Source organism: Stylophora pistillata, chromosome 6, assembly GCF_964205215.1.
Source record: "Stylophora pistillata chromosome 6, jaStyPist1.2, whole genome shotgun sequence".
NCBI lineage: Eukaryota > Metazoa > Cnidaria > Anthozoa > Scleractinia > Pocilloporidae > Stylophora > Stylophora pistillata.
The window spans coordinates 20,342,117-20,414,205 of NC_142524.1; the positions used below are offsets into that span (position 1 = coordinate 20,342,117).

The window sequence follows — 72,089 nt, forward strand, 5'->3', positions numbered from 1 at the left end:
CTTTGTTTTCCTGTTGAAAGGCCAGGGTAATATGGCGTCATATTGACCTTTCATTACATAAATGTCCCCAGAGAGGACATGCTCTGCATTTCGAAATAAGCATATATTAACACTTTCAGCTTATATCCATGGTTCTCTGTGTAGAATGAAGCACTATCTACTACCATCTCCTCATTGGCCTTGGCCTCCCTCATAAGTTTACTGAACTCGTCAATCTTCCAAATGTATAGAGAAGAAAAACCAGGAGATTCAATTTTCCCCATCACTATTTGCTCTTTCATTGCATTTTCTTGAAATTATCTGTCTTTTTCTTTGTTTCAAGCAATTGGCTATTTGTGTTACTCAATTTAGTTTCAGTTTCATCCAACTTCGACTGCGTTCTACCTAAATTTTCATTTGCCTCATTTAACTTAACAACAGTGAAGTCAAGATGGATTCTTACAGCAGACTGGAGGTGAGATTCCACTGCTTGGCGCTCAGCCTGTAAAAGCCAGGTGGAATATTTTAATGAATTCAATCAAAAGAAATTTATCCTGACGTCAAAACTTCAACTAATGCTATTTACTTCAGATTTCCATTGACCAACCAGAATTTACACGTATCCTCTACATCTATGAACAGTTCCTTTCCCCATGATTTATTATTACGACAAAACTGACCTCCCTCCACAAATACATCCGGGGTATCAAGAAACAATATTCATGACCGTTCAGTCACATAGCATTATTTGCAAAGTAATTAAATAGTTTTTTCCTATTTGGAATAAATAGCTGAAGTCAGGGAAAAGCATTGCAATCCTGCAGTTGATAAGAAACGACATTTCGTAAATTACTCCAAAACAAGTGGTTGCGGTCACCCTTCACCGAGTCCCAACGTCGGGCCTTTTTGTATTGTCTTTCACCTGTATTGAATGGTCATTTAAAGTAGGACCATTGAAATAAACTAAGCCTATCTAAAAAGTACAATTAGGTATCATATTCCGCACCTTGCTCGCTTTGCAAATTTAGCGGCTCTTTTGACCATAGTAAGTCGCTGTTTCAAACAATAAAATGCTTTCTCTTTAAAAAAAGATAATTTCCTCTAAGTTTCCATGATGTGCAGATCACACCTATGGAAATACTTCTGTAAGGGTTTTTTTTTTAGTTAAGCGTCGGCGAAACGTCATTTTAACTGTAACTTACGCATCGGTAACATTTCTCAATAGTTGCCCGAACCATACAATTTATTCTTCATAACAAAATCAAATTACACTAACTCTAACTTCCGACAATAAATGACAACAAACGAAATAAATCCGGCGAAATGAAAGCTTTAAACATACCCGAAGGTTTGGATCTTTAAAGGAACACGAGACGCAGCTTACAAACATACAACACCAAACTACGTAACATTAATGAAACTATTCGTGCGAAAAACTAAAATATATACTGACGCGAGGGGACTGAACCCTACTATGGATGGACCATGGCCCTCTGACATTTGTTGTAACAGTCTATATTCTATAGACAAAGTACATAAGTGCATATGTAACCTATATTTTTCTATTCTTTGTATTTTGTAAGGGGACAAATGTCATTTGGGGCTCGCCCTGTATTTTTCTCCTGCCATTATTATTTTGTTTATTTATTGCGTGTCTCTGTTCATGTATTTACTTGTAAATTGTAGTTTTCAGTGGAAAATCTCAATAAACTAAACTAAACTAAACTGAGTAACATCATTTTGAGATGTTTACGTCACGGCAGAAATTTAAAGTGGCAATGAACCTCTGAACTTGGATAATGACTGATTGAAAGATTGGGAATGGGCCTCTTGTATATTGCATATATTTTCTGTTTACTTCTTTTTTAGGATTCCAAGGAGAAAAACGTTGACGACTCTCCCTTACAATCGAATTGAGGGAGAAGAACCTTGAAGTCTTTTCCTTATAATCGTAGCTTAAAGGCGACTTGTATTCTCACTCACGTAAAGGCTGCAGCATATCTAATTAGTTAATCGGATAATCGTGTACTCCCGTGACATGCATTCTATAGTCTGTAGGGAAATTCTCAAGACCTTTTATATGCAATTGCATACAAAACCTTTCTCTTCTCGCAAGTCGACTGACTCAGCAACGTCTGAAAATTTTCCCTAAACTCCTTCCCTATAGCGGAGCCGGCCAATTTCGCTTTCAACTCACCCTACGTTTTATGCAAAACCTTCTTTCGCACATAACTTATTCATCATAAGGCATAGGGAGCTTCAGTATGGGAATGGGAATTAATTCATTTGTGTCCTTGGTGTTACCTTCGGGTCGATCACTTACACGGCGCTACTTCCATTGAACCGCACTGAACAGTGAGAACAGCAATGAGAACTTCATACAAAAATCGTACGCTGTCGACAGTGTAGAAAACATCCACGACTAAGAAACATTGCCATTGAAATAATCACTCCACTTCGTGGATAAACCTTTACGGACTTGAGCGTATGCGACTGCCAACACTTTATATAATGGTCGACGGATTCAGAAAAAGTTTAAAGGAAGCGAAGGAAGGACGGAAGGAAGGAGCAAATTTTTCAGCCATACCTGTATCTCGGAGTAAAAAATGGGAAGATTCACGGTTGAAAGTTGTTATCGAAGTTATCAAAAGTGGCTAAGATGGGATTCAGAATTGGTCACAGAATATGCTAAAATGAGGTAGGGGTTCTGAAAGGCCAGCGGCATATAATGTTTATGACTCCACTTCCTCCTGATGAGCTTTCTAAAGGGGGGGGGGGGGGGGGGACAGACTATGAAAGATTGGCTGGAGAACTACCGTCCTGCGCGTGCCTCAGAGAACCGTGAGGAGCGAGACTACTAAAGATAACTGAGGCAGGAACTCTTCCTTCGGCAGTGTATTCAAATGCAAATCCTAATGGCATTGCAAGGGTCTTTTTTCCAGCAGACCAAGTTGGACCAACTTGAACAAACGCCCGCTGCCTTCTCTGAGATGCGCTCTGTTGTTTCCGATGTGTCCGCGGTGTTGAGTTTCGTAAGCGATGCCACAGTTCCACAGCTAACCCTCGCGTCAACTGCGGATTTCAACCAGGTGGAGGAATACGAGAGCGATTCGGATGACAGTGACAATAATGTCGATATTGAGTGAGAAGAACTGGTTACTATTGGTAAGCCAATAATGACAAGGTCTGGATGACAAGTCAAGCTCTCGACAAGGTTTAATGTTTAGACGTGCGCAAAATGGTAAGCCAGGCCATACAAACCTGTTAATTAAAGCTTTATGATTCATATAGAATTGTTACCATTTACAAACAAACAAACAAACACCTACAATTAAATATACTTGTGACACAGGTTACATGTACATGGGTCTGTCGTTCCTGGTTTATTTTCCTTTAAGTAATTTAAAACTATATCTTATTTTGGTATTCGTTATGTTTTTCTACTGCAGTAAAAGCATAAAAGTTATATAGTTCACTGAGAATGTACACACACAAAAATATTTTTTCATCTCAAATTTGCCTAAAGACTTTCAGTATGTCTTACAACAATGGAATTTAATATTTAACTTCTTAGAACAATAGCAATTAATTTTTAACAACTCCTGTTAACCATAATGGAAAAAAAATAACTGTTTGCCGTAAAAAAGCCAAAATATTAAACGTTAACCGTAAAAGCCACTACCCCACTGAGACCCTCTTAGTGCGCTCTGTGATTGGTCCAGAAAACGTGCGCCACCTCCTCCACAAATTAGATCACAGAAAACGGAAAAAAAAACCAACTGCCTCCTGCGCCTTGGTCACTCGCTGTTACGTCGCGCCTCTGATAACTTGCCTTTTATTGATTTAGTACTAGTGGTGCTGTCCAAAGTTCGATATTGATCAGGCGTTCAGAAGTAACTATGACACAGATTGTTGAATGTAAACAGAAATTCTTACTTTTTGCTTTGGAATATATATTTTTTAAGTTTACAGGATCAAAAAGGGTGGAGGAAGATGCGGCCTCGTAACAATTCTCTCGGCACCACTTCTTTTCGAAATCAAAATGACAACAAGATGCTTTTATTTCCTTGGGGTGTCTCTGTCAGTTAATCCGGTGAAAACTGTTTTCAATAAGGGCCCTAAATCCATATATATATATATATATATATATATATACCACTGATCTTAGCACAGCATAATTCAAAAGTACCCGCTGGTGAGAAGCGCAAAACTGCGAACCTAAAAAATGATCTAAGATTTCCTGAAATGTAAACAGTTCCTGCCAGGGAAAGCAAAAGGTTTGACGTCCAAGAACTAACCCGTGACAAGGTTGAACGAATTGGAATAAAGATGACTGAAGTCATTAAAAATGGCTGAAGTAATTCCCATCCGAAAGTCTGGTGACTATGAGGATCCTGCCAACACACGTCCTATATCATTGTGTCTAAAGTATGCGAAAGATCTGCACTCTCTCAATTTGCAGATTTCTTAGATTCAAATAGCATTATACATCATTCACAAAGTGGGAATAGAAAACACCATTCCACGGAAACGGCTTTACTCCACTACACTGATGAATTGCTGAAGAACATGGATGATAAGAAAATATCTGTAATCGTCTTGCTAGACATGTCGAAAGCATTTGATAACATCCGTCATGATCTGTTAATTAACAAACTCCATAAATTAGGTGTTTCATTTGCTGCGTGTTCTTGGTTCCTAAGCAACTTGTCGCAGCGTAGGCAAATTGTCAAGATAGAGGATTCCCTATCTGAGTCACTTCCGTTGAAGGCAGGGGTCCCTCAGGGATCCATCTTAGGCCCCGTGCTATTTACTCTTTCCGTGAACGATCTTCTCCAGGTCCCTAAACACTGTAGAGCTCTCGGTTACGTGGATGACACCAAAGTTTTTATGGCACTTCCTTCTAGTCAGCTTTCGGAAGCGGTGGCTGCTGTAAACCAAGACCTCAAGGATATATCCAGTTGGTGCTGTGCCCACTCTCTGCTAATCAACCCCGACAAGGCAAAACTAATTTTTTTTGGCGTTCCGCAACTTACAAGAAGTATATCAACTTTACCACCTGTAATGTTGCTAAGGAAGGAAGTAAAGCCTTCCTCTGTTACCAAAGACTTGGGTGTACACATCGATTGTCACCTTAACTATAACGAACATACTGCGAAAACTTCTTCAACCTGTACATACATGTTAAACTGCGTTAATGGGATAAAACACCTCCTGGACAGTAAAACTCTTGTTTTCTTGATGAACACTTTTATATTTAGTAGGTTACATTATTGCTCCACGGTTTGGAGCAACACGACAAAAGGAAACATAAAAAAACTTCAATTAATCCAAAATTTCGCATGTAGAATCGTTTTAGGCCTTAAGAAATACTATCATGTCACGGAAGGCCTGAAATCTCTAAATTGGCTCAATGTGAACGATAGACTGCTTACAAACGACTTATTAATGGTCCATACTTGTATTCATGACCAGATACCCAGCTACCTTACTGGAAAATTTATTCAGCGTTCGAAGATTCACGACAGAAACACTAGATTCAGTGGTGAATTAGACCTCCCAATTTTTAGATTAAAAACAGGGCAACGATCATTTGCTTTTCGGGGTGCAAAGCTGTATAATAACCTTCCAAACGAGATTAAGAAAACCTCTGACGTAAAAAATTTCAAGGCATATTATGATATATTCATGTAATTACTTGTTAGCATTGACGGCGGAAGAGCCCTAGACAGGGAGCTGTTCAAATAAAGTATGTATGTATGTATGTATGTATGACATGCGCTAACTAGACTGATGGTGTGACACACTAAGTAAAGTTGTGATGACAACGATAATAGGGAGTTTAAGCAAATCACTACGGCTGGCGCTGCAACGGCTACCGGAAGTAAAATTGTCCAGAAACGAGTCATTGCGCATGTCAGTGGTTCCCATCCAGCCGTAGCGGGAAATCCTTCTACGTGAGTGGGAAGGTTTCGGCGTAGTCTGTGGTACGTGAACTTATCTCGCTTCTTTCTTCGCTTTATACATTCTCCTGAGCAATTTTAACTATTGAAATACACTTAACATCTTTAAAAATAGCTTATCGGGAATATTTATCAAGCTTGCTGTCCCTTACCGAGTGAATCTGCCTTTATTTTTGCCGCCGGGTTTGTCGAAGGATCGAAGCAGTGTGCACATGGAGAACGTAGCGAACGCAAAGTGAAATGCGTAGGTAGAAAGTCTAACGTTTCCTTTTCAAACCTCAAAGACTACTTGAAATTCAAATAGCTGAGGCCAAGGAATGACGAGGGTTATGAGGGACCGTGTAGAAACTTTGCTTTGGTGTTTATAAGCTCCAAACTGGCAATTTTACAACACGTAAGCTCAAATATTTTAATTCATTCATTCACTGTGCACAGGATCGCTTACAATTTTTTTTTCCAAACGTTGGAATCCCTCGTCCCTTTCAACGAAGTCATTTTGAGTTTTTAGACGTGCAATAAACTACCGCGAAGACGCTTAATTTATTGGTTTTACACTTCTCAGCCGTACTAGGTTTGTAGTTCGCGTTGCTTAAAGTTGAATTTTGGCGGGCTAAGGCGACGTACTCTCCCCAAGCCTCGTCAACCACGATAGCCGTAGCAGCGACAGCCGTAGTGATTTGCTCAAACTCCCTAATAACGTAACTACCTCGATTAGGATTAGGATGTTGTTAACTTTTTTTCTTCTTTCTTTCAAGTGATTTTTCCATTTAAACACACGCAGGGGGCCGATTGCTCTGAGAAAGGTCTGCGCCAATCCGGGATTAAAAATTATGACCTTGGTGCAGATTGCTGTTGTGTAAAATGTATCAGTTTGAAGGTTTTCAGTGCTAAACTAAGGTTCCTATGGTGAGCCGACCTCAACTTGAATGAAAAAAGTGTCATCCACAACGTAGCGCCTAGATTCGAGTTGTGTGTGTGATATAAATAATGGTAATCCATGTCCTATGTTCTGTTTGTTTTTAGGCCTTGCATAGCACTTTGGATCATTGTTTGGTGTGACCACTTTGACAACGTTCTCCCTTTGATCCAGATCTTCCTGTTGATCTATAAGAGTAAACTTTATTTTCCTGTTGAAAGGCCAGGGTAATATGGCGTCATATTGACCTCTCATTACACAAATGTACACGGATAGGAAATCCTTTCTACCAGGGTTGACGCCATTAGGATATATCATCACTTTCAGCTTATATCCATGGTTCTCTGTGTAGAATGAAGCACTATCCACGTCTCTCTTCTCACCGGCCTTGGCCTCCCTCATAAGTTTACTGAACTCGTCAATCTTCCAAATGTATAGAGAAGAAAAACCAGGAGATTCACTTTTCCCCATCACTATTTGCCCTTTCATTGCATTTTCTTGATCTTTGATTGCTTTCTCTTTAAACTGTTTTTGCAGTGTCTCGACTTCCTTCTTTAAATTATCTGTCTTTTTCTTTGTTTCAAGCAATTGGCTATTTGTGTTACTCAATTTAGTTTCAGTTTCATCCAACTTCGACTGCGTTCTACCTAAATTTTCATTTGCCTCATTTAACTTAACAACAGTTAAGTCAAGATGGATTCTTACAGCAGACTGGAGGTGAGATTCCATTGCTTGGCGCACAACCTGTAAAAGCAAGGTGGAATATTTCAATCAATTCAATCAAAGGAAATTTATCCTGACGTCAAAACTTCAACTAATGCTATTTACTTCAGATTTCCATTGGCCAACCAGAATTTACACGTATCCTCTACATCTATGAACAGTGCCTTTCCCCTATGATTTACTATTACGACAAAACTGACCTCCCTCCACAAATACATCCGGGGTATCAAGAAACAATATTCATGACCGTTCAGTCACATAGCATTATTTGCAAAGTAATTAAATAGTTTTTTCCTATTTGGAATAAATAGCTGAAGTCAGGGAAAAGCATTGCAATCCTGCAGTTGATAAGAAACGACACTTCATAAATTACTCCAAAACAAGTGGTTGCGGTCACCCTTCACCGAGTCCCAACGTCGGGCCTTTTTGTATTGTCTTCCACCTGTATTGAATGGTCACTTAAAGCAGGACCATTGAAATAAACTAAGCCTATCTAAAAAGTACAATTAGGTATCGTATTCCGCACCTTGCTCGCTTTGCAAATTTAGCGGCTCTTTTGAGCATAATAAGTCGCTGTTTCAAACAATAAAATGCTTTTTCTTTAAAAAAAGATAATTTCCTCTAAGTTTCCATGATGTGCAGATCATACCTATGGAAATACTTCTGCAAGGGTTTTTTCTTTTTAGTTAAGCGTCGGCGAGACGCCATTGTAACTGTAACTTACACATCGGTAACATTTCTCAATAGTTGCCCGAACCATACAATTTATCCTTCATAACAAAATCCAATTACACTAAATCTAACTTCCGACAATAAATGACAACAAACGAAATAAATCCGGCGAAATGAAAGCTTGAAACATACCCGACGGTTTGGATCTTTAAAGGGACACGAGACGCATCTTACAAACATACAACACCAAACTAAGTAGGAAAAATGAAACTTTTCGCGCGAAAAACTAAAATATATACTGATGCGAGGGGACTGAACCCTACTATGGGGATGGACCATGGCCGGCCCTCTGACATTTGATGTAACAGCAACATCATTTCAGATGTTTATGTCACGGGAGAAATTTAAAGTGGCAATGAACCTCTGAACTTGGATAATGACTGATTGAAAGAATGGGAATGGGCTTCTTGTATATTGCATATGTTTTCTGTTTACTTCTTTTTCAGGATTCCAAGGGGAGGAAAGTTGACGACTTTCCCTTACAATCGAATCGAGGAAGAACCTTGAAGTCTTTTCCTTTTAATCGTAGCTTAAATGCGACTTGCATTCTCACTCCCTAAAGGCTAGTCTCCCTCGAAGCCGTTTTCAGTCGCGTAACGCAACGCTCCTCCCACCAACGTTGCGTGACTAGACTAAAAACGGCTGCGAGGGAGACTAGCTAAAGGCTGCCGCATATCTAATTAGTTAATCGGATAATCCTGTACTCCCGTGGCATGTATTCTATTGTCTCTAGGGAAATTTCCAAGACCTTTTATACGCCGTTGCATACAAAATCTTTCTCTTCTCGTGAGTCGACTGACTCAGCAACGTCTGAAAACTTTCTCTAAACTCCTTCCCTCCAGCGGAGCCGGCCAATTTCGCTTTCAGCTCATCCTAGTTCTATGCAAAAGTTCTTTCGCCCATAACTTATCCATCATAAGGCAGAGGGGGTGTCAGTATGGAACGTGAATTAATTCACTTGTGTCCTGGTGTTACCTTCGTGTAAATCACTGACAGGGCGCTACTTCCATCGAACAGCATTGAGCAGTGAGAACAGCAATGAGTACTTCGTGCAAAAAATCATACGCTGTCGACAGTTTAGAAAAGATCCACGACTGAGAAACATTGCCAATGAAATAAAACACTTCGTGGATAAACGTTTTCGGACTTGAGCGTATTCGACTGCCAACACTTTGTATAAAGGTCAGCGGATTCCGAAAAAGTTTAAAGGAAGCGAAGGGAGGACGGAAGGAAGGAGCAAATGTTCCATCCATACCTATTTCTCGGATATATATATATATATATACACTCTGGGTAAAAAATGGCAAGATTCGCAGTTGAAAGGTTGTTACCGGAGTTATTAAAAGTGGCTAAGATGGGATTTAGAATTGGTCACAGAATATAGTAAAATGAGGTGGGGCTTCTGAAAGGCCAGCGGCGTATACCCAGTAAGAATTGACCCAATAACGCTCCCCTCAACCCCGGGAGAATGAAGTCATAAATAGGATATCTTTTAAACGCCAAAATTTCCACGATATTAACCATCAACAGGAGCACATCAACCTTTAAAATTCACTGTGAAATGTTCAGCAGGCAACCGTTGACGATACTCCGACTCTTGTACGTTGGATCAGTGATGATCTGATCGGCCCAAAATAACGAATATGAAATATAAATATAGAGGCAAGACCGATACAACGTAAATAAGTAAATTTTAAGACGGAGCACTATATTTCGGCTGGCCAAACCAGCCTTCTTCAGGTGCAGTGGGAATTAACAGAGAACTGGGGTGATGCTTCATAGATAGCTGTATGATGTAACAGCGGAAAAAACTAATTTGATTGTAAAACTAACTTGATTGACAATGAGATAATAAAAATAGAAATAGTGAGCAAAAATAGAAATGAAGTAAGGTAAATTGGATAAATAACTAGAAACTAATACATTTCTTCGCGAGCGTTGAGGCCATCTGGGTAAATAGTGTTGCCTCTTGAAATTAAAAAACCTTCCCTGGCCTTGCGTATCGTGTCTCTCTTGGAAAACACTTTTTCGATGGCGATTAGCTCCATGTCGTGAGCAGAGTGGTTAGAAGAGGAAATGAAGTGTTCTGCCACTGTAGTAGGTTTAGATTTAGAGTTAGGTTTATCAATGGTACGGCGGTGTTCATTAAAACAGTCTTTTAAACGTCGTTTAGTTTCTCCTATGTATTGTAAGTTACAGCGGTTACACTGAATTAAGTAGATAAGGTTTTTAGTGTCACAGGTCAAGTGAGATTTAATGGGACGTGTTTCGCCGGTAGAAAAAAAGGTATAGTTAGTAAGACCGTCAGAGATGTAGGGGCAAGTAACGCAGTTTCTACCACAACGGAAAGAGCCGGGGGGGAGTTGAGGATGGGAAGTGGTAGAATTAGAGGGGAGTTTGGCTGTTACTAATGTGTCGCGAAGATAAAGCTTTTGAGACTCACGCCGCTCAACTTACCTCATACCTTCTCAAACGAGGTTACAGCCATAAATTCGTCACCAAACAAATACAACGCGCCGCTGACATCTCCCGCACACTCACCTTACAAACTAAAGACGTAAAAAAACCTAACCGTATTCCATTTATAACTACTTTTAATCCGTCGCTTCCTCACATCTCCAACATCATCAAAAAACAGTGGCATCTACTGCAGTCTTCTAACCGCTGCAAAAAAGCTTTTCCTCAGCTGCCAGTTGTCGCCTTCAGACGCTCCCCCAACCTTCGCGACACATTAGTAACAGCCAAACTCCCCTCTAATTCTACCACTTCCCATCCTCAACTCCCCCCCGGCTCTTTCCGTTGTGGTAGAAACTGCGTTACTTGCCCCTACATCTCTGACGGTCTTACTAACTATACCTTTCTTTCTACCGGCGAAACACGTCCCATTAAATCTCACTTGACCTGTGACACTAAAAACCTTATCTACTTAATTCAGTGTAACCGCTGTAACTTACAATACCTAGGAGAAACTAAACGACGTTTAAAAGACCGTTTTAATGAACACCGCCGTGCCATTGATAAACCTAACTCTAAATCTAAACCTACTACAGTGGCAGAACACTTCATTTCCTCTCCTAACCACTCTGCTCACGACATGGAGCTAATCGCCATCGGAAAAGTGTTTTCCAAGAGAGACTCGATACGCAAGGCCAGGGAAGGTTTTTTAATTTCAAGAGGCAACACTATTTACCCAGATGGCCTCAACGCTCGCGAAGAAATGTATTAGTTTCTAGTTATTTATCCAATTTACCTTACTTCATTTCTATTTTTGCTCACTATTTCTATTTTTATTGTTATCTCATTGTCAATCAAATTAGTTTTACATATTTCCGCTGTTACATCATACAGCTATCTATGAAGCATCACCCCAATTCTCTGTTAATTCCCACTGCACCTAAGAAAGGCTGGTTTGGCCAGCCGAAATATAGTGCTCCGTCTTAAAATTTACTTATTTACGTTGTATCGGTCTTGCCTCTATATTTAAAATTCACCATCTTTCACAGTTAACTGTCGAAGAAACTGGCCAATACAAGCCGTCAACTTTCTCTGACATTTCTTACTGTAGACTAGAGAGTCGTTGGCGTCTGATCGATTTTCATAGCATTTCACATCAACTGGTCAACCTTTCAATGAGCCCATTCTGTTAAGAACTGGCGTACGATAAACTAACCTTTGTTTCGCAACCCATCTGAACATAAGGACAGCAGACTATGGTGAGTAAACATTCCTCTTTGATGTGACTCGGGATCTACATGTAAGAATAAAATTAATAACTAAATTTGAAAGAAAGATAAGAAGCAATCAATCCATAGTTAAGAAAGCTACACATTCTGCATGGATTCTTTAGGTTGCGCCACAGATGTCTTTATTTACATCATTCCCTCAAGAGAGAAAAGATAAATAAACTTTGGAAGCGAATAACATTTTGAAGCAAGAAAGCGCCCAGTTTACTCGAAGCAGATACTTTTCATTCTCGCTTGACAGTTTTTCATTCTCTTAATTAACTCTGGAAATAAAACAGAATTCGTACCATTTCCCTGGAAATTGTAAGACCACAACCGTTTGGACAAGTTACTGGGAGCCTGAGACACCTTTGAATGTGATCCTGAAAGAGTAAATCTAGTAAGAACAGTTTATTTAAAGTTAATTGATTCTATTTTCACTGCATTAACTAAATTCCATAAGAAAACAATTAACTACCTACTAAGAACTAAAAGACCAAAAAACAAAAAAAACAAAGAAACAAAAAAAACAAAAAACAAAAACAAAAACAAAAACAAAAACAAAAAAACAAAAACAAAAACAAAAACAAAAACAAAAACAAAACAAAACAAACAAAAATTTGCAATGGGGAAGGATTAGAAGGGAACATACGAACCATTCGAGCTAGTCCACCCAAGTTTCTAACATTTTTAGCAGTGGCAAGTCCTTTTGTAATTAAAGTACTGGAAATTTTACTCATCATGATGCTATTGATACTGTGAATGTATGTCTGTATGTATTTGCGATATTAAGACACGCTTGCCCAGTTCAGCTTAAAAGTGTTCTAAATGGGGGCCTGTATAAACAGTAACAAGGCCGCACCACAATACCGGAAGCTAAGTTCCCTACTCTTTGCGAGAAGTACGTGGATTCTTCAACGTTCCCTGCAAACCAATACAGAGAGGTGCAGGCGACAGGGCCTACGGTATATTGTCCTTATCCGAGAAGACTAGAATGTCTAACCATTTGCGGATGTCATGGTAAAGGCAGCACATGTTCCGCAGTTATTTTAAAACCCTGAGTGTTGGTGAGGTCTGGGGCTTGAGCCTTCGACCTCCCGCTCGGCAGTCCGGCGCGATCATTGGGCAGAATGCCAACTGTTCTCACAACATTTACTTGCAGTGGCGAAAACGTTATAGATCTGTAATGTAAGTGGCGAAGCGTAAACAGGGAGGCTCTCATTGATTGAAGATCACGCGCGCTTTCCTCTGAAGGGAATACTTCCTTAGTTCATTAGGGAGCTTAAGCACCAGGCGTTTATGATTCACGGAGGCGAACCGGAAGTGAGATTTCGAAAATTTTTCCTTCTGGGCATGTCAAAAGGTCGTTGTGACTTGTCACGGCGGCCGCCAAGGCGCTTGTGGCCTCCGTGCTGATTTTTTATGACCGCGAATGGTCTAGATTGTACGTAGCAAAAAACACAACGTTTTCAACACCAAAAAGAGCTTCTGAAAATGGATTCGTACGAGGAAGGGAAAGAGAAGTCTTCGCCGTACATTTTCATTTGTTTTTGCGTTCAAATTCATTCGGGAGCTTGTCTGCCGAGAGTTGTCTTGTCACACTTAAATTCGACGCGACCTGTTTACTTGAATACTTGCCTTTCTAGCTTTCTGCACACTCTTCTTTTATTTACAAAGTCTTATTAAATAAAAATTTAACTGACAATTTCAGCTTTTTGTTAAAAAACGCATTCATATAAACTTTTACCGATAGTTTTCTTGGCAACCTCTGTATATGTGACTTGTTTACTTTGTTAAGTGTATGGTTAACAATATAGAAACTCAAGTATAAGTACATTCTGGCTTAGAGATTTCATAAGAGTCAAATCGCTAATACAAGCCATAGCTGAATTCGAGGTTTCTTGACGTGTTTTCTTCGAGCAACAGAAGTAGTTCTTCGTCACTGATGACGTTCATGTCATGGCTTAATAAAAGCATTTCCCCAGCTTCTTTAAATGAACACATTTTCGTTGTTTAAGTGCGAACGCACAACATAAAGCAATTTTTGTTTCTTTGTTTACATCACGGGCTTGCAATTTTTATTTTCGCGCGCTTTCTACGCTCGTGTCCGTCGTGAAAAAAAAAGGAGTCTGCTTAAAGTAAAAAATTCGCGCCAAGAACGCCAATCTCGATCAATCCCCTCACGGCAATAAGCCCTCCGTCGTGAAGAAAAGTCCAGATGCTTAAGCTCCCTATTAACTTGTCAAGGCGGAGCTATGAAACAAAGGCCTCGTAACTTATTGTTTCATCAATTGTTTCTGATATCACACTTGAAGTGCACGTATTTCAAGCTGGCTATTTCAGGCGTCGTATTTTTAAAAGGCAATTGCTAACCGAGTGGGAATGTTTCTCAAAGAAGTTTCCGATCCCAATGCGAATCACACCCTTCTACGCCGATACCCCTATTAATAAGAAATCTTCAGCATTTATTCAAGGTAATTAAATGAAGTGTTAAATCCTATTGCCAGTTTTGTTTTTGTTTTGTTTTTGTTCTGTGTGTGTGTGTCTCTTTTTAATCGAAGAAATAATTATTCTTTATTACCGACGTTGATCATTTTTTTACCAGATGTTAACAGCTACAAACAAAGAATGGGAATAAGAATACTAAGAACAAAAAGTAAAGAAATCAAATTCCACAATTCATTTTAATCATGTCTTTACCTGCATTTGACACTCTGGGTGTGGCTCAGTACAGTAATTGCATTTGAGAATTCTCCACTGACATGTGGCAGTCACGTGTTGCTCGTGTTGTTGTCGTTGTACCTCCTCGAGACAGTTCTCGTTTGTACAGGGTATGACTTTGAACAAGCAAGTATTCAAGTGAGTCTGTTAGAGATTAGAGAAAGTCATGTTTAATAGTTTTTTAAAAGGAGATTGAAGGAAACGTTTGTCACTTTCTTTCTCGATATTTGTGACATGGGTTAAACACTGAAGGTGGGCATAACGATTTGAAGTCGTCAACTTTGTACTCCTCTTCTATCAGGTTTCAGCATGCATTAATGGCACGAAGCACAAATGCCCCAAAGTATGGTTGCTTAGCTAACACTGAGCCAGGCTTTTGAATGGTGATCATTATCAGTGAAGTCAATTAGGTCCATCGAGTCAATGAGGTGAAGTAAAAAAAAAAAAAAAGAAAACAATCTCTCTCAACTACTAACCTCTTTATTTCTTAGTTCCCCAATCCACTCGCATCCATCACTTGGACATTTGATGGCAAACGAAAGAATCTTCCTTTCCGTTGCTTTGTCTGGAAAAACATCCTAGAAATAACAAAGCAGCGTCAGTCATTAAATTAAACCTAGGTGGAGTTTCTACCCTGTGAAAATACACCTCAGCACTTCATAATCGTATGCTCAGCGGATTATTGTTATGATTTCAGCTTAGTATAAATTAGAATTCCTATCATTCATATCGGACAATACTCTTTTTCAACATGAGTTTGTAGCTTTAAGCTAGTTTATCACTATTGCCTGTCCAGAACCTTCCTATCTGCTGCTTTACTTTCTGACTTACTCAGTTTTACTTTGATCACTGTTTGCACAGCAACAAAATCAAAAACAGGAAAAAATATTGAAAAACAAAAAACTGAAAGGAAAAGCCAACAATACCACTAACAACAACAAACTAAAACAAGTACACAAAGCAGCATTATAGACTTGGCAGGCATCGAGCCTCACCCGTCATTGGAATTTGCATTAAGATCTCCACAGTGAACTCAGACGGTTAAATGTTTTCATTATTGACCTCTGATACAGTAAGCAATTAACTTTGATGACCTGCTTTCTGTCCAGAGTTCCTCTGTCCTCCGGGCAAGTGAAGGGTTTTTCATCAGCCTCCTGCCTATGAAAATGTTGAGAAATACAGTTCATAAATGAGTCAGACACGTGTTACGACGTTTGAATTTTCAACTGATGAAATGATGTCAGTTGAAATCAGTACCTGTGCAAAAAGGGTAATTTTAATTAATAGGGTTATTGCCTTTTACAGCAAATCTTTTTTTACTAACTTTTACTGGTGCACAGTTATGACTATGGGACAAATTTTATCTGATTCCCCCCTGATGACTCTTCTCTATAGTGACAGTTGGAAAATAACAATAAACAGAAGAGTTGTTGTACCATCATCCTTCATTTGGTCAAAAATTGTCCTAAGTTCTCCCAAAATTTCCCAGGGTTCCCCTTGCTACCAGCACTTATCCCCGGTAAAGAAAATCCAATTACAAATGCTTCGGAATGCACTGTTTATCTGCGCCTTTCGACAATATGTCTTCGATTTCTGAGAGATTTATGGATGATTTGAACTTTACAGGCCTTCTGAACATGTTAAACTACATGAAGTAATCAGAAATTCTGTTGCCAACAGAAACCGTTCGATTGTTTACATGTGATGTTCCTGGAAGCTGAGGTAAACTTGGTTGTTTAATAGAGAGTGAATCTATCGCTAAGAATTGCCAAGTTAACTGCGACAAGATTTATCTTTCGGAAATTGTTGAAACTCACTAGATATATTTTTTGTTTAATGTTTCTCAGTCCAAAACGACCTCTTTTCAAAATGTACTTAAGAAAATTTTGTTGAAATGTTATCGTGTTATTGAACGATTTCCAATGCGAAATTTTCACGGTTTCTTTTACTAGATGTGAGCTTTAATGTTTGCTTCTTTGTTTACCTCGTCACTTTCAGCACAATCTCATAAGTGATTTAAAACTATACCTTCGTTGTTCTTCTAAAAAATTTAGTCTACTGTATAAGTAAGGTATATTCTCTCCGGCTGTTACTCGGCCTTCATCGTTTTCACGCGCTCGCATTTTTAAAAAGGAAAAAGAACCGCCTCGGTACTGTTTCTAATTTGCATAATCCATAACCTGCTTGTGGGAGTTACCGCTGCATAATGCCCTGCTCTGATGTCGCTCTTAGCCAATCAGAGCGCGCGTTACACCGGCCGCAAGCCAAAGCCATGTAATAAAATTGTGTAATAATAGATAATGTTTATATAGTTACAACAATGTCTGAAAACGTTAATATTCTTATACTGTCTTTCTACCTCCGTCTATTTGTCTTTTATTTCTGTTTCATTTGTACGTTATACTCTCAAGTCCGAGACAAACCTAATCGGATGACCACGCACGAGGTCTCCGGGTCACATTTGGCGTTCAAATTACAAAAAGAACAGACAGACATGTTCAACTCTTCGGATGATTGCTATCACTTTGGAAATCAAGGGAATAACAAGGGAATAATTTTGATTATGGAATACTAATTTTATACAACAAAATCACGCATCGAAAGAAATATAAACTACAGCCACATACGAAGTAACCTTAAGCCTTTTTAGTTCGGTCATATCCGCCATGCAAGAATATAATTATTTTTACGGTCAAGGTGTAAGGTCTGTTGCATGTAAAAAAACAGATTATCTATCAGAATAAAGACATCATTCCACAAACTGTGTCTCTCGAATATTCCCCCTGTCCAGAAAAGGAATAATAAATAAGAATGGACTAATAGTGAGGGGTTTAAGTTATATGGTTAATATGCGAGACTTGAGCGGAGCTTTGTCGAAGCAGTCAGTATGCTGTGAATGTGCCTTCTGTTTCTTCATACGATTGAGTACATCTAGTGCTGAATTCAGCCGGCCTAATTTAAAATAACTTTTAATATTATTAACATTATGTTCTCGATAATGGACTTGTAAAGACATGTATTGATCGGCTGGAGAATTACACCGTTAAACGAAAATGAGAAAGCGATTGATCGCAACTGTTCGTTCAATTTCTCTTCGGATCTAAAGGAATTGCCGATAAAAGTCACACCAGCTCTATGATTCAGAAAAGTCAGGAGTAAATAATTTAATAAATACCATCGAAATCTACGTAAAACCATATGAATTTGCTAAAATAACATTTCGTGTTGCTAACAAACCGCACCTTCTAAAATTCTCCTCGAGGCATTCTTTGCAGAATCGGTGTCCACATCTGGTGAGAACAGGGTCCTTAAGTGGAAAATGACAAATTGAACACTCCAAATCTCTTTCAACCTCACTTACAAACTCGTCTTCATAACCCAAAGGCAAAATAGTTTTTGAAGCTTCCGCCATTTCAAAGGAGCGACTGAAAGTAAAAGCGTCGGGGGTCAGTTTTATTCGCAGGAAGATTTTGACCTATGAGGAAATATGACAGGCTCACACAAGTTGTCACTCTTTGAGTTGTCTGAATTTAAAGTGTTGTGTTACTTATCTAAAATGGAGCTCTCGATCGTGCCTAAATACGGGAGTCATTATGATATGGTTCATGTTTTAGGTTACAAGCCGTAGATTTTGTCAAAAGCAATCGAGTTATAAATTATTGAGTAAATAGATAAGATTCCACTACATTGATTGTCTTTCTAGATTTCGTTAGTCTGAGTTTCGAAGCAAGGAGTCGTGGTCTATGCTGAGAATCGAGTAATTTTCGAGAGTGGATCAGTGACATCAGTCCGTTAGTCTGACGAAGCCCTCCTCCCTTTCCTTCTTCTTAGTGCAGGCAGTAGTGGGATGGAATCTCAGCTAAAACGCGACAAAACGACTTGAAATCGCTACCAGAGAGCAAAAGTAGCCCAAAGAACACAATCTGTAGGATAGTGTTTCTTTTCTCTTTCATTTACGGAGTTCCAGAGCAGAGCGTAAATTCCCATTCAAAGCTTTATAATATCGTCTTTTCGTGGAGAGTTTGTAAATATAATCATCTCATAGAGTTTAGGCCCCGGTGCGTGAGCACATGGAGCTACATTATCAACATAATTCAAGAAGTCGTCTGTCGTCGGGCTGTAGGTTAATATGAGCTAAGTTTTCTTCCTTTTCGCTCCATCCTTGATCAAAATACACCCTAGTGTACTTCAACAAACGAATAGGAAATGTGCGAAAAATACTCGATTGGAAAGTAGAAATCCCGACGTTCAATACGAAAATGTTTTGTCGGAACGTGCGCTAATAGCCCATTTTCGAATTACCCTTGGCCTCAATTTCAAAATGAATCCTGGTGCTCATCCTTTCACAGGATTATACGTTTCATTCACATGCAAATTAAACTCATTTTCACAAGAATGGTTGAGCACCAGGCCTTGTTTTGAAAAGGAAGCCAAAAGTAATTTGAAAATTGCCTATTATCATCAGGGTGGTTTTTCCTTCATTTTGCTCCATTCTTCATCAAATTACATCCAATTTGAATTTTCAGCACTAGTCGGACCATCGTTCTACGATACTTTGTTACTGTTTAGCCGTCATTTTATTTGAATTTTAAATAAAACTTGTTCTGATCCTGACTTGTTTCATCTTTTGTCTTTTGTTTTAGCACATACTGCTCCGGCGAACACTTATAAAGTTAATAATCAACTGGTTATTGAAGAGTATGTTACGCAATACATTGGGAGGACATAGAAAGCCAAGTTCTCGTCACCCAATAATTTCCTATTCTAATAATTTTTTTATTTCTCTCATTTCTTTGATTCATTTAGTATTTTATTTTCGCCATTCTCTGAGGGATGTTAAAAAATGCTAGCGTTCTTCATTAAATACTGCCACATTAAATGCTTCTTTGGAAAATGGAAATAAATGAGCTGCTGAAATAAATGGAAATGATGAAGTTACGCGGGTGATGTTTCGAGCGTTGAGATTTAAAGAGAAAAAACATATTTTCTGTCCGTGAAATGTGTTTGTATGTTTCTCTTCCCTTTTCCTGAAGTGATCGAGACTCAAACTGAACAAGTCAGTGTAGACGAGGAAAAAAGAACCTAAAGAACCTTAACTTTGAAGTCTGCACGACCCTTTGATTAGTCTGTGAAAAATACGTGTAAAACCACTCTGTACGACTTCATCGAGCTGCTGGATAGAAAGAGGCGAGACCTAGAACCGTCACCATCAGGCATATCTCGATCAGGATTTTGTTCCTGATTTACCTATCATTTGACCATAAGGCGCTGTGAACGATACTTTAAGAAAATCAATTGTTTACAAAATAACTTGGTTTTTTTTAATATTAAATCTAAATATTTCCCTTGTGGACTGCCTCATTTACTGCAACAAATCTCAAATCAAGCCCGATATTAGACTGGCTGCTTTTAGTGTAAGTTTTGCTGAGGCACTCAAATAGTGTGCAATTTATCTATAACACTTTTAACCCTTTGAATACGAAAAAGACCATATTTTTTCAAGTGTAATTTGGCGATACAAACTTAACCTCACTTTGTTGGCCTTTATATGGAGCATCCGTACAATATTTGCGGTTTAGAGACACCATGGGCTCAGACCTTGAGGTCACATGACCTAGATCACCATTTCGTGTTTGGATGCGTTCAAATCGATTCGGTTTCTCGCTTTTCTGACCGTTTAGAAGTGTTTTTCGAGCCATTTTCCCTCTACAGAAGCCCTCACGACGGCATCATTAAGCTGGAATGTGGGTAGAGGCAAGCCTCTGAAGGAAAACAGAGGCGAGAGATGGTTCCATGTAGACTGGACCGTCAACGATGCTTTACTGCCAGCTTGGCGAGTTTACAAGTGGATTGTCTCTCGGGCCCATCTGTGGATGGCTTTCAGGACCTACCAAAGCGATGGGCCAAGTTTTGACCGGTAAAAATTTCAATCGATGCGATATTCTGCTGGTAGGACTGGATGGCCCGACACTTTATAATAATTCTTTGAAATGGAAATGACAGGAGTTGCCTTTTCGTGTTATGGCGGAATTACCCAGGATTCTTTTCGGGCATGAACAAGGCAACGGTTGTGTTCGCAACACTAGCTTTCATCAAATGGGCTGGCAGATAAAGTGAGAAGGAATTTTCTTGCCAAACTCCAAGATCTGGCCCTGAGGTGTGATTTAAACGCAAACTTTTGATTTTTTTAGCAAGTTTAGATTGACATGATTTTGGTGTTGCTCTTGGAGCAAAATGCTGGACTTTGGGATTTGCTGCCATACGAACGGTTCACTGCAATGAAAATCAGGAATCATTGTGGGCGTTTTAGGCTGCAATAGGTGTCACATCAACTAGCCGGCACAATTTATACACTTACATAATGTTGTGTCTTGAGTTCAACAAGAAAAAAGTATCAAAAGTAGTAACGGTATTATCTGGACATATGTGTTCACTTAGTATGCAAAGGGTTAAAAAATTCGGGGAGCAAACTGAACTGTCATATCGTTATTTCTCTTGAACGAGATATAGTCACGACAACCATTTCTTTACCGTATGAAAACTCGGTGAGGTGAAATATAGCTCGAACGATATATCACTGGAACGATATATCGCTTTGACTCATCTCTGACTTAAAGATAAATTGCTGGAGCGATATTTCACTGAAGCGATATATCGTGATGATGTTCCGCCCTCCTGCGATGTATCATGATCATCGAGCGATGTATCGCCGGAGCGATGTGTCGGAAGTTCAGAAGTACCGGTAACACAGGTTGTCGAATCGACGAGCTTAGCACGGTGTACTGGCCTTGTAAAGACTTTCTTTGCAGAAGTTTTGTTATATCTCATGAATATTCATGTAGGTGTGCGCATGCTCAGTTTGGCGAATCTTTGCCATGTGCTCTGCTCGTTCGACATGTTGGATTCAATCGTTGAGTCCTACAGTCTTGCTTACACACTTCCTTCCAATAACGCGAACTCCCATATACAACAAAATTCGAGCGTTAATCCTTTGTCAGAGCGACTGATTTATTCGTTCTAAGAGACAATTTACTTCCTCAACTCAGTTAATAAAACCAAATAATCTTGTACTACCCCCACCGACGCAGCACTACAGTTTTTCTAAAAACTTATCGCCTTTATTCAGGAGTTACAACAAGTCTCCCCCGCATTTTAAGGAAGTCACACAACGCTTATTCGCACATCGGGACGGGAGGGAGTCAGCGTGATGTGACATCCCATACGGAACGACGGCGAAGGAGACCAAGTTGAAATTGTAAACATTTCGTCGATATAACAATAATAATAATAATAATAATAATAATAATAATAATAATAATAATGATAATTCATATAGCGCAGACCTCTATATGAATGAATTTAGTCGCACTTCACAATATCGTAAGTTAAAATTATGGCAAAAGTAACTAAGATATATGAACCTATTGGAACCTACGAGTCTATGCACTCAAAGAGAACAATAGCCTAGCTAAGTGAATAAGAAAGATGAGTAAAAATAAAAATCTATTTGAAAGCTAGATTAAAAAAATGAGTTTTGATAGCAGTCTTGAAAGTGTCCAATGTCTTTATGTTACGAACTGTCGAAGGTAATGCATTCCAAAGATGAGGTGCAGCTGATTGGAAGGCATTTATTTTGGAGGTTATTTGGAGGTTATGATATCTTCTCTTTATTAAGTAGATATTGAGTTTGTTAAGCTTCATGTCGTTTATTTTCATCAGTCCAGGTCCTGGTTGAATGATGAAGTTCACCATTAAATTTGACAGCCTTGTAAGATGTATAAGACCTGCAGATTGTCTACTTTATTTTTGCTTTAGAATTCTAAGTTTCATAATTAAGTGAGTACGTTTTATTAATGTTACGAGTAACGGTTCTTCGGGTAACTCAACACCACCTCTCACAACGCGTGACGCTTTCATGAAATAATATTTCGATTTTCCTCGAGAAGTGAGAGTGGGACACCCGGGTAAAGTCACACAACTTGCGCGGTTACCTTTGACCGCTGTTTAAACAGAGACGGTACAGTGACTGGATCCCAAATAAGATCGCAACACGTGCGAAATGCATGGCATTTAGGCTGTAACGTATATAAATCAAAGAACGAGAGCAACGTGATTTTATCTGAAGTGCTACATCAGTGCATAATCATCAAGTACCTTAAATAAAAACTATCAAAACAGTGTGTGCTCTTTGCAATCTTCAATAAGGTTTTTGTCTGTTGAAACAAAAGCAATTTGTATCGAGTGCTGAAAGTAACCGGGGATTGCATTTACTTTAGTATGCTCTGATTGGTCCAGAAAACGCGCGCCACCTCCTCCACCCTATCAGTATACTCAGTGAAAACTGTCATCAATAATGGCCCTACTTCCAATAATACAAGTATATCTACCGGTAACTTAAGACCAACGTAATTGCAAAAAGCCGCAGATGAAAAGCACAAAGCTAGGAACCAAAAATTAACTAAAAAATTTCCTGTAATATTAACTTAGCAGTTCTTGCCAGGGATAAAAAAAGGTTTGACGTCCAAGAACTAACCCATGACAAGGGTTTAGCGAATTGGAATAAAGATGACCTGCGCTAAGTAGCCTGATAGTGTGGCACACTGTAAGTAAAGTTGTGGTGATAACTATAACAACGGAACTACCTTGGTTAGGATGTAGATAGCGTTCCGTTAACAGCACATGCGGAAGACGATTGTTAAATAAAACGGCCACCGCCAATCCAGGATTAAAAGTTAACTGACCTTGGGTCAGACTGCTGTTGTGCGAAGAGTATCAGTTTGGAAGTTTTACTAAACTAAGGTTCCAACGGTGGGCCGACCTCAACTTGAATGAAGAGTGTCATTCACAACGTAGCGCCTAGATTCGAGTTTTGTTTGAGATATAAATGAAGGTACCCCATGTGCACTGGAGTTATATTGGGTTTTAGGCCTTGCATAGCTGTTTGGATCATTGTCTGGTATGATCTCTTCGAAAACATTTTCCCTTTTATCCGTATCTTCCTGTTGATCAATGAGAGTAAACTTCACTTTCCTCTTGAAAGGCCAGGGTAATATGGCGTCATATTGGCCTCCCATTACACAAATGTACACGGATAGGTACTTCCCCTTTGCTGCTTGAGAGCCATTAGGAAGTATTCTCACATTCAGCTTATATCCATACTTCTCTGTGTAGAATGGAGCACTCTCCACCGATGTCTTCTCACCGGCCTTGGCTTCTCTCACAAGTTTACTGAACTCGTCAATCTTCCAAATAGATAAAGGCTGATAGTTTCGAAAGAAACTGTTTGGGGCTGCGTCGGTGGGAGCAACGAAATAATTTCGATATATCAACAAAATTGAAATGGTAAATTGGCCACCGTAACGATTACAAAAGCTGACGTTTCGAGCGTTAGCCCTTCGTCGGAGCGAATAAACATAGCCCTTCGTTGGAGCAAATAAACATAGAAGGAAAATCACTAGATTCACTTTTCACCATTACCATTTTCTCTTCAACTCTCTTTGTAGTGTCTCGAGTTCCCTCTTTAAATCATCTGTTGTCTTCGTTGTGTTAACCAATTGAATTTTTGTTTTACTTAATTCAGTTGCTGTTTCCTGCAATTTATATCGAGTCTCCTCCAACTTCAGTGCTGTGTCTGCAAATTTAGATTCTGTCTGATCCAATTTCGACTGAGTATGACCTAAATTTTCTTTTGCCTCGTTTAACTTAACAACAGTTAATTCAAGATGGATTCTTACAGCAGATTGGAGGTGAGATTCCACTGCTTGACGCTTAACCTGTAAAAAAAAGTTAGAATCTTTCGATTAATCAATGGAAATTTCTCTATATCCTAAGGTGAAAACATGTCATAATGCTATACAAGTCAGATTTGCATTGGCCAGCAAGAATTCAGTTACACATTTCCTTGACATATAAACAGTTCCTTTAAGTTACAAATACAGCTTTTCGTTGTCAAGAAACATTGTTCGTATTTGTTCAGTCACATAGCATTCAAGGTATCAACTGGTCAATTAACAGTCGCTATTTGCAAACTAATTAGACAGGTTTTTCTTTTTTGGAGTAAATAGCTAAAGTCGAGGAACAGCTTTGCAATTTGCAGTTAATAAGAAACGCTATTTCGTCTTCCTGTTGACTCAAGGTGGCGTATTCCGCACCTTGCTCGCTTACCAAATTTAGCGGCTGTTTTGAGTATGATTAGTTGCCGATTAAACAGTGAAATGCTTTCTCCTAACTCAAAGTTTGCAAGGTGTAAAGATCACACCTGTAGAGATATTTCTGCTGGAACCTCTTAGATGTTCATGCATACGCAGACGATGACTAGTTATAGATAATAATAATAATACTAATAATAATAATAATAATAATAATAATAGTAAGGTTTTTATGAGCGCATTTAAGAATGTGATTGCGCTTACATAGCATAATAAAAATAAAATATCATGATACTAACTGTCAGTAGTACCTAAACTAACAAAAATAAAGTAAATGGGATAAAAACCTATGTAGTGTTTCACTATACTAAAAATAAAATTTCCGGAATACGAATGTTTTAAGGGCAGATTTAAAAGACGAAAGAGAAGCTGCAGATTTAAGAGAATCAGGAAGAGTATTCCATAGTGTAGGTGCACAGAAGGAGAACGCACGTTCACCGTATATCACAGAATTCATAGTGGGGACAGTAAGAAGTGAATTGGAAGATGAACGTAGAGTACGTGATGGATAATTTTCTTGTAGTAGGGACAACAAATAGACCGGAGAAAGTCCATGAAGAATCTTAAAAGTAAGAAGAATAACTTTAAACATTATACGTGATTCAACTGGCAGCCAGTGTAGTTTTTGAAGAGCAGGTTTGATGTGATCATATTGTTTAGATCCGGTAACAAGACGTGCTGCGGTATTTTGAACTCTCTGAAGTTTGTCGAGTTCCCGTCTCGGTAAACCATAGAGGATACTGTTACAGTAGACCAGTCGTGATATTACGAGAGCATTGACTAATAGTTTAAGGTTTTCAGTAGTGAGGTACTTACGAATGCGCCCTATGGATCTGATGGCATTAGTTGGTTTCCTGCATGTCGCATTAATGTGGTATGTCAGTGTTAGATTTTTATCGAAAATAACACCAAGATCAACGACTTTCTCAGTTAGTTCAATGACGGTACTGTCAAAAAAGAGCTTCTCAATGTTAGGTGTCTTGGGAAATCGAGAGGTGAATAAATAACTTCCGTATTTTCAGCATTACTTCTTAGCATATTTTGGGTATTCCATCGCATTACTCCTCAATGCAGCCGTTTGGAGGGCACTCATAGATGGGGCCCGATTCGCAGGATCGATAGTAATAAATAATTTAGTGTCATCGGCGTAAAACAAAGAGTCGAGATTGTGGCGAGCAATGACATCTTGCAGAGGGGCAATATGCAGGGCGAAAAGTAGGGGTCCAAGTATGGAACCTTGTGGGACACCATAACGAAGAGCGCGAGGAGTGGACACTTGATCTCTAATAATTATTGATTTACGACGGTTTACAAGGTATGACCTAAACCAGTTCAACGTCAGTTGTGAGAAACCAAAGTAAGATTCGAGTCTTTCCACCAGGATCACATGGTCAATGGTGTCAAAAGCCGCCGATAAATCAAGAAGGACTAATACAACATCTCGAAGGCGGTCATTCGTTCTCAGAATGTCATTCGTCAGACGGAGCAAAGTTGAGTGGCTGATGACAAATTACACACTCTTCTTCAACCTTCGAAACAAACTCACCATCATAACCTGAGGGTAGCTGAATTCCTGAGGTTTTCGCCGTTTTAGATGAGAGCCTCATGTCGAAAAGCAGTAAAGAGAAAACGACAACGCCTTCAGATGTAAAACCTCCGCAATTAACTTCCAGGAAAAGTCGGGATAGACTATCAATAGCCTGTGAGAAGAGGGGTAGGGTAAGAGTTTGTTTTTGGATTTAAACTGGAATCTGTTTTATGTTCACCGTAATTACATGTATCACGAAATAGATCGGATGATAAACTGTGGATGTTTTCGACTTTAACCTCGCATAAGTCACTTCTACGCACCTTTTTTTTATCTTTAGCCTCCTCCCTCTCCCCTCCCCACTAATATGTTTTGATGTTAGCATGCCGCGTGGAACTCTTGGAGTGATGCAGTTGATAAAGCAGCTCTCCTCACAAAACAATTCCTGTAAGTTTCCTTCATCCTTTTAAAATTATTTATTTTCTTTCAATACGTTTTCCTCGCATGCGGTTGATTATAAGCTGGCGCACCTTCAATGATGTTCCTCAAGGCATTCTTTACAAACAAAATCCTCGGACTACAGCTTTGCACTTACTGCGCAACCGCAATGGACACAGAAGTTATTCTGCCGAAGATCTCTGGCGATGAAAACATTCTTACCATAAATGGTTGGGGAAATCTCAGTATTATAATTAGCAAAGCACTAAATTATTAGCTTCGCTCAATAATAAAGAGAAAAGAAAAACACACTTCATCTCTCGTTATTTTGTTTTAGAATGAAAATGATAAATCAAATATAAAATATAGTCGTGTGATGATGTTAATTGGGGCGTTGAGCTGATTGCAAAGAAACAGTGATGAAAAATGATTTCTTAAGCGGCATTTGTTACAAATCATAACCGCCTCCCGGTTAGCTCAATTGGTAGAGCGCCGGACTGTTGTGCGGGAGGTCGTGAGTTCAAATCCGGCCGGACCAACACTCAGGGTCTTTAAATATCTGAGAAGAAAGTACTGCCTTTGTAATAATATCTGCAAATGGTTAGACTTTTTAGTCTTCTCGGATAGGGAAGATGAATGGAGGTCCCGTCTCACAAGCCCTTCTATGTGAAAAAATTTGTGGGACGTTAAAGAACCCATACACTGTTCGAAAAGAGTAGGGCACGTAGTGTCTCCTGTGTTGTGGTCTATCTTTGTGTAGTGTCTATCAAAATTGATGGGGGGGGGGGGGGAATACGCCTTTGAATATTGTATAGAAAGGGTGCAATATAAATAAGGAATTCATTCATTCATTCAAAACATGAAGACATTTTCTAGAGTGTTGGAGTTCATTACTATACGAATGATGACATAAAATATTTCATTTTGTGCTGTGAATGAAACATTTTCTTTGTGAACAGTTGCTTTTGTTAACTGACGTTTCCCATAGCAATTTGTTGGCCGGATCAATTATGATCTATTAAAAAAAGAACATAGTTCGCATCGTCTGATTGGTCAATTCAGTTTCCAAGCGAATCAAGTGGGTCAGGTTATAGAGCCCCTATGTAACTGGTTACGTCATGAAACAAAAGAAATCAATTTATCCGGGCTCTATAACGTGATGAAGCCACTTGGGATGTTGGAAGAACACTATTTCTATTTCCTTTTAAGGAATCTGCTAATGCTTATCAGGTTCATAAAAAGAGAGCTAAAAATCAAACAGTGCTTCATAGAATGAACAACGCCACAGCTGAATTAATACAAGGACTAACAGTTAAGGAAAAATGGAAATGGTGCGTAAAAATCACAAGCTAGTGACAGCAGATTAAACTATTAGAGTATCTACGAAGACAAGCAATTGATCCTAGTCTGTTCTGTGATTGTGCGATATGTTCGTCCTGGAGGAAGCACTGAATTGGGCTTCGAATTTCATCTTGATTTATATACTTTTCGAAGAAACATTAAAAGATAGAGGGATTCTGCTTTTCATTTAGGTGCAATCAGGTTTTCAGTCCTATTTTCGGAGCAGAAAGACACTGTTATCCTTTAGTAATACAGTGTTTACCACATTTAATTTTCCCGCGGGATACCGTATTTCAAATATCTTTTAATCAGACCATATCTGTTTAGCGTTTTGACAAAACAACGTATTTAATGCCATCTTCAACACTCCCTCTTCATTGAAAAAAAAACCCTTTTCTCCAGTGGTCCTAAAAAACTGCTCTTTGAGCTCTAACTTATAGTCAAGGCTTCACTGGCTAGCGAAATAAAGTGGTAACTCATCGCTTGATGATTTTAGGATGAAAATACAGTAGCTGATCGTAACATACCAGCTGGCACGTAATCATTCTAGCTGAACTGAGCTTTGGGGAAAAAATACATTTACCTATCAGACGGCGTGTGGTTTAAGTCGCCATACTCTCGTTTAACTAAAGGCGAAATTTTGCAAAATTTCGGAAGGTAATCTCAACTTTAACATCTATTTCATTTAATTTTTTGACAATGCAATTTGTAAGAGGCAGAGAAGTATTATCTTTATTGTTTATGTATTTCGACGCGAGCGCCTTAAAAAAAGTTTGCCAACAATGTGGAGCCGCAGTTAGTTGACCAAAACTAAGAATAGCTCTTGGCTCTATATTTTCTTTCTTTCTTCCTCTTTTCGTCCTGTATCCTTAGGCCTGAGTAAACGAACTTAGATTTAGAAAGCACTATGTTGCCAGAAAGTTCTAATTTAGGCGAACTTTAAGACAGATGAAAAAATCCTGCAGCCTGTTTATAAGGAACAAACATGGACAAGAATTACTATTTGGAGATCCTCACTGCTTTGGAAAAAAGTAACCCATTTTGTGATATCACTCCTCTTCATTCACACGTTACTTTCGGGGGACAAATATAGTAGCTGTTTCAGGTAATCAATATCTTTCCTTTATTTGTTTGCAGTATTTTTCCCTGTTACGTGTAGGAATGACCAAGAGATGTCCGCTTACAAAGCATACATAAAAATAGACTCCCGAGTACGATATAAGGCACGCAACAAAAATGCAACAACAAGCAGTTACCCATTTCAACGATTATTTAGTTAGTTTTACAATGCTTAATTTACTTAGGTTACAGATTAAGTTAAGCAGTTCATAAAGCAGGCTTACAATCCTTCATGCCGTAGAAGTATCGTCGTCTTGATCAGCTTCGAACCCCAACTTCCACCGCAGGACTGAAGACCACAACGCTTGGCTTTCTTGATTCATTGCATTCTTTCCGTGTACATAAACTCTTCCAGAGGACTTCTTAGTGAACCCTATATTCTTTATCTTCTTCCTCTCTCGGCTATCGTCTTTTTCTTCTCTTTCTTCTCTCCAAATATCGTAAGGTCAAAAGGTCATAGCCTCGTCACATCATAGCTTCCACAAGTTCAGTCAGCCGGCCACGAGGGTAAGCCCTCGAGCAAATCTCTCTTGTACTTCTCACAAGCCAGCTTTCATACATTTACTTTAGGTATCTAGAATGTTCTATTACTATTTCTAGCGTATTAAAAGTTGTACTATTTTTGGAAACTGCTGAGTCACATAAAAGATGTTTCTGGAATCACAGGCTAAAGATGATTCTAGAAAAGTCTTGGATTGCGAGACAGATTCAGTGAAAATAATTCGATCCTCGTAACATCCCCCAGTAACTTACCTGAGAGTGTAATGGTTGTCAAACATCGATCTTTCCAAGAAGGGTCTCACAAAATTTTAGTCCAACTAATAGGTCGCGCAGTTTCGAATTTTGACCAGCTCTTTAGGAATTGCGAATAATATAGTGTTTCTACGTCATTCTTATTTTGACACGATACAACGGATACCGCCGAGGCCACTCCTGATAACTCGGAAGGAATAGACTCGAAGATAAATTAAAAAAAAAGAAAACTTATTGTTGATAATCAGTTTATAAATGTTCGAGGCTTGAGAAGCGGAGTTGAAGTCGACTGACTCAGCAACGTTTGAAAAATTTCCCTGAACTCCTTCCTTCTAGCGGAGCCGGTTAATTTCGCTTTCTGTTCACCCAACGTTTTTTGCAAAAGTTCTTTCGCCCATAACTTATCCATCATAAGGCAGAGGGGGTTTCAGTATGGGAATGTGAATTAATTCATTTGTGTCCTTGGTGTTACCTTCGGGTAAATCACTGACAGGGCGCTACTTCCATCGAACAGCATTGAGCACTGAGAACAGAAATGAGAACTTCATGCAAAAAATCGAACGCTGTCGGCAGTGTAGAAAAGATCCACGAATGAGAAACATTGCCACTGAAATAAATCACTTCCTGGATAAACCTTTTTGGACATGAGCGTATGCGACTGCCAGCACTTAATACAATGATCAGCGGATTCAGAAAAAGTTTAAAGGAAGCGAAGGAAGAACGAAAGGAGGGAGCAAATGTTCCATCCATACCTGTATCTCTTTGGCATATAAAGCTCTGCTTTCATGTCCAAATTGAGCACTGTGGAATGAGTCATTGCCGCTACCATTACGCATAGCTCACTAGGCTTTCCTAGTTTGAGCACTCTGGCATGGCTTAGACGATACCTCAAATGTGGGATCGTTTGGGGTGACCATATCGGTTCTCCCCCATCTTAGCATCAGCACTGCACTGATGAGGCCCAGAAGGCCAAAAGAGTACTGTCTGCAGTACGTTATATATTTGTTTACAGTTATATATAATTGTTTACAAAGCTCCATGATTGTAGAGCACTCTCCGATTCAAGGATAAGGTTTTTTACGTTTTTAAATCTGTATATAGATATACATATATAATTATACTTCAAGATCTAGGCTACTTTAACTTTTACTGCAACTCTGAGTTTTCAAGCAATCGTCAGGCAACTGCCAGAAATAACGGTTAAAATCCACCGAAATTTAAAAGACAGAACAATGTGTACATGCGCGCGCAATATACTACACGCGCAATCGTAACGTTACGTTCTTTAACAGGAATTTCCTGACATGTCTGCAACGTGATGTCAACTAATTTCTCTTGTTTAAGCTCGCCATTTGCGGTTTACAAATGATAAAATATTACCCCAAAAACACAAATTGCATCTCTTAGCTATATTGGAATAAGAACTAGCTTGTTTCATTTTGCGCCACTTAATATTAAACTTAGTGTTCTTGTCCTTAAGACTCCATATATATTTACTAAGTTCAGTATGCACGTACAGGGGGATGTTGCCTTCCTTAGTGAAAGGGTAATACTTCCCACTTGAGAGGTCAAGCGTGACGTCCAGAAAATTGGTTTTGGTGATGTTAGCCTCGACTGTGATTTTTAATTTATTGTCGCGGAAGACTTTGCAAAAACCTTTCTTGATATTCTCTATTTCCTGCGGTGTTCCATTGAGGGCAGCCAAACCATCATCTCGGTATAAACCAATATTTTGACCATACTTCTCAGTAAGAATTGATGAGAGAAAGCATCCAACCAGCTCACACGTTTCCGCTAGACCTATCGAGCACTTTTTAGTAGATGATGATCTCATTCCGCTATTTTGGTTATATATATATATATATAAATGTGAGGGTCGAGCCTGTATACTCTCCGAGTAAAAATTGTAAAGATTCGCGGTTGAAAACTTGTTACCGGAGTTATCAAAAGGGGCTAAGATGGGAGTTAGAAATTGTATCCGAATATGCTAAAATGAGGTAGGGGGGTCTGAAAGGCCAGCGGCATTTAACCAGTAAGAATTGACCCAAAACCATCCCTCAACCCCTGGAGAATGAAGTCGTAAATAGGATAACCTTTAAACGACAAAATGTCCACACTATTAACCGTCAACAGGAGCACATCAACCTTAAAAATTCAACATCTTTTACCGTTAAATGTCGAAGAAACTAGCCAATACAAGCCGTCAAGTTTCTCTGACATTTCTTACTGTAGACTAGATGGTCGTTGGCGTCTGATCCATTTTCATAGCATTTCACATCAACTGGTCAACCTTTTAGTGATTCGAGCCCATTCTGTTAAGAACTGATCGTATGATAAACTAACCTTTGTTTAGCAACCCATCTGAACATAAGAACAGCACACTATGGTGAGTAAACATTCCTCTTTGATATGACTCGGGATCTACATGTAAGAATAAAATCAACAACTAAATTTGAAAGAAAGAAAAGAAGCAATCAATCCATAGTTTAAAAAAGAAAGGTGCGAAACGTAGTATTCGTTTTTAAACAGCTATACATTTCACATGGATTCTTTGGGTTGCGCCACAGATGTCTTTATTTACATCATTGCCTCAAGAGAGAAAAGATGAATAAAATATGTAAGCCAATAAAATTTTGAAGCAAGAAAGCGCCCAGTTTACTCGAAGCAGATACTTTTCACTCTCGCTTGACAGTTTTTCATTCTCTTAACTCTGGAAATAAAACGGAATTCATACCATTTCCCTGGAAATTGTAAGACCACAACTGTTTGGACAAGTTACTGGGAGCTTGAGACACCTTTGAATGTGAGAACAGTTTATTATAAGTTAATTTATTCTATTTTCACTGCATTAACTAAATTCCATAAGAAAACAATTAACTACCTACTAAGAACTAAAAGACCAAAAAACAAACAACAAAAAACAAAAACAAAAACAAAAACAAAACAAAAACAAAAACAAAAAACAAAAACAAAAACAAAAACAAAAAACAAAAACAAAAACAAAAACAAAAAACAAAAACAAAAACCAAAAACCAAACCAAAACCAAACACAACCACAAACACAACCACAACCGCAACCGCAACCGCAACCGCAACCGCAACCAAAACCAAAACCAAAACCAAAACCAAAAACAAAAACAAAACCAAAACCAAAACCAAAACCAAAACCAAAAACAAAACCAAAAACAAAAACAAAAACAAAACCAAAAACAAAAACAAAAACAAAAATTTGCAGTGGGGAAGGACTAGAAGGGAACATACGAACCATTCGAGCTAGTCCACCAAAGTTTCTAACATTTTTCGCAGTGGCAAGTCCTTTTGTAATTAAAGCACTGGAAATTTTACTCATCATGATGCTATTGATACTGTGAATGTATGTCTGTATGTATTTACGATATTAAGACACGCTTGCCCAGTTCAGCTTAAAAGTGTTCTAAATGGGGGCCTGTATAAACAGTAACAAGGCCGCACCACAATACCGGAAGTTAAGTTCCCTACTCTTTGCGAGAAGTACGTGGATTCTTCAACGTTCCCTGCAAACCAATACAGAGAGGTGCAGGCGACAGGGCCTACGGTACATTGTCCTTATCCGAGAAGACTAGAATGTCTAACCATTTGCGGATGTCATGGTAAAGGCAGCACATGTTCCGCAGTTATTTTAAAACCCTGAGTGTTGGTAAGGTCTGGGGCTTGAGTCTTCGACCTCCCGCTCGGCAGTCCGGCGCGATCATTGGGCAGAATGCCTACTGTTCTCACAACATTTACTTGCAGTGGTGAAAATGTTATAGATCTGTGGTGTAAGTCGCGAAGCGTAAACAGGGAGGCTCTCATTGGTCAAAGATCACGCGCGCTTTCCTCCGAGGGGAATACTTCCTTAGTTCATTAGGGAGCTTAAGCACCAGGCGTTTATGATTCATGGAGGCGAACCGGAAGTGAGCTTTCGAATATTTTTCCTTCTGGGCATGTCAAAAGGTCGTCGTGATTTGTCACGACGGCCACCAAGGTGCTTGTGGTCTCCGTGCTGATTTTTCACGACCGCGAATGGTCTAGATTGTACGTAGCAAAAAAGCACAACGTTTTCAACACCAAAAAGAGCTTCTGAAAATGGATTCGCACGAGGAAGGGAAAGAGAAGTCTTTGCCGTACATTTTCATTTGTTTTTGTGTTCAAATTCATTCGGGAGCTTGTCTGCCGAAAGTTGTCTTGCCACACTTAAGAGGCCGTGACTGTAAATATCGCGAATTGCTGGCCAGGCTAAAAAAATCGAAAATTCTGATAATTTGCCTGGAAAACCCCTTTAGGGAGATATATTAAAAAAAAAAAATATTTCAAAGTTTGAAAAATAAAATGTGTCCGAGGAAATGTGGAAAAACGAAAATTCGGGTTTTTACCTAATTAATTATGCAAAAAATTCAGTAAAATTGAGCAACTTTAGCGTGCTAGTACTAAAGGAGGATGTTTTGTAAGAAATCGGGGGTGTTTTTAATTCAAAGTATAATTAATGTGACTTTTATATGTGCCCTTTTAAGGAGCTTTGGTTTAATTTTAAAATTCACATGATTTTTTAACTAAGTGCTGTCAAACGCTTGTTGCAAAAAGCGAAAAATCGACCAGCTTCAAACCTTCATAACATGTCTTGGTTTGTGTGGCATCATGTCAAACTACATGCTGGCACAAAGTTTGGTCCTTATACTAAAATAAAATGTAATAAAAAATTTGGGTAATTAAGAAACGTGCCGGCAAAACATAAAGCTTTGCGACACACTGTGGCCAGAAGTCACGAATTTGCATGATTCAAATCACGGTAGAAATCGTACCGCCTAACGGTTCTGGTGTAGGAAGGGCTCTTTGACGGCTTCACGGCTTCAACATAAAATGTACAAGAATAATGACCAGTATTTAATAGCATTTAATTCTTTTTCAAGCCCCCCCCCCCGCAAAAATTACGGGGGTGGGGAACATATCCCAGGACACCCTATCTAGCAGTCTTTCTGAACCAAGAAAGCCGTATTAAGAAACAGACAAAAGGAGGCTCTCCTCGGAGGGGAGGCCCCGGGACCCTCATTGATAAGTTGGTGTTAATAAGCTCACACTACGCGGGAACTAAAATAGCTCCTCCGATCTAAAATATGCTCCATGGCCCCCATTTTATATCAACGTTCATATAAAACTCAATTTTTTTATGCAGCCTTTTGCCATTTGCCTTTTGAATTGCACTGCATGAGCAGCATCTAACAAGGTCTTCGAGCAGAGCGATGTAAGATGTCTTTTTTCTCTGATCAACCCCAGGTTACATTTGAATTTAACTGCTCAAAAATAGACTCCTTAGCATTTGACAAATTAAATGAACTCTTCTTCCATAGCAACCAGATCTTCCTCAGTTACAGCTTGTGCGTAGAGGGCTGTCTGCTGTTTCACTTTTGGTGCCATTCTGGAAAAAATGAATCTACTTGTTGAGTCGCCAAAAACTCGGAGTGAACAAGCTTCCCTTTTGATCCCTTTGCTCTTCTCATTTCTGTTGCAACCATTTCCGCGTCGACCTTTTTGCCACTTTCTTGTTTGATGGTAAATCTAACGGTCAGATATTCTCGTTGCTTTTCGTTAAACCGGTAAGCTTTCTTAACTTGCTTGAAAGAGAAGCCTTCAGCGCTACAAGGACAGGTTTCAGGAGGTAGAGGAATAGTTGCCACGGAACTTGAACCTTCTTCGAGCCTTGCGGCATATTTAACCTTCGCTTTATCAAGAAGTGTCTCCCTTTCAACCGTCTTTGTGCATGTTCCGAACGCGAGATGCTTTTCCAGAGAAGAATGCCTATGGAAACTACGCGTGCCGCCCTCTTTTGGACATGGAAACACTTGAACATCGCTTTTCGCTTCACGGCCAGTAGGCTTCACTTAGTAGGCTCTTTAAGTTTTCTCCTTAGGGCGATCTCTTTAAATTCGCCGAGGGAATATTTCGGTAATGGCGTTCTGTGGAAAATAATAACATGAAAGATGATTAACGACAAAATCAAACACACCTAAAAATTGTCGAGAGCGAGATTTGGTGCGTTTCCCACAGCGAAAATAGCGTTAGGTGCAGCTTGTGCACTGCTACCTAAAAGTTTCTTTTTCCAGTATAGCGTTCGAGGTAAAAAAAAACTTGAAATAAACTTTTATAACAAAAACTGGCGCCACGTTTGATGTTTTCAAGTGATCTTGATTTCTAGCTTTCCCTCGCTGAATTTTTCAGTCTCAAAACTAAAGAGAGATCATGCTACATTATAGCTAGAAACTGGAAAGAGAATATAACGTAAGGTTTACCATTTGTTCCTTCCAAAGAGATGCATTTGCCGGGGCCTCTATCAAATGTCTGCCACACCCTCATTTCACCAGGATAAAATCTGAAGTTGTTCAGTAAAACTGATGTCATTAATCTTCTTTTGCGTGGGGAAACAGTTTCGCGTTCCCCGAGACTGTCTAACACTAGTCACTACACGAATCCCAGAACTTGCACCACAACCCACCCCCCCCCCCCCAAGAAGAGGAGCAAAGCTACAGAATGACATCCTTTTCTTTTCATGCTCTGTGAAAAACCTCGCACGTGTTTACCTTTAAGAAAAAGACCGTGATTGCATCATAGAGAATTATCGCCCAGACTGCAACACGGTATAATTGTTACCATGACATAAGTCCTTTTTATCAGGTTTTATGACAGAAATGTGGCCCTTTTTCCGAAAAAGATAATAGTAAATAGCATAAAAATAGTTGGGCTGTTATCTTAGGTGAAAAACTACACAGCAGAAGCTTGCGATGTTGCGTGACTTTGTTTACTCGCACAACATTTTTCAAGATATGCAAGATATTTCAAAAGAAGTATTATCGCAGTTGCAGAAACGTAGCTATTCAACTAAGAATAATGTCGATAATAAACACCCAGTCAACAAAAATGGTGAAATATACAGCGGCCCTTATCTATAGTTAGGTGTAGGTAGTGCTGTTGAAATAGCGAGTCAACAATAACAAAGTCTTCTGCAATTCAAATTAACAGAAAATTTCGTATCTACACATCAATTTACCGCCCTCTTCAGCAATGTCTATGGATTTTTTATTGTATAATTTCATATCATTTTCACATCAAATAATTGTTTTAACCATCTTTGACTATCTTGTTTACTTCGTAGCTCTCAAGTACGATTTCTAGAACTGATTTGTATCATGCAAATTCATGACCTTGGCCACATTGCGTCGTAAACTCTTGTATTTTGCCGGCACTTTTCTGAATTACCCAAACTTTTTATTTCATATTATTTTAGTATAAGGACCAAACTTTGTGCTAGCATGCATCTTGACATGATTTCTCACATACCAAGACGCGTTTTGAAGGCTTGAAGTTGCTCGAATTTTCACTCTTGCAACAAGTGTTTGAGAGTACTTTGTTAAAAAATCTTGTAAAATTAAACTTAAGATCCTAAAAGTGCCATAAATAAAAATCAAATGAATTATATTTTCAAGTAAAAACATCCCAGATTTCTTACGAAACATCCTCCTTCATTACTAGCACGCTAAAGTTGCTCAATATTACTGTATTTTTTGCATAATTAATTAAGTAAAAACCCGAATTTTCGTTTTCCCCATTTTCTCGGAAACATTTGATTTTTCAGACTTTGAAATATTTTTTTTCAAATATATCTCCCTAAAAGGGTTTTCCAGGAAAATTATCAGAATCTTCCATTTTTCAGCTTGGCCAGCGATTCTCGATATTTACAGTCATGGGCTCTTAAATTCGACGCGACCTGTTTACTTGAATACTTGCCTTTCTAGCTTTCTGCACACTCGTCTTTTATTTACAAAGTCTTATTAAATAAAAATGTAACTGACAATTTCAGTTTTTTGTTAGAAAACGCATTCATATAAACTTTTACCGATAGTTTTCTTGGCAACCTCTGTACATGTGTCTTGTTTACTTTGTTAAGTGTATGATTAACAATATAGAAACTAAAGTATACGTACATTCTGGCTAGGAGATTTCATCTGAGTCAAATCGCTAGTACAAGCCATAGCTGAATTCGAGGTTTCTTGACGTGTTTTCTTCGAGCAACAGAAGTAGTTCTTCGTCACTGATGACGTTCATGTCATGGCTTAATAAAAGCATTTCCCCAGCTTCTTTAAATGAACACATTTTCGTTGTTTAAGTGCGAACGCACAACATAAAGCAATTTTTGTTTCTTTGTTTACATCACGGGCTTGCAATTTTTATTTTCGCGCGCTTTCTACGCTCGTGTCCGTCGTGAAAAAAAAAAAAAGTCTGCTTAAAGTGAAAAATTCGCGCCAAGAACGCCAATCTCGATCAATCCCCTCTCGGCAATAAGCCCTCTGTCGCGAAGAAAAGTCCTGCTGCTTGAGCTCCCTATTAACTTGTCAAGGCGGAGCTATGAAACAAAGGCCTCGTAACTTATTGTTTCATGCATTCTTTCTGATATCACACTTGAAGTGCACGTATTTCAAGCTGGTTATTTCAGGCGTCGTATTTTTAAAAGGCAATTGTTAACCGAGTGGGAATGTTTCTCAAAGAAGTTTCCGATCCATCACGAATCACACCCTTATACGCCGATACCCCTATTAATAAGAAATCTTCAGCGTTTATTAAAGGTAATTAAATGAAGTGTTAAATCATATTGCCAGTTTTGTTTTTGTTTTGTTTTTGTTCTGTGTGTGTGTGTGTGCCTCATTTTAATCGAAAAAATAATTATTCTTTACTACCGACGTTGATCATTTTTTTACCAGATGTTAACAACTACAAACAAAGAATGGTAATAAGAATGCTAAGAACAGAAAGTAAAGAAATCAAATTCCACAATTCACTTTAATCATGTCTTTACCTGCATTTGACACTCTGGGTGTGGCTCACTACAGTAATTGCATTTGAGAATTCTCCACTGACATGTGGCAGTCACGTGTTGCTCGTGTTGTTGTCGTTGTACCTCCTCGAGACAGTTCTCGTTTGTACAGGGTATGACTTTGAACACGCAAGTATTCAAGTGAGTCTGTTAGAGATTAGAGAAAGTCATGTTTAATAGTTTTTTAAAAGGAGATTGAAGGAAACGTTTGTCACTTTCTTTCTCGATATTTGTGATATGGGTCAAACACTGAAGGTGGGCATAACGATTTGACGTCGTCAACTTTGTACTCTTCTTGTATCAGGTTTCAGCATGCATTTATGGCACGAAGCACAAATGCCCCCAAAGTATGGTTGCTTAGCTAACACTGAGCCAGGCTTTTGAATGGTGATAAAGATCAGTGAAGTCAATTAGGTCCATCGAGTCAATGAGGTGAAGTAAAAAAAAAACCATCTCTCTCGACTACAAACCTCTTTATTTCTTAGTTCCCCAATCCACTCGCATCCATCACTTGGACATATGATGGCAAACGAAAGAATCTTCCTTTCCATTGCTTTGTCTGGAAAAATATCCTAGAATTAACAAAGCAGCGTCAGTCATTAAATTAAACCTAGGTGGAGTTTCTACCCTGTGAAAATACACCTCAGCACTTCATAATCGTATGCCCAGCGGATTATTGTTATGATTTCAGCTTAGTATAAATTAGAATTCCTATCATTCATATCGGACAATACTCTTTTTCAACATGACTTTGTAGCTATAAGCTAGTTTATCACTATTGCCTGTCCAGAACCTTCCTATCTGCTGCTTTACTTTCTGACTTACTTTTTACTTTGATCACTGTTTGCACAGCAACAAAATCAAAAGCAGAAAAAAGTATTGAAAAACAAAAAACTGAAAGGAAAAACCAACAATAACACCAACAACAACAAACTAAAACAAGTACACAATGCAGCATTATAGACTTGGCAGGCATCGAGCTTCACCCGTCATTCGAATTTGCATTAAGATTTCCACAGTGAACTCAGACGATTAAATGTTTTCATTATTGACCTCTGATACAGTAAGCAATTAACTTTGATGACCTGCTTTCTGACCAGAGTTCCTCTGTCCTCCGGGCAAGTGAAGGGTTTTTCATCAGCATCCTGCCCATGAAAATGTTGAGAAATACAGTTCATAAATGAGTCAGACACGTGTTGCGACGTTTGAATTTTCAACTGATGAAATGATGTCAATTGAAATCAGTACCTGAGCAAAAAGGGTAATTTTAATTAATAGGGTTATTGCCTTTTACAGCAAATCTTTTTTTACTAACTTTCACTGGTGCACAGTTATGACTATGGGACAAATTTTATCTGATTCCCCGCTGATGACCCTTCTCTATAGTGGCAGTTGGAAAATAACAATAAACCGTTCGATTGTTTACATTTGATGTTCCTGGAAGCTGATTCACACTTGGTTGTTTAATAGAAAGTGAATCTATCGATAAGAATTGCCAAGTTAATTGCGACAAGGTTTATCTTTCGGAAATTGTTGGAACTCACTAAATATATTTTTTGTTTAGTGTTTCTCAGGCAAAAACGACCTCTTTTCAAAATATACTTAAGAAAATTTTGTTGAAATGTTATCATGTTATTGAACGATTTGCAATGTGAAATTTTCACGGTTTCTTTTACTAGATGTGAGCTTTAATGTTTGCTTCTTTGTTTACCTCGTCACTTTCAGCACAATCTCATAAGTGATTTAAAACTATACCTTCGTTGTTCTTCTAAAAAATTTAGTCTCCTGTATAAGTAAGGTATATTCTCTCCGGCTGTTACTCGGCCTTCATCGTTTTCACGCGCTCGCATTTTTAAAAAGGAAAAAGAACCGCCTCGGTACTCTTTCTAATTTGCATAATCCATAACCTGCTTGTGGGAGTTACCGCTGCATAATGCCCTGCTCTGATGTCGCTCTTAGCCAATCAGAGCGCGCGTTACACCGGCCGCAAGCCAAAGCCATATAATAAAATGGTGTAATAATAGATAATGTTTATATAGTTACAACAATGTCTGAAAACGTTAATATTCTTATACTGCCTTTCTACCTCCGTCTATTTGTCTTTTATTTCTGTTTCATTTGTACGTTATACTCTCAAGTCCAAGACAAACCTAATCGGATGACCACGCACGAGGTCTCCGGGTCACATTTGGCGTTCAAATTACAAAAAGAACAGACAGACATATTCAACTCTTCGGATGATTGCTATCACTTTGGAAATCAAGGGAATAACTAGGGAATAATTTTGATTATGGAATACTAATTTTATACAATTAAATCACGCATCGAAAGAAATATAAACTACAGGCACATACGGAGTAACCTTAAGCCTTTTTAGTTCGGTCATATCCGCCATGCAAGAATATAATTATTTTTACGGTCAAGGTGTAAGGTCTGTTGCATGTAAAAAACCAGATTATCTGTCAGAATAAAGACATCATTCCACAAACTGTGTCTCTCGAATATTCTCCCTGTCCAGATAAGGAATAATAAATAAGAATGGGCTAATAGTGAGGGGTTTAAGTTATATGGTCAATATCCGAGATTGAGCGGAGCTATGTCGAAGCAGTCAGTATGCTGTGAATGTGCCGGTCTGTTTCTTCATGCGATTGACTACATCTAGTGCTGAATTGAGCCAGCCTAATTTAAAAGAACTTTTAATATTATTAACATTATGTTGTCGATAATGGACTTGTAAAGACATGTATTGATCGGCTGGAGAATTACACCGTTAAACGAAAATGAGAAAGCGATTGATCGCAAAACGCTGTTCGTTCAATTTCTCTTCGGATCTAAAGGAATTGCCGATAAAAGTCACACCAGCTCTATGATTCAGAAAAGTCAGGAGTAAATAATTTAATAAATACCATCGAAATCTACGTAAAACCATATGAATTTGCTAATTATAATAACATTTCGTGTTGCTAACAAACCGCACCTTCTAAAATTCTCCTCGAGAGGCATTCTTTGCAGAATCGGTGTCCACATCTGGTGAGAACAGGGTCCTTAAGTGGAAGATGACAAATTGAACACTCCAAATCTCTTTCAACTTCACTTACAAACTCGTCCACATAACCCAAAGGCAAAATAGATTTTGAAGCTGCCGCCATTTCAAAGGAGCGACTGAAAGTAAAAGCGTCGGGGGTCAGTTTTATTCGCAAGAAGATTTTGACCTATGAAGAAATGTGACAGGGTCACACAAGTTGTCACTCTTTGCGTTGTCTGAAATTATAGTGTTGTGTTACTTAAAATGGAGCTCTCGATCGTGCCTAAATACGGGAGTCATTATGATATGGCTCATGTTTTAGTTTACGAGCCGTAGATTTTGTCAAAAGCAATCGAGTTATAAATTATTGAGTAAATAGATAAGATTCCACTACATTGATTGTCTTTCTAGATTTCGTTAGTCTGAGTTTCGAAGCAAGGAGTCGTGGTCTATGCTGAGAATCGAGCAATTTTCGAGAGTGGATCAGTGACATCAGTCCGTTAGTCTAACGAAGCCCTCCTCCCTTTCCTTCTTCTTAGTGCAGGCAGTAGTGGGATGGAATCTCAGCCAAAACGCGACAAAACGACTTGAAATCGCTACCAGAGAGCAAAAATAGCCCAAACATGGCTCTAGCGGGTAATGTGACGTAAAATCGCGAACACGAAAGTCTGCATTTCACACATTTTAACTTGTTTGGGAAGGTTGTCGTCGATATTGTCCGAATATGCCGACTAGGTGTGTTGTATGAGCAATGTATGAAGCGCGATACCCTCTTGCAAATTTCGTACGTTGCTACATCCTCCTACAACACACTTAGTCGGCATATTTTCGGACAATAGCGACTATAACCTTCCCAAACAAGTGAAAATGTGTGAAATGCAGACTTTCGTGTTCTCGATTTGACGTCACATTACCCTCTAGAGCCATTCCCCTTTAGACTCGGTCGTAGGGCAAGAGGGCGGCTGATTTATCGTATTTTCACTGGGCACAGAAAATTGAAGCTTTGAGCAAATAAAAGAATTTTTGCACAGAAATACTCCAAAAAATACGCTTATTTAGTTAAGCGAAAAAAAATTTTTGGGTTTAGTTGCACTTTAAAAAATGCTAGCGTTCCCCATTAAATACTACCACATTAATCAAGTGCCTCTTAGGCCAATGGAAATAAATGAGCTGCTGAAATAAATGGAAAGGATAAATTAAAGTTACGCTAGTGATGTTTCGAGCGTTGAAATTTAAAGAAAAGAAGTATATTTTGTGTCCGTGAAATGTGTTTGTATGCTTTCCTTTCCTTTTCCTGAAGTGATGGAGACTGAAACTGAACAAGTCAGGGTAGACGAGTACGAGGAAAAAAGAATCTAGAGAACCTAAACTTTGAAGTCTGTGCGACCCTTTGTTTAGTCTGTGAAACTACGTGTAAAACCACTATGTACGACTTAATCGAGCTGCTGGATAGAAAGGGGAGAGACCTACAGCCGTCACCATCAGGCATATCTCGATCAGGATTGTGTTCTTGATTTCCAATCATTGACCATAAGGCGCTGTGAACAATACTTAAGAGCGTGTCCATGAGAAAAGCGGGCAGATCGGGACAGGAGCGATAAACCTCAAATCACCGATTTGGCTCAAACTTGGCACAAATGCTAAGTATCATGAGTTAACAAATGTATGAAAATAATAGGAAATTAAGTAAAGACGACTTTTTCTGGTTTTGACAAAGTCCAAAAATAAGGGTACTTTAAGGCCCAATATCTTCGATGAGCAACCACTTCTGATCATTATTCCTATATGGACAGTAAAATTTATTACTGGGCTTCAAAAATCAGTAATAAAATGTTTGGGAATTTATTTCATAGCCCGAGCTGACGTGAAATTTACATCTACCTCCCGCTTTTTAGTCTCTATCATCAAAATTCCGTACACCACATCTTTGTTTTGTTAACTTAAAATAACTTGAAATTTACAAGAAATTCCCCAGAGAGTATCGTTTAAAAATGAATGAGGAGAGGATATTTGAATAGCGCAAGTTGAGCCAATTTTGAGAACTTTTTTCGCAGCCATATTTGAATTATTCTCTAGGAAACGCAGCAGTTGATGATGAACATCAAGGGCGCATGTAGTCGAACTTTCTGACAAAAGAAATCTAGGAAGAAACTTGATAGTACATACATGTCTTTGTGGTACCTCAGTTGCAACTTTTGGCTTGATATCATTTGTTAGATAAGAGGCCATTTCAGTCGTCAAAAATGTACCAGATTCGATTTGCTTTGTTGCCTTGTTAAAATATTAAACGTAGACAGAGCTCTCGGAAAGATCCACCAAAATGATTGGTCTTTTACGGCGAGATACTTATCGACTTATATGGTTATGTGTTGGTGGCAAAAAGATACGATACTGCAGACTATCAAAAACCAAAGACGATTACGACTTTATACACAAACTCTTTTCTCTACGACTTGCCGCTCTTGACTACCCCAACAAACTAATCACTAAAAACTCTTACCTCTGGCTACCTTACGACTGTCACAAAAGACGACGACTCACCAAAACAAATCAATCCACTAAGAAATCTAAAATCTACTACCGTAGCAAATACAACAAACATGCACGAACAGACAAATAGTACGCCACATCCTACACAAATACCACAACATACATATCCCCAAACTCACCAAAGCCTACAGCAACACCACCAAACTGCACACCATGCTACTCACCAATAAGCTATTACACTCGAAAATTACCAAATAATAAAAAATTTTAATGCTATTAAAAAATATACATATATATATAATTTTTTTTTTCTGTATTTCAATTTTTACAGTTTATGGATTCCAACATGATCATTACATTCTTATACATTTATGTGCCTTGAGCTATTTTTAAACTAAATCGCAACAAAATTCTCATAAATATAGAGAAGACATCCCTGATGTTCTTTTCTTAACACTTTAATTCCATTTTCGAGACTGTAGTTGACCATTAAAGCCACTATGTATATAATTATTAGGTAATTTATTAAAGAATCTACCTTATTCTTGCCTCATTATAATCTTTCGACATTTTTCATTGATAATCTCAAAGAATTTTGTAATTTATCTTAGCTCATTATTGCATTTTAACTCATAATTGTATTTTAGCCTTGCTCATTATACTTATTTTTATGCATAATTCTTCTCAAAACTCGAATTTGTTATAATCGTACAATAACTATATTTCTATACTTATAGCCTTCCCTTTTTTGCGGGCTTTCTCCACACTATCACCATCAAAAACTGTCTTTTTGTTAATAACATCTATTTTATATTGTAAAAGTATGCAGAACAATTCAATCCACTTAACTTTTGATATGCTCTATGCTTTATTCATTGTTTCACATCTACTCTAGGTATTGTCTACATTAATAGATTGGATGCATCTACTCTAGCTATTCTCTACTTAAATAAATCAATACAATAATTGTTCTCTTTCCGATCTTTAATTTATTTAACTCACCGTTCAACACCATAATTTTCGGCGAACCATTCACAGCGAAGGTGGATCGATGCATCCCAACAGTTAATCACTTTCCACAGCCAGATTAGAACGAAAGATCTCAGCAATGGGTCCTCGCCCTCTTCCAACAACGTCCGATAGCCTTACATCGACGTCTCCATTCAATTCCTTCTGCTGACACACGTAGTTATCTCCTTTATCTCTAGAAATAATTCATTTTCTAGACATCGTGTGGGTCAAAATCCCTTTTATGACGAAGATCGATTAAACACTCTTCATCAATTTCCCAAGAGCAATCGCGCGTTACCTATACGTCATAAGACTCACGCAATACGATCACGCCATTCTGACGTGACTGTCCCAGATTAATATCTTTCAACTCCGCTATTTCGCGACACGGAGTCGGTAGCGAAAATCTTTTTCGTTAGAAATATATTTTTTTCCTTTGGATATTAAGAACAAGGCAGCTCCCTCTCATATTTCTTAAGGTATCTATCTTTATTTTCTTCATATAAATAATAACACACACCTCCCCTCTTAATTCTAATTCCCGTTTCGTGACACTTCCGTTCAGTGTACGCACACTTGAAATTATTATTATTTTTGTTTTTGTTTTTATTCATTTAATCATTTTCTTTTAATATACATAAGTATTCTCTTCTGTATTACCACCGCATTCTTTGTTTCTCTACATGAGCATTGCATTCTCCTCCGTAATATCTCCGGAAATTTTTTTTTAAAATTTGTTTACATAAGTTTTCTCTTCTATTATATCTGAAATTTTCTTTATTTAGTATACATATTTACTTCCCTCTATATTATCAAAAAAAATTTTTTTTTTCCTTTGGAATAGGTTCCAATGACTTCCTAATTTCTCACTATAATTGTGTAGTTTTTCTCGCTTTCTTCAACAAGGACTCGGCACGAGGATGTCGGGCTTTGACCTGGTACCAGGTTAGAAACATCCTCGCTCAGTTGTGCTTTGCCCCTGACGACTCACAACCATAAGGAGCCTTGGTGCCGATGCATCCTTCTCTCCTCACCCGGCCGGTTGATTTCCATTTCTCTCCATCTTTGAACAACTTTCATAGACACTTCACATCTTCTTTCACCACTCCTCGATCCAACTCCTTATACTATAATATATAAAAGTCTTCTGTTAATATATGTATTTTATTAGCTCTTTACAGATCCTTCTTATGACACAAAGTTCCATATTATTTACCGTTATTGTTTTTATTCAACCCTAAAAACAAATATAAACCTGGACCCTTAGCCAACCCCAACCCAAAACATCTTAACATAACCCCTTACCATAAACTCGCAGGAAAAGTGTTAACTAGCTCACGTTCTCTTTATATGTCATCTATAATTTAAAATGCCTAACACAGTTCTTCATCACATCCCCTACAACCACTTATAAAGAGGGTAATAGGAATCAACACTGCTCCTCTTCTACCTATATCCTTCCCATTCCTGAAGTCACCCGTCCATAAAAATAATTATAAAAGGAGAATACTTTATTTTTATCAATAATCATTTTTTCCTATCCTATCAATAACCCCTTTTCCCTTCCTACAGTCAAAAACAGAGACTCCATTCCACAAACCCTAAGCAAACCCTTACCTATTAAAAACCTTTACCCCACCCAAACCCTAACCCTAACCCAACCCTAATCTAGCACTAACCCTAACCCCAAACCTAATCTTACCCTAACCCTATCCCCTAACTAACACTAACCCTAACCCTAATATTTAATTTTTTCCGTTTTCACTGCATTAAGTTTTGCAGTGGGGAAGGACTAGAAAGGAACATAGGAACCATTCGTGCTAGTCCACCCTCCCACCCATCCCACCTCAGGGGAGGACATCTATCACACAGTAATCTCGTGCGTGGGAAATTAACGTCTCCTACCCCTAACCCTGCAGGAGACGGGACCTCCATTTATTCGTCCCTATCCGAGAAGACTAGAATATCTAACCATTTCTTGATATTATAGAAAGGTAGCAAATTCTTCTCAATTATTTTAAGACCCTGAGTGTTGGTCCGATCGGGGCTCGAACCCTCGACCTCCCGCACAACAGTCCAGCGCTCTATCCATTGAGCTAACCGGGAGGCGGTTAATATAACTCTAACCCTATCTACAACCAAAACTCTAATATAACATTAGCAATGTAACCCTAAACCCTAAATGCTTCACCCCCTCTTTCTAATAGTTACTCTTATATAATATTTTAACTTCATTTTATTTTATTTTATTTTAATTTAATTTTTTATTTTAATAATATATAACATATATTTTTTACAATTTTAAATTGAGTTTAGGAGCGTGCTGTTATTACAGAAGTCGTTCCCTCAATTTTAACACCTAACTTTTATGTTCATTTTACACACTCATTCCCATCCTTACATACGCATTGTTCCTTTTTACCCACTGATAACGAGATTGCTCATCGGTGGAGTGGGAACCCATTTTCATTGGATCCCATACATCAACACCAAGGGAAGCCACAAAGGTTGCTAGTGAAACTACTGATTAATATATTTAATACTATAAAAACAAACCATTATGGCCCTTCATCCAGTAATACGAGTATATCTACCAATAACTTCAGAGAGCGTAATTACAAAAACCCGCTGGCGAGAAGTAGAAAACTGCCCGCAAAAAAATAAAGATCTAAAATTTCCTGAAATGTTAAGTTAGCAGTTCTAGAAAGGGGAATCAAGAGGTTTGATATCCAATAACTAATCCATGACATGGCTTTAACGAATTTGAATAAAGATGACAAGTACTTATTACTCTCATAGGTGCACACCGAAGTAAAAAAAGTGGTGATGATAACGACGATGACATAAGTACCTCGATTAGGATGTGGATGGCGTTTTGTTGACTTTTTTCTTCCTTCTTTCATGTGATTTTACATTTAAGCGCATGTAGAAGCCGATTGCTAAAAAATGGGTCAGCGGCAAACCAGGATTAAAAGTTAACTAACTTGGTTCAGATTGCTGTTGTGTAAAATGTGTCAGGTTGAAAGTTTTGCTAAAGTAAAGATCCGATTCTGAGCCGACCTCGACTGGAATGAAAAGAGTCTCATCCACAACGTAGCGCTTAGATTGGAGTTTTGTGTGAGATATAAATGGTTTTCCACGTCCAAAGGTTTCTCTTTTGTTAGACCTTGCAAAGCAGTCTGGATCCTTGCCTGGTACAATCTCTCTGATAACATTTTCCCTTTCATCTGGATCTTCTTGTTGATCCATAAGAGTAAACTTCACTATCCTCTTGAAAGGCCAGGGTAATATGGCGTCATATTTACCTCTCATTACACGAATGAACAAGGAGAGGAATTTCCCCTTATGCTCTCCATAGCCATCAAGATATATTACCGCTTTCAGTTTCTATCCGTGATTCTCTGTGTAGAATGGAGCACTATCCACAACTGTCTTCTCACCGGCCTTGTTCCCCTCATAAGTTTACTGAACTCGCCAATCTTCCAAACGAACAGAGAGGGAAAATGAGGAAATTCAATTTTCACCATCACCATTTTCTCTTCAAACTTTCTTTGCAGTGCCTCGAGTTCCTTCTTTAAAACGTCCGTCTTCGTTGTGTCAAGCAATTTAATTTTTGTGTTACTTAATGCAGTTGCTGTTTCATCCAACTTAGGGTCTCAACTTCAATGCTGTATCAGTAAATTTAGATTATGTTTGATCCAACTTCGACTGCGTTTTACCTTAACTTTCTTTTGCCTCATTTAACGTAACAAAAGTCGGTCAAGATGGATTCTTACAGCAGATTGGAGGTGAGATTCCAGTGCTTGCCGCTCAACCTGTAAAAAGAAGTAAAATGCATCAGTTTGAAAGTTTTGCAAAACGAAGGTTCCTAGGTGAGTCGACCTCAACTTGAATGAAAAGAGTGTCATCCACAACGTAGTGCCTAGATTCGAGTTGTGTTTGTGATATAAATAATCGTTTCCCATGTCCTAAGTTCTCTTCGTTTTTAGGCCTGGCATAGCACTTTCGGTCATTGTCTGGTATGAACACTGCGATAATGTTATCCCTTTCATCCAGATCTTCCTGTTGATTCATAATAGTAAACTTTATTTTCCCGTTGAAAGGCCAGGGTAATATGACGTCATATTGACCTTTCATTACACAAATGTCCCCGGATAGGACATACTCTGCATGACGGTCGAAATAAGCATATATTATCACTTTCAGCTTTTATCCATGGTTCTCTGTGTAGAATGAAACACTGTATACAACCATCTCCTCATTAGCCTTGGCCTCCCTCATAAGTTTACTGAACTCGTCAATCTTCCAAATGTATAGAGAAGAAAAACCAGGAGATTCACTTTTCTCTATCACTATTTGCTCTTTCATTGCATTTTTTTGATCTTTGATTGCTTTCTCTTTAAACTGTCTTTGCAGTGTCTCGAATTCATGTCTTTTTCTTTGTTTCAAGCAATTGGCTATTTGTGTTACTAAATTTAGTTTCAGTTTCATTCAACTTCGACTGCGTTTTACCTAAATTTTCATTTGCCTCATTTAACTTAACAACAGTTAAGTCAAGATGGATTCTTACAGCAGACTGGAGGTGAGATTCCACTGCTTGGCGCTCAACCTGTAAAAGCAAGGTAGAATATTTTAATCAATTCAATCGATGGAAATTTATCCTGACGTCAAAACTTCAACTAATGGTATTTACTTCAGATTTACATTGGCCAACCAAAATTTACACGTATCCTCTACATCTATGAACAGTTCCTTTCCCCATGATTTATTAATACGACAAAACTGACCTCCCTCCACAAATACATCCGGGGGTATCAAGAAACAATATTCATGACCGTTCAGTCACATAGCATTATTTTTTTCCTATTTGCAATAAATAGCTGAAGTCAGGGAAAAGCATTGCAATCCTGCAGTTGATAAGAAACGCCATTTCATAAATTACTCCAAAACAAGTGGTTGCGGTCACCCTTCACCGAGTCCAAACGTCGGGCCTTTTTGTATTGTCTTCCACCTGCATTGAATGGTCACTTAAAGCGGGACCATTCAAATAAACTAAGCCTATCTAAAAAGTACAATTAGGTATCGTATTCCGCACCTTGCTCGCTTTGCAAATTTAGCGGATCATTTGACCATAGTAAGTCGCTGCTTCAAACAATAAAATGCTTTCTCTTTTAAAAAAGATAATTTCCTCTAAGTTTCCATGATGTGCAGATCACACCTATGGAAATACTTCTGCAAGGGTTTTTCTTTAGTTAAGAGTCGGCGAGACGCCATTGTAACAGTCAATATTCTATAGACAAAGTACATAAGCGCATATGTAAACTATATTTTTCTATTCTTTGTATTTTGGAAAGGGACAAATGTCAATTGGGGCTCGCCCTGTATTTTTCTCCTGCCATTATTATTTTGGTTATTTATTGCGTGTCTCTGTTCATGTCTTTACTTGTAAATTGTATTTTTCAGTGGAAAATCTCAATAAACTAAACTAAACTAAACTAAGTAACATCATTTTGAGATGTTTACGTCACAGCAGAAATTTAAAGTGGCAATGAGCCTCTGAACTTGGATAATGACTGATTGAAAGAATGGGAATGGGCTTCTTGTATATTAAATATATTTTCTGTTTACTTCTTTTTTAGGATTCCAAGGAGAAAAACGTTGACGAGTCTCCCTGACAATCGAATCGAAGAAGAAGAACCTTGAAGTCTTTTCCTTATAATCGTAGCTTAAATGCGACTTGTATTTTCACTCACGTAAAGGCTGCTGCATATCTAATTAGTTGTCTCTAGGGAAATTCTCAAGACCTTTTATATGCAATTGCATACAAAATCTTTCTCTTCTCGCAAGTCGACTGACTCAGCAACGTCTGAAAATTTTCCCTAAACTCCTTCCCTATAGCGGAGCCGGCCAATTTCGCTTTCAACTCACCCTACGTTTTATGCAAAAACTTCTTTCGCCCATAACTTATTCATCACAAGGCATAAGGGGCTTCAGTATGGGAATGGGAATTAATTCATTTGTGTCCTTGGTGTTACCTTCGGGTCGATCACTTACACGGTGCTACTTCCATTGAACCGCACTGAGCAGTGAGAACAGCAATGAGAACTTCATACAAAAATCGTACGCTGTCGACAGTGTAGAAAACATCCACGACTAAGAAACATTGCCATTGAAATAAATCACTCCACTTCGTGGATAAACCTTTACGGACTTGAGCGTATGCGACTGCCAACACTTTATATAATGGTCGGCAGATTCAGAAACAGTTTAAAGGAAGCGAAGGAAGGACGGAAGGAAGGAGCAAATGTTCCATCCATACCTGTATCTCGGACATATATATATACTCTTCGAGTAAAAAATGGGAAGATTCGCGGTTGAAAAGTTATAATCGGAGTTATCAAAAGTGGCTAAGATGGGATTCAGAATTGGTCACAGAATATGCTAAAATGCATGAGGTAGGGGTTCTGAAAGGCCAACGGCATATAAGGTTTATGACTTCACTTCCTCCTGATGAGCTTTCTGAACAGGGGGGGAGGGAACCGACTATGAAAGATTGGCTGGAGAACTACCGTCCTGCGCGTGCGTCAGAGAACCGTGAGGAGCGAGACTACTAAAGATAACTGAGGCAGGAACTCTTCCTTCGGCAGTGTATTCAAATGCAAATCGTAATGGCACTGCAAGGGTCTTTTTTCCAGCTGACCAAGTTGGACCAAGTTGAACAAACGCCCACTGCCTCCTCTGAGATGCGCTCTGTTGTTTCCGATGTGTCGGTGTTGAGTTTCGTAAGCGATGCCACAGTTCCACAACTAGCCCTCGCGTCAACTGCAGATTTCAACTAGGTGGAGGAATACGAGAGCGATTCGGATGACAGTGACAATGATGTCGATATTGAGTGAGAAGAACTGGTTACTATTGGTAAGCCATAAAATGACAAGGTCTGGAGGACAAGTCAAGGTCTGGACAAGGTTTGATGTTTAGAAGTGCGCAAAATCTTATTTTGGTATTCGTTATGTTTTTCTACTGCAGTAAAAGCATAAGAGTTATATAGTTCACTGAGAATGTACACACACAAAAATATTTTTTCATCTCAAATTTGCCTAATGACTTTCAGCATGTCTTACAACAATGGAATTTAATATTTAACTTCTTAGAACAATAGTAATTAATTTTTAACAACTCCTGTTAACCATAATGGAAAAAAAACTGTTAGCTGTAAAAAAGCCAAAATATTAAACGTTAACCGTAAAAGCCACTACCCCACTGAGACCCTCTTAGTGCGCTCTGTGATTGGTCCAGAAAACGTGCGCCACCTCCTCCACAAATCAGATCACAGAAAAGGAAAAAAAAAAACCAACTGCCTCCTGCGCCTTGGTCACTCGCTGTTATGTCGCGCCTCTGATAACTTGCCTTTTATTGATTTAGTACTAGTCGTGCTGTCCAAAGTTCGATATTGATCAGGCGTTCAGAAGTAACTATGACACGGATTGCTGAATGTAAACAGCAATTCTTACTTTTTGCTTTGGAATATCTTTTTTTTTAAGTTTACAGGATCAAAATGGTGGAGGAAGATGCGGCCTCGTAACAATTCTCTCGGCACCACTTCTATTCGAAATCAAAATGACAGCTAGATGCTTTTATTTCCTAGGTGTGTCTCTGTCAGTTAACCCGGTGAAAACTGTCTTCAATAAGAGTCCTAAATCCATATATATATACCACTGATTTTAGGACAGCATAATTCAAAAGTACCCGCAGCTGAGAAGCGGAAAACTGCGAACCTAAAAAGTGATCTAAAAGTTCCTGAAATGTTAACAGTTCCTGCCAGGCAAAGCAAAAGGTTTGACGTCCAAGAACTAACCTGTGACAAGGTTGAACGAATTGGAATAAAGATGACGTGCGCTAACTACACTGATAGTGTGACACACTCTAAGTAAAGTTGTGATGACAACGATAATAACGTAACTACCTCGATTAGGATTAGGATGTTTTTAACTTTTTTTCTTCCTTCTTTCAAGTGATTTTTCCATTTAAACGCACGCAGGGGCCGATTGCTCTGAAAAGGGTCTGCGCCAATCCGGGATTAAAAATTATGACCTTGGTCCAGATTGCTGTTGTGTAAAATGTATCAGTTTGAAGGTTTTCAGTGCTAAACTAAGGTTCCTATGGTGAGCCGACCTCAACTTGAATGAAAAAAGTGTCATCCACAACGTAGCGCCTAGATTCGAGTTGTGTGTGTGATATAAATAATAGTTTTCCATGTCCTATGTTCTCTTCGTTTTTAGGCCTTGCATAGCACTTTGGATCATTGTCTGGTGTGACCACTGCGATAACGTTCTCCCTTTCATCCAGATCTTCCTGTTGATCGATAAGAGTAAACTTTATTTTCCTGTTGAAAGGCCAGGGTAATATGGCGTCATATTGACCTCTCATTACACAAATGAACACGGCTAGGACATCCTTTCCATCAGGGTTGACGGCATTTGGATATATCACCACTTTCAGCTTATATCCATGGTTCTCTGTGTAGAATGAAGCACTACTCACGGCTCTCTTCTCACCGGCCTTGGCCTCCCTCATAAGTTTACTGAACTCGTCAATCTTCCAAATGTATAGAGAAGAAAAACCAGGAGATTCACTTTTCCCCATCACTATTTGCTCTTTCATTGCATTTTCTTGATCTTTGATTGCTTTCTCTTTAAACTGTCTTTGCAGTGTCTCGACTTCCTCCTTTAAATTATCTGTCTTTTTCTTTGTGTCAAGCAATTGACTATTTGTGTTACTAAATTTAGTTTCAGTTTCATCGAACTTCGACTGCGTTTTACCTAAATTTTCATTTGCCTCATTTAACTTAACAACAGTTAAGTCAAGATGGATTCTTACAGCAGACTGGAGGTGAGATTCCACTGCTTGGCGCTCAACCTGTAAAAGCAAGGTAGAATATTTTAATCAATTCAATCAATGGAAATTTATCCTGACGTCAAAACTTCAACTAATGCTATTTACCTCAGATTTACATTGGCCAACCAAAATTTACACGTATCCTCTACATCTATGAACAGTTCCTTTCCCCATGATTTATTATTACGACAAAACTGACCTCCCTCCACAAATACATCCGGGGGTATCAAGAAACAATATTCATGACCGTTCAGTCACGGACCATGGCCGGCCCTCTGACATTTGATGTAACAGTAACATCATTTTGAGATGTTTATGTCACGGGAGAAATTAAAAGTGGCAATGAGCCTCTGAACTTGGATAATGACTGATTGAAAGAATGGGAATGGGCTTCTTGTATATTGCATATGTTTTCTGTTTACTTTTTTTTCAGGATTCCAAGGGGAAGAACGTTGACGACTTTCCCTTACAATCGAATCGAGAAGGAAGAACCTTGAAGTCTTTTCCTTTTAATCGTAGCTTAAATGCGACTCGTATTCTCACTCGCTAAAGGCTAGTCTCCCTCGAAGCTGTTTTTAGTCCCGTAACGCAACGCTCTTCCCCACCAACGTTACGTGACGAGACTAAAAACGGCTGCAAGGGAGACTAGGTAAAAGCTGCCGCATATCTAATTAGTTAATCGGATAATCCTGTACTCCCGTGGCGTGTATTCTATTGTCTCTAGGGAAATCTTCAAGACCTTTTATACGCCGTTGCATACAAAATCTTTCTCTTCTCGCGAGTCGACTGACTCAGCAACGTCTGAAAACTTTCTCTAAACTCCTTCCCTCCAGCGGAGGCGGCCAATTTCGCTTTCAGCTCACCCTAGTTTTATGCAAAAGTCCTTTCGCCCATAACTTATCCATCATAAGGCAGAGGGGGTTACAGCAAGGAAGAAGTGTGGCCGAGTGGCTAGAGTGTCAGACTCGTAATCCGCCGCTCCCGGGTTCGAGTCCCACCCTCACCACTGGATTTGTTTCACGGTAGCCCCGAGTTCACATCCTTGGCCACGCTTGTAAATAGCCAACTGGTTTGCCTCCGGCCGGTTGGGGTTCTTAATGATGTTATGTTCAATTTAGACCATTTGTTTGATTTGTTTGCAAGGACCACAATGGAAACTACTGGTTCACCAGTAATTGTGTAATCCTATTAAAAGACTTTTTTTTTTTATTTTTTTTAATGTGAATTAATTCACTTGTGTCCTGGTGTTACCTTCGGGTAAATCACTGACAGGGCGCTACTTCCATCGAACAGCAATGAGCTGTGAGAACAGCAATGAGAACTTCATGCAAAAAATCATACGCTGTCGACAGTATAGAAAAGATCTACGACTGAGAAACATTGCCACTGAAATAAACACTTCGTGGATAAATCTTTTCGGACTTGAACGTATGCGACTGCCAACACTTTATATAAAGGTCAGCGGATTCAGAAAGAGTTTAAAGGAAGCAAAGGGAGGACGGAAGGAAGGAGCAAATGTTCCATCCATACTTATTTTTCGGAGATATATATACTCTCCGGGTAAAAAATGGCAAGATTCGCAGTTGAAAAGTTGTTACTGGAGTTATCAAAAGTGGCTAAGATGGGATTTAGAATTGGTCACAGAATATACTAAAATGAGGTAGGGGGACTGAAAGGCAAGCGGCGTATACCCAGTAAGAATTGACCGAAAAACCATCCCTCAACCCCAGGAGAATGAAGTCATAAATAGGACAACCTTTAAACGCCCGGCAAAATGTCCACGATATTAACCATCAACAGGAGCACATCAACTTTCACCGTTAACTGTCGAAAAAACTAGCCAATACAAGCCGTCAAGTTTCTCTGACATTTCTTACTGTAGACTAGAAGGTCGTTGGCGTCTGATCGATTTTCATAACATTTCACATCAACTGGTCAAGAACTGGTTCTTCTGTGAAGAACTGAAAAACTAACCTTTGTTTCGCATCCCAACTGAACATAGGGACAGCAGACTATGGCGAGTAAACATTCCTCTTTGATGTGACTCGGGATCTACTTGTAAGAATAAAATTAATAACTAAATTTGAAAGAAAGATAAGAAGCAATCAATCCATAGTTAAGAAAAAAAAATAGGTGCGAAACATAGTATTCGTTTTTAGACATCTACACATTTTACATGGATTCAGTTAAGGTTGCGCCACGGACGTCTTTATCTAAATCATTTCCTCAAGAGAGAAAAGATAAATATAATTTGGAAGCCAATACATTTTTGAAGCAAGAAAGCGCCTAGCGTACTCGAAGCAGATACTTTTCATTCTCGCTTGACAGTTTTTCATTCCCTTAATTCTGGAAATAAAACGGATTTCATACCATTTCCCTGGAAATTTTAAGACCACAACTGTTTGGACAAGTTACTGGGAGCTTGAGACACCTTCGAATGTGATCCTAAATGAATAAATCAAGTAAGAACAGTTTCTAACATTTTTAGCAGTGGTAAGTCATTTTGTAACGAAAATTTTACTCATCATGATGCTATTGATACTGTGAATGTATGTCTGTATGTATTTGCGATATTTAGACAGGCTGGCTCAGGTCAGCTTAAAGGTGTTCTATATGGGGGCCTGCCGGTATAAACAGCAACAAGGCCACACTACAATACCGGAAGCTAAGTTCTCTACTCTTTGCGAGAAGTACGTGGATTCTTCAACGTTCCCTGCAAACCAATACAGAGAAGGTGCAGGCGACAGGGCCTACGGTATATTGTCCTTATCCGAGAAGACTAGAATGTCTAATCATTAGCGGATGTCATGGCAAAGGAAGCACATGTTGCGCAGTTATTTTAAGGACCCTGAGTGTTGGTGAGGTCTGGGGCTTGAGCCCTCGACCTCCCGCACGGCAGTCCGGCGCCATCATTGGGCAGAACGCCAATTGTTCTCTCGACTAAACTTGCAGTGGCGAAAATGTTGTAGATCTGTAATATAAGTGGAGAAGCGTAAACAGGGAGGCTCTCATTGGTCGAAGATCACGCGCGCTTTCCTCCGAAGGGAATACTGCCTTAACTCATTAACTTGTCAAGGCGAAGCTCTGAAACAAAGGCCTCGTAACTTATTGTTTCATGAATTGTTTCTGATATCACACTTAAAGTGCGCGTATTTCAAGCTGGCTATTTCAAGCGTTGTATTTTTAAAAGTCAATCGCTAACTGAGTGGAAATGTTTCTCAAAGAAGTTTCCAATCTCAGTACGACTCACACCCTACTACGCCGATACCCCTATTGATAAGAAATCTTCAGCGTTTATTCAAGGTGACTAAATGAAGTGTTAAATCCTATTGCTAGTTTTGTTTTTGTTTTGTTTTTGTTCTGTGTGTGTGTGTGTCTTTTTAATCGAAGAAGTAATCCTTTATTACCAAGGTTGATAATTTCTTTACTAGATGTTAACAGCTATAAACAAAGAATGGGAATAAGAATGCTAAGAACAAAAAGTAAAGAAATCAAATTCCACAATTCACTTTAATCATGTCTTTACCTGCATTTGACACTCTGGGTGTGGCTCACTACAGTAATTGCATTTGAGAATTCTCCACTGACATGTGGCAGTCACGTGTTGCTCGTGTTGTTGTCGTTGTACTTCCTCGAGACAGTTCTCGTTTGTACAGGGTATGACTTTGAACAAGCAATTATTCAAGTGAGTCTGTTAGAGATTAGAGAAAATCATGTTTTTAGTTTTTTAAAAAGAGATAATTGAAGGAAACATTTGTCACTTTCTTTCTCGATATTAGTGATATGTATATGTGCACGATCCTTCGCAGTAAAGCACTATTTGAGCAATAGTGAAAATCAGACCTGAAAAAAATTTCAGGCCTGTACGGGATTCGAACCACTGACCTCTGCGATACTAGTGCAGCGCTCTACCAATTGAGCTAACAAGCCAACTGGGAGCAGGCCATCAAATTAAACAAAGAATGGGAATAAGAATGCTAAGAACAAAAAGGAAAGAAATCAAATTCCACAATTCACTTTAATCATGTCTTTACCCGCAGAGGTCAGTGGTTCGAATCCCGTACAGGCCTGAAATTTTTTTTTTTCAGGTCTGATTTTCACTATTGCTCAAATAGTGCTTTACTGCGAAGGATCGTGCACATATACGTTTCATAACCGCAGTTCATACATATGTTTCATATGTTTGTTGTTGTTTGATTTATCTTCTACGGGTTTATGTCGAATTAATTTGATGGCCTGCTCCCAGTTGGCTTGTTAGCTCAATTGGTAGAGCGCTGCACTAGTATCGCAGAGGTCAGTGGTTCGAATCCCGTACAGGCCTGAAATTTTTTTCAGGTCTGATTTTCACTATTGCTCAAATAGTGCTTTACTGCGAAGGATCGTGCACATATACGTTTCATAACCGCAGTTCATACATATGTTTCATATGTTTGTTGTTATTAGTGATATGGTTAAACATTGAAGGTGGGCAAAGTGATTTAACGTCGTCAAATTTGTACTCTTCTTCTATCAGGTTTCAGCATGCATTGATGGCATGAAGCACATGCCCCAAATTATGGTTGCTTAGCTAACACTGAGCCAGGCTTTTGAATGGTGATCATTATCAGTGAAGTCAATTAGGTCCATCGAGTCAATGAGGTGAAGTTAAAAAAAAAAAAAAAGAAAACAATCTCTCTCAACTACTAACCTCTTTATTTCTTAGTTCCCCAATCCACTCGCATCCATCACTTGGACATTTGATTGCAAACGAAAGAATCTTCCTTTCCGTTGCTTTGTCTGGAAAAACATCCTAGAAATAACAAAGAAGCGTCATTAAATTAAACCTAGGCGGAGTGAAGATACACTTCAGCACTTCCTAACCTTATGCACAGCGGATTATTGTTATGATTTCAGCTTAGCATAAATCAGATTCCTATCATTCATATCGGACAATATTCTTTTTCAACATGACTTTGTAGCTATAAGCCATTTTATCACTATTGCCTGTCCAGAACCTTCCTATCTGTTGCTTTACGTTCTGACTTACTTTTTACTTTTATCACTGTTTGCACAGCAACAAAATCAAAAACAGAAAAAATATTGAAAAACAAAAAACTGAAAGGAAAAACCAACAATAACACCAACAACAACAACAAACTAAAACAAGTACACAAAGCAGCATTATAGACTTGGCAGGCATCGAGCCTCACCCGTCATTCGAATTTGCATTAAGATCTCCACAGTGAACTCAGACGGTTAAATGTTTTCATTATTGACCTCTGATACAGTAAGCAATTAACTTTGATGACCTGCTTTCTGTCCAGAGTTCCTCTGTCCCCCGGGCAAGTGAAGGGTTTTTCATCAGCCTCCTGCCTATGAAAATGTTGAGAAATACAGTTCATAAATGAGTCAGACACGTGTTACGACGTTTGAATTTTCAACTGATGAAATGATGTCAGTTGAAATCAGTATCGTGACCTGAGCAAAAAGGGTAATTTTAATTAATAGGGTTATTGCCTTTTATAGCAAATCTTTTTTTTACCAACTTTTACTGGTGCACAGTTGTGACTATGGGACAAATTTTATCTGATTCCCCCCCTGATGACCCTTCGCTATATAGTGGCAGTTGGAAAATAACAATAAACCGTAGGATTGTTTACATTTGATGTTCCTGGAAGCTGATTCAAACTTGGTTGTTTAATAGAGAGTGAATCTATCGATAAGAATTGCCAAGTTAGCTGCGACAAGATTTATCTTTCGGAAATTGTTGAAACTCACTAGATTATTTTTTGTTTAGTGTTTCTCGGTCAAAAACGACCTCTTTTCAAGAGCTCCGACGCTTCGCTCCGACGAAGGGCTAACGCTCGAAACGTCAGCTTTTGTAATCGTTACGGTGGCCAATTTACCATTTCAACTTTGTTGATATATCCAAATTATTTCTTTTCAAGATATACTGAAGAAAATTTTGTGGAAATGTTATCATGTTATTGAACGATTTCCAATGCGAAATTTTCACGGTTTCTTTTACTAGATGTGAGCTTTAATGTTTGCTTCTTTGTTTACCTCGTCACTTTCAGCACAATCTCATAAGTGATTTAAAACTATACCATCGTTGGTCTTCTAAAAAATTTAGTCTCCTGTATAAGTAAGGTATATTCTCTCCGGCTGTTACTCGGCCTTCATCGTTTTCACGCGCTCGCATTTTTAAAAAGGAAAAAGAACCGCCGCGGTACTCTTTCTAATTTGCATAATCCATAACCTGCCCGTGGGAGTTACCGCTGCATAATGCCCTGCTCTGATGTCGCTCTTAGCCAATCAGAGCGCGTGTTACACCGGCCGCAAGCCAAAGCCATATAATAAAATGGTGTAATAATAGATAATGTTTATATAGTTACAAAAATGTCTGAAAACATTAATATTCTTATACTGTCTTTCTACCTCCGTCTATTTGTCTTTTATTTCTGTTTCATTTGTACGTTATACTCTCAAGTCCGAGACAAACCTAATCGGATGACCACGCACGAGGTCTCCGGGTCACATTTGGCGTTCAAATTACAAAAAGAACAGACAGACATGTTCAACTCTTCGGATGATTGCTATCACTTTGGAAATCAAGGGAATAACTAGGGAATAATTTTGATTATGGAAAACTAATTTTATACAATTAAATCACGCATCGAAAGAAATATAAACTGCATGCACATACGAAGTAACCTTAAGCCTTTTTAGTGCGGTCATATCCGCCATGCAAGAATATAATTATTTTTACGGTCAAGGTGTAAGGTCTGTTGCATGTAAAAAAACAGATTATCTATCAGAATAAAGACATCATTCCACAAACTGTGTCTCTCGAATATTCCCCCTGTCCAGAAAAGGAATAATAAATAAGAATGGACTAATAGTGAGGGGTTTAAGTTATATGGTTAATATGCGAGACTTGAGCGGAGCTTTGTCGAAGCAGTCAGTATGCTGTGAATGTGCCGGTCTGTTTCCGTCATGCGATTGAGTGCATCTAGTGCTGAATTGAGCCTGCCTAATTTAAAAGAACTTTTAATATTATTAACATTACGTTGTCGATAATGGACTTGTAAAGACATGTATTGATCGGCTGAAGAATTACACCGTTAAACGAAAATGAGAAAGCGATCGATCGCAAAACGCTGTTCGTTCAATTTCTCTTCGGATCTAAAGGAATTGCCGATAAAAGTCACACCAGCTCTATGATTCAGAAAAGTCAGGAGTAAATAATTTAATAAATACCATCGAAATCTACGTAAAACCATATGAGTTTGCTAAAATAACATTTCGTGTTGCTAACAAACCGCACCTTCTAAAATTCTCCTCGAGGCATTCTTTGCAGAATCGGTGTCCACATCTGGTGAGAACAGGGTCCTTAAGTGGAAGATGACAAATTGAACACTCCAAATCTCTTTCAACTTCACTTACAAACTCGTCTATATAACCCAAAGGCAAAATAGTTTTTGAAGCTTCCGCCATTTCAAAGGGGCGACTGAAAGTAAAATCGTCGGGGGTCAGTTTTATTCGCAGGAAGATTTTGACCTATGAAGAAATGTGACAGGCTCACAGAAGTTGTCACTCTTTGCGTTGTCTGAAATTATAGCGTTGTGTTACTTAAAATGGAGCTCTCGATCGTGCCTAAATACGGGAGTCATTATGATATGGTTCATGTTTTAGGTTACAAGCCGTAGATTTTGTCAAAAGCAATCGAGTTATAAGTTATTGAGTAAATAGATAAGATTCCACTACATTGATTGTCTTTCTAGATTTCGTTAGTCTGAGTTTCGAAGCAAGGAGTCGTGGTCTATGCTGAGAATCGAGCAATTTTCGAGAGAGGATCAGTGATATCAGTCCGTTAGTCTGACGAAGCCTTCCTCCCTTTCCTTCTTAGTGCAGGCAGTAGTGGGATGGAATCTCAGCTAAAACGCGACAAAACGACTTGAAATCGCTACCAGAGAGCAAACGTAGCCCAAAGAACACAATCAGTAGGATAGTGTTTATTTGCTCTTCAATTTACGGAGTTCCAGAGCAGAGCGTAAATTCCCATTCGAAGCTTTATAATATCGTCCTCTCGTGGAGAGTTTGTAAACATAATCACCTCATAGAGTTTAGGCCCCGGTGCGTGAGCACATGGAGCTACATTGTCAACATAATTGAAGAAGTCGTCTGTCGTCGGCTGTAGGTTAATATGTGCTAAGTTTTCTTCCTTTTCGCTCCATCCTTGATCAAAATACACCCTAGTGTACTTCAACAAACGAATAGGAAATGTGCGAAAAATACTCGCTTGGAAAGTAGAAATCCCGACGTTCAATACGAAAATGTTTTGTCGGAACGTGTGCTAATAGCCCATTTTCGAATTACCCTTGGCCTCATTTTCAAAATGAGTCTTGGTGCTCATCCTTTCATAGGATAATACGCTTTCATTCACATGCAAATTAAACTCATTTTCACAAGAATGGTTGAGCACCAGGCTTCCTTTTGAAAAAGAGGCCAAAAGTAATTTGAAAATTGTCTATTATCATCAAGGTGGTTTTTCCTTCATTTTACTCCATTCTTCATCAAATTACATCCAATTTAAATTTTCAGCTCTAGTCGGACCATCGTTCTACGATACTTTGTTACTGTTTAGCCGTCATTTTATTTGAATTTTAAATAAAAATTGTCTTGATCATGACTTGTCTCATCTTTTGAGTGTTGTTTTAGCACATGCTGCTCCGGCGAACACTTATAATGTTAATAATCGACTGGTTATTGAAGGGTATGTTGCGCAATACATTGGGAGGACATAGAAAGCCAAGTTCTCGTCACCCAATAATTTCCTATTCTAATAATTTTTTTTATTTCTCTCATTTCTTTGATTCATTTAGTATTTTCTTTTCGCCATTCTCTGAGGGATGTTAAAAAATGCTAGCGTTCTTCATTAAATACTGCCACATTAAATGCTTCTTAGGCAAATGGAAATAAATGAGCTGCTGAAATAAATGGAAATGACGAAGTTACGCGGGTGATGTTTCGAGCGTTGAGATTTAAAGAGAAAAAACATATTTTCTGTCCGTGAAATGTGTTTGTATGTTTCCCTTCCCTTTTCCTGAAGTGATCGAGACTTAAACTGAACAAGTCAGTGTAGACGAGGAAAAAAGAACCTAAAGAACCTTAACTTTGAAGTCTGCGTGACTCTTTGTTTAGTCTGTGAAAAATACATGTAAAACCACTCTGTACGACTTCATTGAGCTGCTGGATAGAAAGAGGCGAGACCTACAGCCGTCACCATCAGGCATATCTCGATCAGGATTTAGTTCTTGATTTACCTATCATTTGACCATAAGGCGCTGTGAACGATACTTTAAGAAAATCAATTGTTTACAAAATAGCTTGGTTCTTTTAATATTAAATCTAATATGAAATCTAATAATAATCTTATATTATTTTTAATATTAAATCATATTGACCTTTCATTACATAAATGTCCCCGGAGAGGACATGCTCTGCATGACGGTCGAAATAAGCATATATTATCACTTTCAACTTATATCCATGGTTCTCTGTGTAGAATGAAGCACTATCTACTACCATCTCCTTATTGGCCTTGGCCTCCCTCATTAGTTTACTGAACTCGTCAATCTTCCAAATGTATAGAGAAGAAAAACCAGGAGATTCACTTTTCCCCATCACTATTTGCTCTTTCATTGCATTTTCTTGATCTTTGATTGCTTTCTCTTCAAACTGTTTTTGCAGTGTCTCGACTTCCTTCTTTAAATTATGTCTTTTTCTTTGTTTCAAGCAATTGGCTATTTGTGGTACTCAATTTAGTTTCAGTTTCATCCAATTTCGACTGCGTTCTACCAAAATTTTCATTTGCCTCATTTAACTCAACAACAGTTAAGTCAAGATGGATTCTTACAGCAGACTGGAGGTGAGATTCCACTGCTTGGCGCTCAACCTGTAAAAGCAAGGTGAAATATTTTAATCAATTCAATCAATGGAAATTTATCCTGATGTCAAAACTTCAACTAATGCTATTTACTTGAGATTTACATTGGCCAACCAGAATTTAGACGTATCCTCTACATCTATGAACAGTTTCTTTCCCCATGATTTATTATTACGACAAAACTAACCTCCCTCCACAAATACATCCGGTATCAGGAAACAATATTCATGACCGTTCAGTCTCATAGCATTATTTGCAAAATAATTAAATATTTTTTTCCTATTTGGAATGAATAGCTGAAGTCAGGGAAAAGCATTGCAATCCTGCAGTTGATAAGAAGCGCCATTTCATAAATTACTCCAAAACAAGTGGTTGTGGTCACCCTTCACCGAGTCCCAACGTCGGACCTTTTTTGTATTGTCTTCCACCTGTATTGAATGGTCACTTAAAGCGGGACCACTCAAATAAACTAAGCCTATCTAAAAAGTACAATTAGGTATCGTATTCCGCACTTTGCTCGCTTTGCAAATTTAGCGGCTCTTTTGAGCATGAGAAGTCGCTGTTTCAAACAATAAAATGCTTTCTCTTAAAAAAAAAGATAATTTCCTCTAAGTTTCCATGATGTGTAGATCACAGTTATGGAAATACTTCTACAAGGGTTTTTTTTTAGTTAAGCGTTGGCGAGACGCCATTTTAACTGTACCTGACGCATCGGTAACATTTCTCAATAGTTGCTTGAACCATACAATTTATCCTTCATAACAAAATCAAATTACACGAAATCTACCTTCCGACAATAAATGACAACAAACGAAAAAAATCCGGTGAAATGAAAGCTTGAAACATACCCGACAGTTTCGATCTTTAAAGGGACACGAGACGCAGCTTACAAACATACAAAACCAAACTACGAAACATTAATGAAACTATTCGCGCGAAAAACTAAAATATATACTGACGCGAGGGGACTGAACCCTACTATGTGGATGGACCATGGCCCTCTGACATTTGTTGTAACAGTAACATCATTTTGAGATGTTTACGTCACGGCAGAAATTTAATGTGGCAACGAGCCTCTGAACCTGGATAATGACTTATTGAAAGATTGGGAATGGGTTTCTTGTACATTGCATATATTTTCTGTTTACTTCTTTATTAGGATTCCAAGGAGAAAAACGTTGACGACTCTCCCTTACAATCGAATCGAGGAAGAAGAACCTTGAAGTCTTTTCCTTATAATCGTAGCTTAAATGCGACTTGTATTCTCACTCACGTAAAGGCTGCTGCATATCTAATTAGTTAATCGGATAATCGTGTACTCCCATGGCATGCATTCTATTGCCTCCTGGGAAATTCTCAAGACCTTTTATATGCCATTGCATACAAAATCTTTCTCTTCTCGCAAGTGGACTGACTCAGTAAAGTCTGAAAATTTTCCCTAAACTTTTTCCCTATAGCGGAGCCGGCCAATTTCGCTTTTAACTCACCCTACGTTTTATGCAAAAACTTCTCTCGCACATAACTTATTCATCATAAGGCATAGGGGGCTTCAGTATGGGAATGTGAATCAATTCATTTGTGTCCTTGGTGCTACCTTCGGGTCAATCACCGACACGGCGCTACTTCCATTGAACTGCACTGAGCAGTGAGAACAGCAATGAGAACTTCATACAAAAATCGTACGCTGTCGACAGTGTGGAAAACATCCACAACTAAGAAACATTGCCATTGAAATAAATCACTCCACTTCGTGGATAAACCTTTGCGGACTTGAGCGTGTACGACTGCCAACACTTTATGTAATGGTCGACGGATTCAGAAAAATTTTAAAGGAAGCGAAGGAAGGACGGGAGGAGGGAGCAAATTTTTCAGCCATACCTGTATCTCGGAGTAAAAAATGGGAAGATTCGTGGTTGAAAATTGTTATCGGAGTTATCAAAAGTGGCTAAAATGGGATTCAGAATTGGTCACAGAATATGCTAAAATGAGGTAGGGGTTCTGAAAGGCCAGCGGCATATAAGGTTTATGACTCCACTTCTTGATGAGCTTTCTAAAGGGGGGGGGGAACAGACTATGAAAGATTGGCTGGGGAACTACCGTCCTGCGCGTGCGTCAGAGAACCGTGAGGAGCGAGACTACTAAAGATAGCTGAGGCAGGAACTCTTCCTTCGGCGGTGTATTCAAATGCAAATCCTAATGGCACTGCAAGGGTCTTTTTTCCAGCTGACCAAGTTGGACCAAGTTGAACAAACGCCCACTGCCTCCTCTGAGATGCGCTCTGTTGTTTCCGATGTGTCCGAGTTGAGTTTCGTAAGCGATGCCACAGTTCCACAGCTAAGCCCCGCGTCAACTGCAGATTTCAACCAGGTGGAGGAATACGAGAGCGATTCGGATGACAGTGACAATAATGTCGATATTGAGTGAAAAGAACTGGTTATTGGTAAGTCAATAATGACAAGGTCTGGACGACAGGTCAAGGTCTGGACAAGGTTTGATGTTTAGACGTGCGCAAAATGGTAAGCCAGGCCACACAAACCTGTTAATTAAAGCTTTATGATTCATATAGAATTGTTACCATTTACAAACAAACAAACAAACACCTACAATTAAATATATTTGTGACACAGGTTACATGTACATGGATCTGTCGTTCCTGGTTTATTTTCCTTTAAGTAATTTAATACTATATCTTATTTTGGTATGCGTTATGTTTTTCTACTGAAGTAAAAGCATAAAAGTTATATAGTTCACTGAGAATGTACACACACAAAAATATTTTTTCATCTCAAATTTGCCTAAAGACTTTCAGTATGTCTTACAACAATGGAATTTAATATTTAACTACTTAGAACAATAGCAATTAATTTTTAACAACTCCTGTTAACCATAATGGAAAAAAAAATAACTGCTAGCCGTAAAAAAGCCAAAATATTAAACGTTAACAGTAAAAGCCACTACCCCACTAAGACCCTCTTAGTGCGCTCTGTGATTGGTCCAGAAAACGTGCGCCACCTCCTCCACAAATCAGATCATAGAAAAGAAAAAAAAAAAAACCAACTGCCACGCCTTGGTCACTCGCTGTTATGTCGCGCCTCTGATAACTTGCCTTTTATTGATTTAGTGCTAGTCGTGCTGTCCAAAGTTCGATATTGATCAGGCGTTCAGAAGTAACTATGACACAGATTGTTGAATGTAAACAACAATTCTTACTTTTTGTTTTGGAATATATGTATTTTTTTAAGTTTACAGGATCAAAATGATGGAGGATAATGCGGCCTCGTAACAATTCTCTCGGCACCACTTCTATTCGAAATCAAAATGACGACAAGATGCTTTTATTTCCTTGGGGTCTCTCTGTCAGTTAACCCGGTGAAAACTGTTTTCAATAAGGGCCCTAAATCCATAAATATACCACTGATCTTAGCACAGCATAATTCAAAAGTACCCGCTGGTGAGAAGCGCAAAACTGCGAACCTAAAAAATGATCTAAAAGTTCCTGAAATGTTAACAGTTCCTGCCAGGGAAAGCAAAAGGTTTGACGTCCAAGAACTAACCTGTGACAAGGTTGAACGAATTGGAATAAAGATGACATGCGCTAACTAGACTGATAGTGTGACACACTCTAATAACGTAACTACCTCGATTAGGATTAGGATGTTGTTAACTTTTTTTCTTCCTTCTTTCAAGTGATTTTTCCATTTAAACATACACAGGGGCCGATTGATCTGAAAAGGGTCTGCGCCAATAAGGGATTAAAAATTATGACCTTGGTCCAGATTGCTGTTGTGTAAAACGTACCAGTTTGAAGGTTTTGCTAAACTAAGGTTCCTATGGTGAGCCGACCTCAACTTGAATGAAAAGAGTGTCATCCACAACGTAGCGCCTAGATTCGAGTTTTCTGTGCGATATAAATGATAGATCTCCACGTCCTATGTTCTGTTCGTTTTTAGGCCTTGCATAGCGCTTTCGGTCACTGTCTGGTATGAACACTGCGATAACGTTCTCCCTTTCATCCAGATCTTCCTGTTGATCTATAAGAGTAAACTTTATTTTCCTGTTGAAAGGCCAGGGTAATATGGCGTCATATAGACCTCTCATTACACAAATGTACACGGATAGGAAATCGTTTCCCAAAGGATTGGGGCTATTAGGATATATTACCGCTTTCAGTTTATATCCGTGGTTCTCTGTGTAGAATGAAGCACTATGTCTGATTGTCTTCTCACCGGCCTTGGCCTCCCTCATAAGTTTACTGAACTCGTCAATCTTCCAAATGTATAGAGAAGAAAAACCAGGAGATTCACTTTTCCCCATCACTATTTGCTCTTTCATTGCATTTTCTTGATCTTTGGTTGCTTTCTCTTTAAACTGTCTTTGCAGTGTCGCGACTTTCTTCTTTAAATTATCTGTCTTTTTCTTTGTGTCAAGCAATTGACTATTTGTGGTACTCAATTTAGTTTCAGTTTCATCCAACTTCGACTGCGTTTTACCTAAATTTTCATTTGCCTCATTTAACTTAACAACAGTTAAGTCAAGATGGATTCTTACAGCAGACTGGAGGTGAGATTCCACTGCTTGGCGCTCGACCTGTAAAAGCAAGGTAGAATATTTTAATCAATTCAATCAATGGAAATCTATCCTGACGTCAAAACTTCAACTAATGTTATTTACTTCAGATTTACATTGGCCAACCAGAATTTACACGTATCCTCTACATCTATGAACAGTTCCTTTCCCCATGATTTATTATTACGACAAAACTGACCTCCCTCCACAAATACATACGGGGTATCAAAAAACAATATTCATGACCGTTCAGTCACATAGCATTATTTGCAAACTAATTAAATAGATTTTCCTATTTGGAATAAATAGCTAAAGTCAGGGAAAATCATTGCAATCCTGCAGTTGATAAGAAACGACATTTCATACATTACTCAATTACTCCAAAACAAGAAGTTGTGGTCACCCTTCACCGAGTCCCAACGTCGGGCCTTTTTGTATTTTCTTCCACCTGTATTGAATGGTCACTTAAAGTAGGACCATTCAAATAAACTAAGCCTATCTAAAAAGTACAATTAGGTATCGTATTCCGCACCTTGCGCGCTTTGCAAATTTAGCGGCTCTTTTGAGCATAATAAGTCGCTGTTTCAAACAATAAAATGTTTTCTCTTTAAAAAGAGATAATTTCCTCTAAGTTTCCATGATGTGCAGAGCACACCTATGAAAATACTTCTGCAAGGGTTTTTTTTTTAGTTAAGCGTCGGCGAGACGCCATTTTAACTCATGGTAACTTACGCATCGGTAACATTTCTCAATAGTTGCCCAAACCATACAATTTATTCTTCATAACAAAATCAAATTACGCGAAATCTAACTTCTGACAGTAAATGACAACAAACGAAATAAATCCGGCGAAATGAAAGCTTGAAACATACCCGACGGTTTGGATCTTTAAAGGGATACGAGATGCATCTTACAAACATACAACACCAAACTAAGTAGGAAAAATGAAACTTTTCGCGCGAAAATCTAAAATATATACTGATGCGAGGGGACTGAACCCTACTATGGTGATGGACCATGGCCGGCCCTCTGACATTTGATGTAACAGTAACATCATTTTGAGATGTTTATGTCACGGGAGAAATTTAAAGTGGCAATGAGCCTCTGAACTTGGATAATGACTGATTGAATGGGCTTCTTGTATATTGCATATGTTTTCTGTTTACTTTTTTTTCAGGATTCCAAGGGGAAGAACGTTTACGACTTTCCCTTACAATCGAATTGAGGAGGAACAACCTTGAAGTCTTTTCCTTTTAATCGTAGCTTAAATGCGACTTGTATTCTCACTCGCTAAAGGCTGGTCTCCCTCGAAGCTGTTTTTAGTCCCGTAACGCAACGCTCCTCCCCACCAACGTTACGTGACGAGACTAAAAACGGCTGCAAGGGAGACTAGCTAAAGCCTGCCGCATATCTGATTAGTTAATCGGATAATCCTGTACTCCCGTGGCATGTATTCTATTGTCTCTAGGGAAATCTTCAAGACCTTTTATACGCCTTTGCATAAAAAATCTTTCTCTTCTCGCGAGTCGACTGACTCAGCAACGTCTGAAAACTTTCTCTAAACTCGTTCCCTCTAGCGGAGCAGCCAATTTCGCTTTCAGCTCACCCTAGTTTTATGCAAAAGTTCTTTCGCCCATAATTTATCCATCATAAGGCAGAGGGAGTTTCAGTATGGGAATGTGAATTAATTCACTTGTGTCCTGGTGTTACCTTCGGGTAAATCATTGACAGGGCGCTACTTCCATCGAACAGCATTGAGCAGTGAGAACAGCAATGAGAACTTCATGCAAAAAATCATACGCTGTCGACAGTGTAGAAAAGATCCAGGACTGAGAAACATTGCCACTGAAATAAAACACTTCGTGGATAAACCTTTTCGGACTTGAGGGTATGCGACTGCCAACGCTTTATCAGTGGATTCAGAAAGAGTTTAAAGGAAGCGAACGGAGGACGGAAGGAAGGAGAAAATGTTCCATCCATACCTATTTCTCGGATATATATATACTCTCCGGGTAAAAAATGGCAAGATTCGCAGTTGAAAAGTTGTTACCGGAGTTAACAAGTGGCTAAGATGGGATTTAGAATTGGTCATAGAATATGCTAAAATGAGTTGGGGGTTCTGAAAGGCCAGCGGCGTATACCCAGTAAGAATTGACCCAGAAACCATCCCTCAAACCCAGGAGAATGAAGTCATAAATAGGATAACCTTTAAACGCCAAAATGTCCACGATATTAACCATCAACAGGAGCACATCAATCTTTAAAATTCAATATCTTTCACCGTTAACTGTCGAAGAAACTAGCCAATACAAGCCGTCAAGTTTCTCTGACATTTCTTACTGTAGACTAGAAGGTCGATGGTGTCTGATCGATTTTCATAGTATTTCACATCAACTGGTCAACCTTTCAGTGATTCGAGCCCATTCTGTGAAGAACTGATAAACTAACCTTTATATGAGAACGATCCTTCGCAGTAAAGCACTATTTGAGCAATAGTGGAAATCAGACCTGAAAAAAATTTCAGGCCTGTACGGGATTCGAACCACTGACCTCTGCGATACTAGTGCAGCGCTCTACCAATTGAGCTAACAACAACTGGTAGCAGGCCATCAAATTAACAACTGGGAGCAGGCCATCAACAACTGGGAGCAGGCCATCAAATTAATTCGATATAAACCCGTAGATGATAAATCAAACAACAACAAACATATGAAACATATGTGTGAACTGCGGTTATGAGACGTATATGAGAACGATCCTTCGCAGTAAAGCACTATTTGAGCAATAGTGGAAATCAGACCTGAAAAAAATTTCAGGCCTGTACGGGATTCGAACCACTGACCTCTGCGATACTAGTGCAGCGCTCTACCAATTGAGCTAACAAGCCAACTGGGAGCAGGCCATCAAATTAATTCCCAGTTGGCTTGTTAGCTCAATTGGTAGAGCGCTGCACTAGTATCGCAGAGGTCAGTGGTTCGAATCCCGTACAGGCCTGAAATTTTTTTCAGGTCTGATTTCCACTATTGCTCAAATAGTGCTTTACTGCGAAGGATCGTTCTCATATACGTCTCATAACCGCAGTTCACACATATGTTTCATATGTTTGTTGTTGTTAAACTAACCTTTGTTTCGCATCCCATCTGAACATAAGGA

General features: G+C 38.7%; 4 protein-coding genes and 1 pseudogene across 8 annotated transcripts in view; all 5 read right to left on the reverse strand.

Moving 5' to 3' along the window:
* Positions 1–6,337: 6,337 nt before the first annotated feature.
* Positions 6,338–18,902, reverse strand: LOC111346914 (TNF receptor-associated factor 4-like). The gene is made up of 7 exons (XM_088763387.1): positions 17,999–18,902; positions 15,851–15,914; positions 15,233–15,334; positions 14,736–14,900; positions 12,344–12,418; positions 11,984–12,061; positions 6,338–7,602 (listed from the first exon to the last, which is right to left on the reverse strand). The coding sequence occupies exons 1-7, from the start codon at positions 18,166–18,168 to the stop codon at positions 6,844–6,846; spliced, it is 1,413 nt and encodes a 470-aa protein (XP_088619513.1). The 5' UTR covers positions 18,169–18,902; the 3' UTR covers positions 6,338–6,843.
* A 2,833-nt stretch (positions 18,903–21,735) lies between these two features.
* On the reverse strand, positions 21,736–42,207 carry LOC111346911 (TNF receptor-associated factor 5-like; annotated as a pseudogene). The gene is made up of 9 exons (XR_015988669.1): positions 41,994–42,207; positions 40,107–40,166; positions 39,492–39,593; positions 39,004–39,168; positions 38,906–38,918; positions 33,025–33,034; positions 32,878–32,938; positions 32,487–32,564; positions 21,736–24,529 (listed from the first exon to the last, which is right to left on the reverse strand). The product of XR_015988669.1 is annotated as a TNF receptor-associated factor 5-like (transcript).
* A 7,177-nt stretch (positions 42,208–49,384) lies between these two features.
* On the reverse strand, positions 49,385–50,183 carry LOC148728700 (TNF receptor-associated factor 1-like; the record flags this gene model as incomplete). Its single annotated transcript, XM_088725017.1, has 2 exons — positions 49,385–49,713; positions 50,006–50,183. Coding segments are annotated over 2 exons (507 nt in total), but the record flags the coding sequence as incomplete, so codon positions are not given.
* A 2,479-nt stretch (positions 50,184–52,662) lies between these two features.
* LOC111346910 (TNF receptor-associated factor 4) lies at positions 52,663–62,069 on the reverse strand. Of its 2 annotated transcripts, XM_088763412.1 has the most exons (8): positions 61,749–62,069; positions 59,731–59,794; positions 59,130–59,231; positions 57,969–58,133; positions 56,813–56,887; positions 56,417–56,494; positions 54,367–54,463; positions 53,744–53,899 (listed from the first exon to the last, which is right to left on the reverse strand). In XM_088763412.1, the coding sequence occupies exons 1-8, from the start codon at positions 61,916–61,918 to the stop codon at positions 53,886–53,888; spliced, it is 765 nt and encodes a 254-aa protein (XP_088619538.1). In that variant the 5' UTR covers positions 61,919–62,069; the 3' UTR covers positions 53,744–53,885. The 2 variants fall into 2 exon arrangements, with proteins under 2 accessions (XP_088619537.1, XP_088619538.1); XM_088763411.1 differs by having other exon boundaries at positions 52,663–54,463; positions 61,749–62,047.
* Positions 62,070–63,837: 1,768 nt separating this feature from the next.
* Positions 63,838–72,089, reverse strand: part of LOC111342404 (TNF receptor-associated factor 4) — a 30,321-nt gene continuing 22,069 nt past the window's right edge. For 2 of the 3 annotated variants that reach the window (XM_088763409.1, XM_088763408.1), the window contains exons 7-8: positions 72,059–72,089; positions 66,906–68,957 (exon numbers count right to left, since the gene is read on the reverse strand). The exon at positions 72,059–72,089 is cut by the window's right edge and continues 47 nt beyond it. In XM_088763409.1, the coding sequence (XP_088619535.1) occupies positions 68,199–68,957; positions 72,059–72,089 (790 nt within the window). In that variant the 3' untranslated portion in view covers positions 66,906–68,198. Of the gene's footprint in view, positions 64,380–66,905; positions 68,958–72,058 lie in introns of those variants that run through there. The other variant, XM_088763410.1, reaches the window with a different exon arrangement.

Bases quoted from the DNA above. Each gene is read 5' to 3' on its own strand.
- LOC111346910 (XM_088763411.1), bottom strand. From the start codon at position 61,918: ATGGCGGAAGCTTCAAAAACTATTTTGCCTTTGGGTTATATAGACGAG. The intron at 59,795-61,748 runs GTGCGGTTTGTT...ACATTTTCATAG, and splicing joins CTCGAGGAGAATTTTAGAAG to GCAGGAGGCTGATGAAAAAC. The intron at 56,495-56,812 runs GTATGAAATCCG...TCTTACAAGTAG, and splicing joins TTAAAATTTCCAGGGAAATG to ATCCCGAGTCACATCAAAGA.
- LOC111346914 (XM_088763387.1), bottom strand. From the start codon at position 18,168: ATGGCGGAAGCTTCAAAAACTATTTTGCCTTTGGGTTATGAAGACGAG. The intron at 15,335-15,850 runs GTCATCAAAGTT...TGTTATTTCTAG, and splicing joins GAACTCTGGACAGAAAGCAG to GATGTTTTTCCAGACAAAGC. The intron at 12,419-14,735 runs GTAAAGACATGA...TTACTCTTTCAG, and splicing joins ACCCAGAGTGTCAAATGCAG to GATCACATTCAAAGGTGTCT.